The sequence below is a fragment of the Manis javanica genome, chromosome 12 (assembly GCF_040802235.1).
Source record: "Manis javanica isolate MJ-LG chromosome 12, MJ_LKY, whole genome shotgun sequence".
NCBI classification, from domain to species: Eukaryota; Metazoa; Chordata; class Mammalia; order Pholidota; family Manidae; genus Manis; species Manis javanica.
This window is the reverse complement of record NC_133167.1, coordinates 9,292,094-9,364,182: the sequence shown is the minus strand read 5'-3', so window position 1 is coordinate 9,364,182 and position 72,089 is coordinate 9,292,094. Positions and strand designations below refer to the sequence as shown.

At 39.0% G+C, this 72,089-nt stretch overlaps 1 long non-coding RNA gene across 1 annotated transcript; it reads left to right on the top strand.

Moving 5' to 3' along the window:
- Positions 1 to 23,832: 23,832 nt before the first annotated feature.
- LOC140844931 (uncharacterized) lies at positions 23,833 to 40,293 on the top strand. Its single transcript, XR_012123485.1, has 5 exons — positions 23,833 to 24,025; positions 28,984 to 29,134; positions 30,604 to 30,730; positions 31,368 to 31,429; positions 35,703 to 40,293. It is a non-coding gene; the product is annotated as an uncharacterized lncRNA (long non-coding RNA).
- Positions 40,294 to 72,089: the final 31,796 nt, after the last annotated feature.

The window sequence follows — 72,089 nt, the reverse complement described above, 5'->3', positions numbered from 1 at the left end:
AACCAAACCGCTGTCTTAAAATAAGAGCAGACATGTAAGACACATAAAAACATCTAGGAAACACAGTTCACTGGAAGCACCACAGCAAAACAAACGCGTTCAGCAGGGAGGAAATAGTGACCCGGATCAATGAAACACGATAAGCAAAATGAAACTGAAATAAACAAAGTCACACGTAAAGAGAAAAACGGTAGTTATAAAAGTCATGCAGAGATATTTGACAAATGATTATTTGTTATCCTTAAAGAAAGAAAACTAAAATAATGAAACACTTCCTAAAGGTATTTAAAGATAAAATTCAAGAAAACATTCCAGCCATTACAAAAATAAATCTACATGTATCAAAATGCAAATATGCAGAAACAATTTGTGGGGGATATCAAGGCTGAGTGATCAAGTTACCACTAAGATGAAAAATGTCACACTGACTCGAAACTTCTCCACAGCAACTCAGACAAGGCAGTGAATGCATTCACAGTTTTGAAGAATCTTATGCCTGTTCAAGCCATCACTCAAGTATAAAAGTAATAGACTACAGGCATACCTCAGAGATATTGTGGGTTTAGTTCCAGAACACCATAATAAAGGGAATATCACAATAAAGCAAGTCAAATGAATTTTTGGTTTCCCAGTGCATGTAAAAGTTATGGTTATACCATACTGTAATCTAAGTATGCAATAACATCATGTCTAAAAAAAATGCACATACTTAATTTACAAATACTTAATTGCACAAAAATCTTAGTTACCATCTGAGCTTTCAGCAAGTTGTAATCTTGCAGGGTGGAGGGTCTTGCCTTGATGTTGATGGCGGCTGACTGCTCAGGCTGGTGGTTACTGGAGGTTGGGTGGCTGTGGCAGTGTCTTAAAGACATCAGTGAAGTTGGCTTCCTCGATTGACTTCCTTTGTGAATGATTTCTCTGTAGCATGTGATGCTGTCTGACTGCATTTCACCCACAATAGAACTTTTTTCAAAAGTTTGAGAGTCAGTCCTCTCGAACTCTGGTGCTGCTTTAGCCGCTAAGTTTATGTGATATTTAAATGCTGTGTTGTCATGTCAACAATCTTCACAGCACCTTCACCAGGAGTAGATTCCATCTCAAGAAACCACATTCTTTGCTCATCCAGAGTAAACAGATCCTTATCTGTTAATGTTTTATTAAGAAATTTCAGCAGTTCAAATATAATAATAATGAAGTTTGAAATAGCAAAAAGTACCAAAATGTGACACAGACGCAAAGTGAGCAAATGTTGGATAAATGGTGCCAATAGACTTGCTTGACATAAGATTTCCACAAACATTCAATTCATTAAAATGCAGTGAAGATTGATAAAATCAGGTTTGCTTGCACTATGTTTTAGATGTACAACAAATCAAATAGAATTTCTGAGAGCCCTTCATAAAGAAACTAAAGGACCACCTTCAACCACCCAAAAGATAAATGAAAATACCATTAAACCCATTTAACTATATAAATAAGACTAAAGCAAAATAAGTGTAAGCAATGTGATTAACAATAAAATAATAATGCAAAGCTAATATTTATTGACTGTTTAATAAGTGCCTGTAGTGTTCTAAAGTATCATGAAATTTTGTGAGGTGGTTAAATTATTACTCCCAATTATGTTACTTAGCCTCTGAGTGCCTCTCTCTCTCTCTCCATATATATGTAACTACATATATATATGTGTGTGTGTGTAATATATATATTACATACACATGTAGTTACATATATGTGTAACATATGTAAGCTCAACATAGGCAGCAGAGGTTGAGTAACATATATCTAGATAGATATGTATGCACTCAGAGATTAAATAACATAATAGATCAGAATCTTTTCATCCTTCTACAATATAGAAATAATATAATTAAAATAATTAGAGAAGAAAAGGAAAGAAGTTATTGATATCCTCACCTATAACTATAAGGAAAAGGCATAATTTTAAATAAATAAACTATATTTTATGACACTAGTTAAAAGTAATCACTAAGGTAAAGAATATAATCTCCTAGAATCAACTGGCTGAGGAAGAATGGGGAAGAATCAGGATTATTTATTATTATTGGTTATATTACTCTAATTATAGAATTAGAAGTATAAGTACTAATTATAATTATTCTAGTGTTGTCTAAAATAAAATTACATTATTGTTTGTATGAAATAACATTGAAGAGGAAAAATAGAACATAGAATAATATTTTTAAGAGAAATTGATTGATTATAACTATGTAAAAGCTTACATATACACTGGTAAAGAGATTATTTTGAATAATAAAAATGTTTAATATTTTTAAAACAATAAAATGATTCTAGTAATTATAACAAAAGATTACTTTCATTTTCTAATTTTAAAATTATGAGAATTATCACTAAACAAAAGTCAAGTCCTTTAAATTATCAGAAGAAATATATATGTATGCAAACCAAATCACAAACCACACACACCATATAAAGAATGATATAAAACTGAAAACATAATCAAAACAGAATGCATAGAATAAAATATATTTCTATGACTAAACAAATCTGTAATGTCATCCTTGTAAGATAGTTAAACTCTCATATTTCAATAAATAAAACATTAGATTTCAATCACAAATAAAATTTGTTTATGTATAGGAACAAAAGAATCAGCATTATAATAACATCATAATCACTATTATGTTATCTACAAGAAACAGACAAAATTACAGAACAAAAAAAATATTGAAAATAAAAGGGTATTCGACATCATTCCTTGAAAATACAAGGCCAAAGAAAGCAAGAGTGGTAATTTTCATATCAGTCAAGATTGATTTCAGGATAAATGGAATTAATGAATTGAAGTAGAATAATTCATAGCCAAAAATGTTACATTCTATAATATACATCTAATAATCATGATATCTATTAAAGAGCATATTGTCAAATTTCATAAACAAAGAGGGCAAAAAATTCAAAGAATAATGGGAGCTCTTCATTCATCTCTTCTATTCCATAAAAGACAGATCAATGGAGAAAGGAAAGATACAGAAGATGTAAATAATAAGTTAATAATATATATGAAGTTAATATGCAAATGAAAAGATTATAGCTCACAAATGGAGAACACACATATTTTTCAAGGGCATTTGCAACATTCAAAACATGTTAGGTCATAAAGAAAACATCAATAAATATTGAGTTATAAAAATAATTATTTGTGAAAGTGTGCTCATAAAGCCATAAATTATGACATCATATAAAAATTAGGGGAAGAAATTTAACCTCCTTCAAATCTAAACTTTCAAAAAATACTTAATCCTTAGGTCAAAAATAAAACCAAAATTCAGAATATCTAGAAAATAAAAACAATAAAATTAGAATGAAAGATAAAAGGGGCATTCAGATGTAAAAGTATACATAAATAAATCAAGTTTCAACTCAAGTAGACCAATAAATGTGCAAACAGAAAGAAAAGCACACATGGGATTAATAATGAGCTGAGATGGTTTCACATGGAATCTTACAAAACATGTAATCAATAATTACAGTGCTATTTAAATTATTTGTAGAGCAAGTGTTTATAAAGTTTTTCTATAAAGATGCAGGTAATAAATATGTTTGGCTTTGTGGACTATACTTTCTCCATTGCATCTATTTAACATTGTTTCCACAGAGTGAAAATAGCCATACACAATATATAAATGAATTGAAGTGGTTGGTTGTGCTCCGATAAAACTTTACAAAAACAGGTTGCAGGCAGTAGTTTTTCAACTCCTATTGTAGAGCCCAGGGGGAAAAAGATCTTCCAAATTATTTTTAAGCAAGTAATATAACATTGATAAGAAAATGCAGTAGAACATAACAATAATGTTAACTCTTTCTTATGAATATCTATGAACAATTCTCAACAGAATATTAGAAAATGAAGTTCAGCAGAACATTGAGAGTATAATAACACTATTCGTCTTTATTCTAGTAGTGTAAGTATGGCTCAGAGTTAAGAACATATTAACATAATCACTATATTAACAGTTCAAAGTAAAAATTTCAACATCCATTATTTATGAGAAAAAAACTTTAAACATAGTATTAGAAGGGTAAGGCTTTAATATGTCTTTATCAAACTAAAGGTCTGAATTATACTAAATGAGAAGCAGTGGAAATTTTCCTCTTAAAAATTTAAATGAAAATAGAAATGGAAAAAGAAATGAAGTATAAAGCTTAAAAAGGATGGGGATACAAGTGTCATTACTTGGAGTTGATATGATCATTTACTCAGAAAACTCAAGAAAATCAACCGGAAAAACCACTGCAAGTAAGAAATGGAATCAGTAGAATGGCCAGGTACCTTCTATAGCTGTAGCTGTATATCTCTAGCTATATCTGTATTGTATATATAAACAAGAACCAGTTGGCATAATGAAAGAAACAATTACAAAAGAGAAAGTAAATTACCAAAGACCAAATGTTATAAGAAATGTGCAAAATCCATAAGAAAACTTAAAACGTGATTGAGGTACCCAAAAGATTTAAACAAATGAAATATACATCATAATAAACTCTCAACATCATTAAACTGTAAACTCTTCCTAATTTAACCTATACATTTATAACATTCCCAAGAAAATGACAGGTCCTTTAAAAAAAAAAGATAAGCTGATTCTTCAGTTAATACAGAAACATCAGAAAGCAAGAGTACCCATGTCTATCTGACGTAAGAAGTTAATGAACTGAGACTAGCCTTATTATAAAGCCTAATTAAATTCTACACTGTCTTATTGTGCATGGATATAAATCAAAGAAAGAGTATGTAAATAGGGCCAAATACTTAAAGGATTTTGTGTTAGAGCATTTCTATCAGTAGAAACAATAGGGATTATTCAACAAATGGTGATGAAGTAATTGGTTAGCCATCTAACCCATAATGGCTCACTATCACTCTACAATAAAATTCAGATGGATTAAATGGAAATGTAAAAAGCAAAATTAAAGAATTGCTATTTTGTATGCTAGTAGGAAACGCATTTCTAAATTGGACACAAAACCAAGGAACCATAAATGGAAAGGTTATTTGGAATATATGAATTCCAGAATGTCTGCATGGCCTAAAATGCTCATAACCAAAGACTAATAAAAACAAACAGACAAACATAAAAAAGTAATAAGCTATAGCTATGACCCTAAATGTTTAAAGGACATTATGCTGAATGAAATAAGTCACACAGAGAAAGACAAGTACTGTAAGATCTCATTTACATGGGGAATCTAAAATAAAAAATAAAACCAGCTGATATATAGAGAGAGAACAGATTGGTGTTGCCAGAAGAGGGGAGGAGGGTTGGGCGAAAAGGGTCAAAAGTACACACTTCCTATTATAAAATATGCAAGTTTTGGGGATTTAAGGTACAGCATGGTGACTGTAGTTATAATACCATATTGCATGTTTGAAAGTTGCTAAAAGAGTAAACCTTAAAAGTCCTCATCACACACACAAAATTTTTTTTTTTTAATGTTGGTGACATGTGTTAACTAGACTTATTATGGTCGTTATTTTGCAATATATACAAATACTGAATCATTATGTTGTACAATTGAAACTAATATAATGTGTTTCAATTATACCTTAATAAAATATATTTTAAGGAAGCAATAAGCTATGGTCCTTCATGTTTAAATAACATTAATACAAATTAATACAAAATTTTCAAAATGCCTAATGTACCATAGAGAAGTAGAAATGAGTCTTCCCTATACTGAAAAAATGTTAACTCCACTCTTCTATTTTATTGATTATTGTTCTTGTCTGTTATTCTCTTCCTTCTACTCTGAGCTTAGTTTATTCATTTTTTTCTAGCTTCTTGAGGTGAAACTTACTTTACTAATTTTGGAATTTTCTGATTTTATAATGTAATCATTTAAACCTATAAATTTCCCTCTAAGTCCTGAGATAAGTCCCTTTTTTTATATTTCATTTTCATTATCATCCAGTTCAAAATGTTTTATTTACTCATGTAATAATCTTCTTTGACTCATGTCTTTTATACGTGAGTACTATATAGATTTCAAATATTAGAGGCTTTATAGATCTCTCGTTGTTATTGGTTTCTACTCCATAATTTGTCAGTCTTTCATTGAGACTTGTTTTATAACTCTGGATTCATCTTGATAAATATACTGTATGCCTTTGAAAAGAATGTGTTGGGTGTTGTGCCCTGTAACTATCAGCTGGACTGATTTGATAAATAGTGTTCTTAAGATTGCTTACATTCTTACTGATATTTTATCTGGTTGTTCTGCCAATTACTGAGAGAGAGGGTTGCTCACATCTCCAACTACAGTGGTAGGTTTGTACGTAAGTACACAGGGACATGATTTATCCTTTCTGATTCTCTCACTATTTACTTCATAAATGTTGACACTCCACAATTAGGCAGAAACACACACATTCAGGATCATCATGTATCACTAATGACATACCACTTTCTGTATGAAATACCCCATTTTTTGGAGAAAAATCTTTGTCCATAGTCTACTTTGTCCAACATTGTAGAGACACGCCAACTTTCTTGTTATTGGTGTTTGCAGGATATATCTTTTTCTGCCTTGTATTTACATTCAATCTATCTGTGTCATGATAAAGTGTGGAATTCATATAGTTGCATCTTGCTTAGTCTAACAATATGTTTTCTAGCGGGAATGTTCATCTGCATCTGATGTGATTATTCAGATCATTGAATAAAGGTGGGCCCATTTGTTGTTTTCTGTTTGTCCCCATCTGTTCCTCCTTTTCATTCTACATTTCCTTTTCCTGTCTTCTTTTGGGTTAATTGAGTCTCTCTTAGAATTTTGTTTAAATGTCTCTATGAGGCTTTGTGCTTATTTTTAGTGGTTAATCAGAGTATTACAATACTCTTTCTTAACTTTTTACAATCTTTTTAAAATTAATATCACAACACTTCAAGTAAAATGCATGTACTTTGTGACCATATAGTCCATTTATCCTCATCCTTTATACTATAGTTGTCAGATATATTAGATGTACATATGCTGTATATGACAAAATACAATCCAAAATCTTCCCCTTTAAAAAGTCATTGTATTTTAAGGAATTAAGGGAAAAATAGTTTTAAAAATATGTACCCATATATTTACCATTTCTGATGAAGATACAAGGAATCATTTCTCATCAGCTTAAAGAACTTCTTTCAGCATTTCTTGTAGAGCAGTAACAAATTCTACATGAAAAAATGTTCCTATTATGCCTTAATTCTTGGATATTTTTGCAGCATATACAATTCTGGATGGGTTGCTTTATTTTTTTTCAGCATTCTAAAGGTATCTTTGCACTGACTTCTAACTTTCACTATTGCTATGTGAACAATAATTCTTATCATTTGTACCGTCATCATTCCCTTATATGCAATGTGCTGTTTTTCTCTGGTTGCTTTTAATGAAGATTTTCTCTTTATCTCTGTATTTCAGTCATTTGAGCCTGATGTGCCTGGATGTGATTTTCTTTGTATTTATAACGTTTCATTTCTTGGGGGGATTCTTGCTTCTGTAACTTTGTTTTTCACCATGTTTTGGAAAACTTCAAGCATTATTTCTTCATTTATTTTTGCCCCATTCTTTTTCTTTCCTCTCCATTTTGGATGCAGTTCCATACATGTGTCACTTTGATTCCTCCAAGAGTCAGATCACATTACAGAATGAGATCATCAAGAGATTTCCTGGAGGAAATGCCTGTGAATGATACAGGGTAGAGGAAAGTACCCTCAGCAGTACACTTGGTGGGATACTTCAAAACACAAAACCCTGGTAGCTGAGAAGCTAACTGGGTGGCTCAGGCACATGTGACCCCGGGAGACATTTTGCTGCATGCTGCTCTGTGTCTTTGAATGTTGTGCCATGTCATGTCTTATCTACTGAAAGAAGTCTTTTTTCTCAAATAGTTGATATTTAGTATTTAGTGCAATGCATGACTTATTGTAATCACTCTCTTTGTAAGGGAACTGCTTGCAAAGAGTGAAATGGCCAACTGTGTGCACAACAGGCCAAGAGCCAAATGGCTGCTAGCAGCAATCTAGTTTCCTCCCTGTGGAACAAGCCACCACAGAACTGGTCTAGAGGAGACAGAACTGGTCTAGAGTGAACATTGCCGGGGCACCGCAGCGCTCGGAGCCCGTCTTCAGGTTGGTGGCACGAACTCCCTGAACCCTTAGGTTGACCCACTTGGGTTTCCCTTTTTCCCTTGTTCCTCATTTTCTGTCTCTATAATATTCATATTATATTCATATTATATATTGATATTCATGTATATTCATATAATAGTCATATATTATATATATGAATGTTATTTCCTATATTGTCAACTTCAAATCATTTCGGAGTAAAGGAATATTCATAGTTAGCACACACAAATACATATTTTTAAGTGCCTTTTTACCAAAGCATTTCCATGAAATGGAACAAGAGAAAAAAATGGAACAAGAGAATCTGTTGCTCTCACCAGGCATCAAAACAGGCTGTCCATTCAACTTGGTGAAATCATTCACCTGTAATAGTCTGAAATTTGCTATTTTTACCAATGCACTTTGCTGGTTCCCCGTGTCTATGAAATAATAAATCCCTGCACTTTCCTGAACGTGAGCTAAAATAAACGATCGACAAATGTGCTTCTTAAAGCTTAATTTGGAAATGATAATCACTTTCTAAAATCATCGCAAAATAACAAGATCCTGCTTAATGCAATGGCTGAAGTGTAATGAAGGATTTGTGGTACTATTTGTGAATTGCCTAAGCATCTGCCGCCAGCCTTCACTTTGTGCAATCTCAGGCTTCTGAATTGTGCCTTTGTGTGGATCAGAAAAGTATGCCTCACATCTTTTATATAGGGGGGATGAACCCCGCTTGTGAGCTCTGCTGTGAATGGGACTGGCACTCAATACTTGTTTAAGGCCCTGAGATTGTTCACCGAGCCTGAAATGCATCACATAATGATACGGTGGAAGTAGAGCCAGATCTGTGCTTTATGTGCTGCTGGCTCAAGTCAGTTATATCTTCTCTAAAACTGCTCCATCAGCTTCTGCTAATTGTAGCATACATCTCCACGACAGAAAGGAAGCCCATCCTTCATTTACACTGAGCTGTTTTCCAAAGCCTAAAGATAGAAAATTCTGCCTTGAGTCATAATAAATCCACCCCCATGCCGCCACCCCCAGGACATGACTGAGAAAACTAAGGATGTGCGCTTTTCTCTCCCTTCATTAAAAGTGAGGGAGTCTCATCACTCAACTAAATTGAATTTTCCTTTCATGTCCCGTGCATGAGTTTACTTTATATCCCTGCAGGTACGTAAATACATCCCTGGCATTGCCTATCTGTCTGCTCAAGGTGTCAGTGTAGTTTTGCCAACCGAGAGGAAGCTCCAGGGTCGGTCTTTGGCAGAGTCACTCTATGTACAGATTTATAATTTCCCCGTTGTCCTCATTCTGCTTGTTCCAGGACCCATTCAGGCGGTGGAGTCAGAAAGATAGGTCCTTCGTTATCTTTAAAAATTTACCAATCTTGTTTCTCATTTTTTCAGGCTTGCTAGATACTAAAACTCATTGCACTTTGGCCAAGATTAAGAGGAGTTAACAGCTTACCGACCACAGCCAAACAACAGGCTGCACGTTGCTTTTTACCAGTGTGGGGATGGAAACCACTGGAACATTAGAATCACTGTATTCTAGAGATGGGAAAAAAACTTAGAAACAGTGTATTCTCCATGTCCCATAAATTAGGAAACTGACCTCAAAGAGACCATCTAGTGTCACAGAGCTAGTTAGGGAAACATGGAACCAGAACTCAGGTCTCTTTTTCTTTCTACACTAATTTGCTGACCTCAAATCTTCGATGATGATTTTTGAGGCTTCACATTACAAGATAACCCAAGAGAGAATCACTGCTATTTGAGTCTCTGGCACATAACTGTCAGGCAATAAAAGGTACAATGGAACAATAGAAGATGTATCTATTTCAGTATCTACAATCTATATATTTCAATAACGGAATAATTGAAGATCTCTATCAGATAATGAAGAACATTGGTCACAGAGCATAAGGTAAAAATTACCACGTGCTTCTTGCAGGAGAAGAGAACCAGTGGAAAGCAGGGTCCTCCCTACTTGGTGGGTGTCTATACAAAATTATAACACCGTGGACCATGTAAACCAGGTAAATTTGGGTGAAAAAGATATGTTGGTGACTGGAAAGAGAGAATTTGTTGCACTGGAAAGAATTTGTTGCTCTCCCCAAGCATGAACACTCAAGCTGCCATTCAGCTCTGTGGAATAGTTTGCCTGTAACATTCTGTAATTTGCACTTTTGCAAGGGTCTAGTGGGAGAGGAAATGTCACAGAAAGCTTAACTGTTTCTTAAGGAAGGCAAAAGAATGTCAGTTCAAGAACATAGACTTTAACATTAAATAAAGCTGGTTTTGAGTCCCAATTGTGCCAGTTATTAACTAAGCCATCGTTGGAAATTTACCCTCTCTGGGCCCCAGTTCCATCACTGGTGAAGGTGCCAACATAAGGAAGCCACCACAAAGAGTTCTTCTAAAGATAAATGAGATAATGAATGAAACTGCTTAGCTCTGTGCCCGACACAGGAAACCCCTAGTGAATGCAGCATATTTTATCCCCGCAGATGTGGGGAAGGGAAGGAACAGTCCAGGTTTGTCTCAGTGATAAGGAATAGTGGAGAAAGGAGGAGGTCTTGAATACAGTTTTTTATATAACAGAACAAACAGGTCGGGCTCTAGAAGGTCATGTTTAGCATTAACAATAGATGAGTCACCTCCAAAATCACCCTGAGTCCTTTTTAACTGACTTCTTATCATTGGACATGGGCTCCCATGGGTGCCTTTTCCTCTATTGCCCTGACTTCCTGAAGTGCCTTCTGCCCCTCATTTCCAGCCTGACCCTCCTGTAAGGTCAGATGCTCTTCGTCCTCCGTCCATGCTCCCGCACACATCTGTGGCAACACTCACCAGTTGGTACTGTGATTTTATGTTGCCAAGTCTCTATCCCCTCAGTGAACTGAGCTCTTTAAGGGAACAGATTGCAACACTTAAAAATATTTTAATGTTATTTATCTTTTTATTCCTAGCGTCTAGAAGAGTGTCCAATGCATAGTAAGTATCCAAACATCAGTTTATGAGTAAATGAGTGAATAAATCACTGATTCCTCTGGATTACGACCCTGGAAACATCCACTGATGTCCTTCTCCCTAAAGGGAAAAGCTATTTAATTTGCTCCTGAATGGGCGTGGCCAAGCACCGGGTACTCTGCGGGGTCTGTTTTTCAAACAAGCAAGCCTCCTCCCCACCAAAAAAAAGAAAAGAAAAAACTGGATGGTCACTTTTTTCACTTAGGTATGACAAAGGACACTCTAAGAAACAACCCTTTCTAACATTGCCAGTCAAAGCAGAAAAAGAAATCGGGTGCCTAGCAAATTTCAAGAATTAATTCAAGTCTCCAGAGCTCACTTTCTTGTCCATAATATTATTGCAACAATGTCAAATTTCTTGTCTCTAATAATGTCCTCTATCTTCTAACACTCAAGTCTATTCCTAGAGACTTCTTTACCCCTTTTGAGTAAATTCCTCATGTATTTCATGACTCAATGTTCTCATCTATAAAATGGAGCTAATAATAGCACCTACTTCATAAGAAGCTTTTGAGAAATAAATGAGTGTGATACAAGACATTTAAAACAACACCTGTTACACAATGAACAATTGCACAAGTTCAATATTAGGACTATATTCAAATATTTTATGGTAACTCAGGATTTTAGGGTATAGTTACATAGATATAGGACTGTAAATAAATGACTCATGGAAACAGTAGGAATTCTTCTAACAAGGGAAGAAATTTGCATTTGTTTTCAACGCGTTGGCTACACTCTCTGTTCCTCCCATGGTGTGTCGCGCTCTCTGAACTGGGAGGGGGTCTTCCTTTCTGTGAGCGGTTCAGTTTACCAGCAACTGCCTTGTAGTTCACTATTTCTTTCTCTCTTCCTCTCCTTCCATGTTCATTCACCCTTTTTAAATTTCTACCACACGTGCTCGTTTAGAACTGAAATATCTTGTGCTCAAGAACATAAGAAAATGGTTACTTTTCAAAATCCGACAAGCTGCCTCTGGCTGTACATACCTCTCCCCTCCTCCTTCCCCTTGCTTCCCCTCCGCGCACCCCCCCTACCCGCCCCCCATAAAGTGTTCCCTGATCCCCAGCTGCCACCTTGACAAAAACTGAGCGTCAGAGCCTAGCAGGTAGACCTATAATTTGCCATTTATTCTCCCATCTCTGCAGGGTGCTTCCTGCTGCGGAGGATTTCCTACTTGGAAATGAAAGATGAAACAGACACCTAGAGAATTCTCTTACAGCCCATCCCTCAGCCTCCTGAAGAGCCTAAATAGGGCTGCAGAAAAGGCTGACCGGATGCTAGGGAAAAAATAGTCAGCGCTAGCAAGAACTCCCGAGGTAAATGCCAAGGTGATCATTTTGTTCAAAGGGCAGTTGTGTCCCCAGGCGAAAGGAAAGAGACACAGTTCTTTGAAGGGGAAAGATCTTACTTCTGGATATTTTTTTCAGTTCATTTGGCCAAGACACTTTCTTCCATTTTTTATGTACGTAATGTTTTTTCCCATGAGCGATCTGGTTGATTTAGCATGGCAGCACATTAACCTACATAGTTTGAGGTTCAAATTGGCATAAAGGGAACAATTCAGTTTCATGAGACTCAACCTCGGCATGAAATGGCTCTCCAACTCGGTTTTCAGAGACAATAACCATCTACTTTGCTCTTAGAGCTTCCGTCCCTTTTCATACCAGTCACAGTGGTCTTTGTTTACCTTTGCCGTCAAGTTTGCAAAGTATTAGAGTTCTTCTTTCTTCCTCTTACCACTGGGCAATTTTTCTCTAGGTTCAAAAACAGGCAGAAAATGCACCACATGATATCAAAACAGCATATTATATTATACCACAAGCAGGATTGAGGCCAACCATCCATCCATCAAGAAAGTTGCTATTAACATAGTTCATAGCATAGTTTTGTCTCACTAAAGATACTGAAAAACGTTTCCCAAAGGAATGCTTTCTGGTCATGTTAACACAAGACATTTTCCTCAAAGACATTATGTATGTGTTACCCTCACTTCCCTCCACCCATGTATTTTTCAATGTTTTCCTTTTTGACTGTTTTTTCACACCTATTACAAAACATAAAAACAGAAATATTCTAGTCCTACACAGTTCAGAAGGGAAAGTAAGGAGGAAAAGACACTAGCACGGAAAGAAGCCTTGCTTGTGAATATGATTTTACTCCTTTACTCATTCAGTAGATATTTATGGAGGGCTTACGATATCCGGTGTGGTAGTAGTTACCAGTTGGTGATGGAGAAAAAGTCTGTCTTTCTGCCTCATGAGACACCCATTTGTCAGCAAAGGGACAACAGACAATAAACAAATAAGTACATGCAAATATCAGATTTTAGATGATAGATTCTCATGGACAAAAATAAGCACTATGAAAGAAACGAGACAGAGGGATGCGATGTGGTGAGACGAGGGGATGATAACTTCTCCCTGAGCTGATGTTTAGCTGAGACGTGAAGGACAAGGAGCCCCATGTGTGAGATCCAGGCACAGAGAGCTCCCAGTCGAAGGGACAGTGGGTGTAAAGCTCTGAGGAGAGACAGGTCTTGGCCACCGTGTCTGGAACAGAGCCAGCCAGAGAGGGGTGGTGTGGGAGGGAACCTGAGAGGTAGCCAGGGGCCAAACTACACGGCCCAAGGGAAGATATGGCGGTGACATTCCCTGTTTGGAAAAGGTAAGAGGGCAGAAAATGTGATAAGATATAACTCACACTTTGAATCTACCTCTAAAAATAGGACACTGCTGACTTGAGGAAAGTCACTTTGTAAATATAGGGACCCTCTTACACATGTAGATACCAGCCTCTCTCTGCATTGGTGTACTGGAAAAGCAATACCCTAAAACATTGTTTGAAAATAATGTATTCACTGTGGTGAGTAAGCATATACATGTATGAAGCAAAGAGTGGAAGAGAATGTGAAAAATGAAAGATTTCATCCAGGTGGTGAGATAAGGAAATGTTTAGTTTTCTTCTTTAATGTTGTTATAGTACCATTTTCATAGTAAAGAAAATCCATTTTCTGGCTTTTGGGATATTAAAGCATACATTTGCAAGTCAGAAGAAAAGCTTTCAATACTTAAAAAATAGAAGGGACTTTGATTTTTATTCAAAGCATTTCATTTGGTTTAGCTAATATAAAGCACCATGAGATACAATGCCCACAATTTGAATTAATAAGGTATTATGTACAGAAGTCTAAGAGATTTCAAGAGAGAGGGCAGGATTAAATGAACATCTGGCTGTTTGTAAGTTAATTAAGTTCTTCAAAATATTCAGTAAGTGTTAGACACCATTATGATTTTCAGAATGGACCACTCGCGGGGAAGAAGCCCACGAGAATCCTGCTTCATGAATTCTGAGCTCAGCATGTTTTCCAGCCAACTTATATTCCTTGGGAGGTAAGTTGTTCCCCAAATAATTAAACACTTACATCTGTAATGTGTTTTTGCAATCTGGTCTCACGATGTGACAGAGAGAATGGACAAAGTGCCGTATGGCCTACAGATATGAAAATTCCCCAAGTGGCCTGCTGTCCTTCTGTCAAAACTGCTCCAAATTGTTTATCAACTTACATGTTTATACTAGTTTCTGGAATTCTGAATATTTTTAGGTATTTTTTAAAATGTTTCCATCAAGAGTAAGAGTTCTTTGTAGGTACATATCTTTGTGCAATGGTTTCTCAGATATGGCATCAAAAGGAAAAATAGATAAATTGGACTTCATCAGAGTGAAAAACCTTTGTGCTTCAAAGGACATCATCACCAAAGCAAAAAGACAGTCCTCAGTCTGAGAGAAAATACTTGCAAGTCATACAACTGATAGGGAACTCATGTCTAGAATATATAAAGAACTCTTACAACTCAATAAAAAAAAGACAAACAACCTCATTCAAAGTAAGCAAGTAACCTGAATAGACATTTCTATGAAGAAGATATACAATAATCCCAGGAAATGACCAATAATCCCATGAAAATATTCTTAACATCATGCACCATCAGGGAAATGCATAAAAAAAAAAACCTACAGTGAGATACCACTTAACATTTACTAGGTTGACGATAATACAAAAGATAGACAATAACAAGTGTTGTCAAGGGTGTGGAGATTTTGTAACCTTTGTGCACTGCTGGTGGGAATGTGAAATGGGGCAGCCTCCTTGGAAATAGTCTGGTAGTTCCTTAAAAGTTTAAACATAGGTATGACTGGGCAGTTTCACTCCTAGGTATCTAAATGAGAGAAATAAGAACATGTCCATGCAGAAACACATATAGCATTATAGCATTATTTTGCTCATAACAGTATTATTTATGATAACCAAAAGTGGAAATAATCCCAAATGTCCATCAGTGAATAAACTGGTGAGTTAAATGCAGTACATCCATGTCTTTGAGTATATTATTTGGCAATAAAAAGGAATGAAATGCTGATTGATACTACAACATGGATGAACCTTGAAAACATCATGCTAAGTGAAAGGAGCCAGTCGCAAAAGACCACAAGTTGTATAATGCTATTTATATGAAATGTCCAGAATAGACAAATCCATAGTCACAGAAAATGGATGAGTGATGGCGTGGGGGCCAGGATGGTGGGGATTTGAGGGGAAATGGGTAGTGACTGCTAACGGGTATGGCATTTCCTTGTGGGTTGATGAAATGTTCTAAAACTGAGTATGCTGATGGTTATACAACTCTGTGAAAATACTTTAAAACCATTGAATTGCACACTTTACAAGGGTGAACTATGTGACTATGTGGTTTGAGAATTATATGCCAATAAAGCTGCTATTTTTAAAAAGTAAAGTCTCTTAGCAGAGATTACTGCACCATATAATTCCTACCTCTGCACATTTCTCCCCAAAATGGAAGAATTCTCACAAAATTAAGAAAGCAATTATCAAACAATAAGACTAGAATTAACTGATCTCTCATTCAGCTATATATGCTCTAATTAAGTCCTCAGCCTGGATGTGGAAACTAAGGAGGCAAAAATTAAGTGATTTTCCAAACATACACTGGTGGCAAAAATGAAATGGACTCTTACAGTCTATTGACACAATTCCTGCATTTACTAGGACTACAGAATTGTAGCTACACCTCACCGATCACCCGGACCAACCTCCAAAGTGTAGCATGGGAAACAGGCACAGAAAAACTGAATGGTTTGCTCCTAGGTCACAAAGTGATAGACTGAGTGAGGAACAAAAGCCAGATCTGAATTCCAATCTGGTAGAAAGTCAAGCAGATAACCGGTTTCTTTCATACGTTCAGATCTTAGATACCAGGTTTAGCCATTATTTTTAAAAAAAAAGGAAGTATGTCTTCCTTAAGGTAGTGATTTGCTTTAATGACAAACAGTTCAATGAATACAACATCTTAACTTTAGTTTGTTATATTACAGGGAGAGTAAGAATTTCTTGCTACTGGGAGTGGTCAAGAATGATGTCCTGGTGAATTCCGGCATGTGGGATTAGAGCCAAAAATGATAATGTATGTCCCCAGACACACGTAAAAACACACTTTGTCATCTGTTTTCTCAGGGAAAATAAATGGGCTGTGAGTATTCCTCGGGAGGGTTCTTTTCAGTTGGGGCAAATCACCACATGTGATCCTTTCATACTGTCCTGTCCCTCCATCCCTACAGATGCGGGGCCCCCAGGAAACCATAGACAGGAAATGACGCAGGGGCAGGAAGAACAGGAAGTGAGTGAAAATTGGTGACGGAGAAGGTGTTCTCTTGCCTACTTTATGACTGGGATAAGGGCTGGGAAGGAGCAGGCAGAGATGAGCCTCCGCGTCTTATTTCCAATGGTCTAAATTGTTATTCTAGCAGGGACCAGCGCCACTTTGCTAGCAATGCAAGCTTCCACCCCACAACATCCTAGACTAATGAGAATCTGCGTTTTCACAAGATTCCCAGGTGATGGCTGTGCACATTCAAATTCAAGAAGTGCTGGAGAGCCAGCTGGTCTCCGTCAGTTGTTTTTCTGAAGCACTGCTCAGATGTCTGCATCTTGGGGATCCAGGTGCACAAGGAGGCGTAGATACTCGGTGAGCACTTCTGCATCTTTGGGGAGCTCTAGTTTCTGGCTTCACCTGAAAGCCATCCCCTTAGCTCCGACAGGAAAAGCAGCTGTGTTAGTGGTGTGAAGTGTTAAGTAAGCTGCCTCACTAACTCAACACCCAGTCCCAAGTTAATTTTCCAGTTTCCTCCCTCCCCATGTTGACCTTTAAAGTTCCTAATGAGTTCCTGCAGCCGTACCGTGAGGCCTTTTCATTACATCTCTGTGCTTTCATCCATGCAAAATAAGGAAGTTCTCCTTTCTGAGAAATTAATGTCACATCTCCAGTCAAACTCTTCATTTTCACAAGTTCAAACTAATTATGGCTGCAGATGGTACTGCTAAATAAAGTTCTCTATTGTGGACACTTAATCAAATCAGTATTCCTGACAGAAATATCTGTCTTGTAGAAACCTGTTGCTCTGGCTTAGTTGAGATTTTAAAGTTGAGTTCTTTATCCTAATTTTATTCCAAGGCAAAGATTGCTATGGAAACTCATGTGCAGGCTTAGAAATATCTCATTAGGATTTCTTTTGTCTAAATAGTAAAGAAAATGCTGGCATTGCTTTAGCATTTAAACATTACAAGGCTTGTACGGAGAAGCAAACAGCAAAGTCGATGAAATCAGATCCAAGTTCATCTGACCAGCCACTGCAGGCTCGCTCCGTGGTCCCCATCTGCACTTGATCTGGAACTCTTCTTCCAGCAGCCAGTTTTGTGAAAATCTCATTACCTGCTGTATCTCCATCAGAGGATGAGCAGCTCAAAGAAAGGGGGGAAAAAATGAAAAACACAGCGAAAACCAGTTACAGTTCTCTGTGACAGCTGCAGTTCTGAGTAATGTTTAATCATAGAAGGTCAAACCCAAGGGTTAGTATGCATTGTTGCGTGCTCACTGATTCTCAGCTGTTCTTTCTTGCCTCTCACCTTCCACCTAGACAAAAACGACCTGTCTTCTGTGACTTAAAGAAGTCAGCATCCATGGCACTACCCTGAATCATATTTCAGGGGAAGGCACCAAGAATTTGGTTTTGATTTTGGTTTTATATATCAGTGGCTTGCGATGAACCCAAGGAGAGGAGGGACCCTCTGTACCAGCTGAGAGATCTGTGTGAGGAAAGAAAATGTCCAACGTGTTCAACATGGCCAAAGACAAAAATTTCCATACTCAGAAGGTACTGGTCCTCCTCAGACCTTTGTTTTCAATGGGATGGATTTAGACGATGTGAGAGGTAAGTGGTCATTTGTAGCTCGGCGAGGTCCAGTTCTAGCCAATATAAATATCCCCATTATGAACATGGGTCAAGTGTGTTCTGTGTTTTACCCGAGTGACCACTTGCTTGCTGGCTACAGACCATGTGCAATAGCTACATTTACAGTTTCTACCCCAAAGACAGACACCTGGTTCCAGAGCAAACATTTTGGTGTGGTTACCGCCAGGGCCACAATGGTCCCCTAGGCTCTCTCTGCTAGCCCCTAACCTCTAGGCATGCCCCTAGATATCCTTGTGCTCCAAAAGATGGCCCGGAGCCTGCCAGAAATGTATGCAAGTTCAAGCAATACTTATTTTATTGTAATATATCTTGTTGCTTTCTCCCTGAGAGTCAACAATAAACAGCAGTGCTGAGAGCTGAGCAGAATGTCTGGGGCATTATGCTATCTCAGTCAGTGAGAGTCAAGCACCCTGGCTGCCATTTCTATCTCCAGTACTTCCTCATTAGTTGAATTTTAAAAAGTACTCATTGCTCTGGCCTTTAGTTTCCTGTTCTGCAAAATGGGGCCAAGTGTTGTGGCAGGAGGAGCTCTGCCTACCTTTGGAGACAGATAATCCCGTCTGGTTCCTGGGCCCACCCACACCCTAGCGTTAGCTCTGGCCAAATCACCAAAACTCTATCATTTCAACTGTAATATAATTATTATATTTATGTAAAATACCTACTGTGTTCTTTCATGCAAAAAAGAGGTTCTCAGCAGTGAAACTACTTATCGGTATTTCTTTTTAAATAAGCCTGCAATTTCTGTGCCTTAGCAGACTCTGCAGGTAGCTTATCTTGCATTGTGGACATAAATTTGTAAAAAGAGATGGACTTGCCTTCTTTAGGTTCATGAATAAGAACAAAATGCTTTATTGTACAACAATAATTATAAACCTACACAAAAGTATCTTATACATTTCTCTCTCTCTCTATCTGAACCTGCATCTCTATCTCTATAATCTCTACCTACAGCTATGCTTCTTGGGAGCATGCCCCATCCAGATATTTCCTTTTCTGATAAAGGCTGTACCTGGAAAAATCAAGCTTTAAGAATGCAGAAAACACTTATGTAGAAGCATTTTTCACTGCTATTAAACTAGTTCCAAGATAAAACCTTGATAAGAAATATGATTCATGACTTTCCCCACTTACCCTGAAATGTATTCCTACTTACTTTCAAACTAAGATTGCTGATAATTACAGTTGAACTAAACATTTGAGTTGTGTTGAAAATATCATTTTTGTTTCTTCTTTTTGGCGGATTGACCTTGTTCCTGTATTTTAAGTGCCCAAATTGGATGAGTAGGTCTGATATAATGTGCCTATAGACATAGATCTGGACATAGACACATCCCGCAAAGCTTTCAATTTAGGAGAATATTAGAACGATTTTTAAAAAGCAATACTTTCATGGGCATTTCTTAAGGACCGAATTGTGTCCCTACCCCCAAATTCATATGTTGAAGCCGTAACACCCAATGCAATTGCATTTCGACCTTTAAAGAGGTAAGGTTAAATGATGTCTTAAGGGTGGGCCTTAATCCAGGATGACCAGTATCCTTATAGGAGGAAGAAGAGACACCACGGATGTGCAGCATAGAGGAAAGAACAAGTGAAGACACAGAGAGAAAGCAGCTATTGACAAGCCAATGAGAGAAGCAGCAGGAGAAACTACCCCTGCCAGCACCTTGACCTTGGACTCCCAGCCTCCAAAACTGTGAGAAAGCACATTTCTGTTGTTTAAGCCACCTAGTCTGTGGTATTTGATTATGGCATCGCTAAGAAATTAATACAATAGGTTATTATCCACATGGAGTAGAGGAAAGAACTGGAAATGGGGAGTCCTTCGTTCTAGTACAGACTTAGGGAACAACTTTTCCATAACCTAGAGCAAGTATCACATGTTCATCAGTAAAACAGAAAACTTGGACTAAGAGAACCCTGATATTTATTCATATTCTTGTATTGTGTTGCCTTATGATAATGACAGTATATATTAAGAGGTAGTTTTTCTTGGACACATTCTATGAGCACGACATTTTTCCATCAGTTCTTTGGAACACGAGGATGCTGAAACCATCACCCCCTCCAGCTCTCCCAAGCTCCAAGGGAAAGACCATGGCGCTGTCCATCTTGGGTCCCGAGCACAATGAAAAGAGTAAGATGCTACTGCTCTCATCCTATCTGCAGCAACTCTGCAAGAGCTGTTTGCATCTTGTGTTAGAGTCTCTGCCGATTTACAAAATGATTATATACCTGATATTATTTATTCCTTTCAACAACTGTACAATGTTTTTAATTATCCACCCTTCAAAGAAAACCAAAAGATAAAAGTCTAAATATTGTCATACCATAATTTTAAATTTCTGAAGCTCTCACCTATAAACTCACACACACTCCCTCCCATTGCATAAACATCCCTTTGTGTGACACATTTTGAAAAAATAGTCTAAACCTATTCATAATAATGATAGCTAATATTTTTATGTACTGGAGACTCTGTTAAACAATTCACATGCATTATAAGTTCTTTTAATTCTCCCAACAATACTATGAGGCAGGAAGTTCATTTTAAGCAAGAGAAACCAATGCTCAACTGGAACAATTCAGGGGAAATTCAACCAGCAAAAGGTGTAACAACGACCTGCTCTCAGAGTCTACGTTCAAAGCGTACACTCTCAGGAGAGTGTGTAGCTTTGCTTCTCTGGAAAACTAACTTCTTTTCTGGACCACTTTTGGTTATTATGTATAAACAAATCTTCAACCACAATAAAATTCAAAAAATTCCATCCCAAAAGTCACTTCTCCCAAAAGAGTGTTTAAACAAAAGAGTTTCCAAGCTTTGACAGTTATCATTTAACATACAGTTCTTTCTATATTCTGTGCATCAAAGCCAAGTTCTCCCTGCTCTGATTTTCAACAAAACCTCAAGCTGACAGTTGCTTGTAGCACTTAATGTCCATCCAAATAATGTAAGCTCTCTGGAACTTCCAGTGAAACTAGGTCCAAAACTTGTCATGGAAAATAGAAATTATCCTTTTTTATGCACAGCTAGCCAAGATCATCTTTGGGGTGAACCTGACCCCTGACCTTTCACCACTGCAGTTAAGAGCTGCCTGCTCTTGCCACGGCTTCACCAGAAGAAATGTCATGTACAATGTGTCCCAAGTGAGTATGTGGGCCCCTGGAGTGCACTATATATGTCTTCTCTCTGAGCATGACAAACTTGCACTTGCACAACCAACCAGAATGCCCCATTTCTCTTGGAAAAGTCCTACAATCATTTTAAATCTACATAGGAACGTTTTAAATCTTCATGGTTAAAAACTTCTAATTTACTTGAAAAATGATACTCCTTTAGCACTGTTGCCTTAGCTTTCTTTTTAAATTAAAGTAACATTTGCACATGCTTTTAGAAATGAAATAGTATTACAAAGCTTATAAGATAAATAGCAGTATCTTACCATATACCATTCTACTCCTGTTTGCATTTTGCTAAGAAGTCATACACAACACCTAGCTCTCTCTTCCAAATTACATGTTTGTATCCCTAAATTTTTTTTTTTTTTTAGTTTTAGACTTTATTCAGGATTTTCTGTTGTCCTCCTATCACCATACTCTTCAAGGCCAAGAACTACATTTTCCAGGGTAACCCATCCAATATGGTCCAGGTCAGAGCTTGCCGCCACATAAGCTTTGGAAATCAGGCCGAGTGGTCAGATAGGTGTGCAGGAATGAGCTTCACAGGGGCTTCCTGACTGCTTACAAAAGGGGTCAGGTGCCACTCCCCTGCTTCAGATGGATCCTGTCACATTCTCCAGCCTTCGCCAGCTGTTCTCTGAAGCTTTCCTGATGATTGCTCTCTCCCACCCAATCCAGCTTCTGCAACAGTACCACAACCTCCTGATTCTACATAAATGCCTCTGCAAGACAAGATCGCTCCAGGAGTTAATAAAGAATGAAGAGCTATGAGGCTGGTTGGTCGCTTCCGAGTGGGCCAGCGAATGGAGGGTAAGGAAGAAGATCGGCTCAGGGATGGAAATTTCCAGGCTGAGGCTCACATCAAGGACCAGAACTCTTCTGCGACTTCTCTGAACACATTCCTCATCTTCTGTGGCCAAAGGGCCAAGATTTCTAAACCCCAAACTCAAAACTAGGAGCTTATGGGTAGACAACTTAAATTCAGAATCTTTTTGGAGCCTCTTGTGTTGAGGTCAGGGCTTTGATGACAAAGGAATGAGATTCTGAAAATTAATAGTAGATATATGAAAAGGAAGACTGAAGATCCACATGCCACCCTTGACAGCAGCAGGGGCCCTTCCTTGCCTGTCTGAGCACATTAGCCCCCTTGCCTTAAGAACTGTATTCAAAGGTGCTGACGTAGCTGCTTACAGGGAGAATAAAGAATCTCACAAAGACTCAGCGTCACCACTCCTCACTGTTCCTAGATTTAAGCCAGCCTCAAATCCCAGCAAGCTTCAGCAGGACAGAAATAATGTATGAGCTAGCTGGAGGTCTTCCAACATGAGAAGACTTTTAAATGTTGCCAATTTATATTGGAAGAAACCTGGATAATGTATATGGGAAGGATCCTAAAGATGATAGACTATGGCAGAAAAAAAATGAAAATATTGGATTGGGCTGAATTTATTGATGTGGTGTACAATTCAGATAGTCTAGATTCAGTGAAGTAGTTTGAGTAGCAAGTGACCCTAACAGTTTTCTTGAAAACAACTGTGGCTTATACTGAATGAAGTTGCAATGCTGTAAGTTCCTTGGTGTATCAATCTAGAGGAAGGTATCTAAGGATTTGGGAAGATACCTAAAGGCTTAGGGAAATAAGAATTTGGAGTAATATTATTTACTTATTTATACTTTAACCAGGGACCCAGGAGATTTCAGAAGATACCTCCTGTAAAATATGTTCCCAGCCTGAGGCAAATTACCCCCTATTTTTTGCTATTTTCTAATCTTGGAAAGTATTATCCTGGATGTATTTTCTTTGCTGGAGACAACCAACCCAGTCTTTATTATGAAGTATGCAGCTATTGGTCTGATGAGTGCTGTTTTTCTCTGTGTCTACTAATATATACTACCAGAAATAGAAGTAGCTTGCTTTTACATGACAAAGACAGTAATACCCTGTCTGCTGCACTAGTTTAGGAATACATCAAATCTATAGTCCTTTGTTATAATCTCGTCCAGAGACACCTTTATCATCTTGCATTCCACAAGGTATTGTGCAGGTCTGTCCCGCTGATGACCACATGCTGATGGAACGTGGTGAGGAGTAAGTAAAAATATCCTGGCAAAACACATGCACATCAGAGAGTAGGAAACAGACCCAACAAAATTTAAGCAGCCTGTCACTTCAGTGAAATTTCTGGGGCTTGAGTGGTCTGAGGCCAGTCAGGACCCAGCCTCCAAAGCCAAGGGCAAGCTATTTCGTCTAGCATCATCTTCCATGGAGAAAGAGGCACAAATGCCTAGAAGGCTCGTTTGGATTCTGGAGGCAACATATACTCATATAGGGTGAGTACAAAGAAAATCACTAACCAGGTATTCTGCGAGTCTGCCACTTTAGAGTCTGATTGAGGCCCAGAGTGAGATAAGTCTCTGTAACAGTTCATGCTACATTGTGCCAGCTGCTCTGTTATTTGCACCAGATGACCCAGCAGATGTAATCGTACTTGCAGTACATACGGCAAATAGGGGTACTGTCGAGTTATTTCGACCAGTGGGATTAATGCCTTTAGAGTCCATTGCTCTCTTTTTTAGTGGACTTTTCAGGGGGAAGAAAGAGTAGGTGTTCAATCTATCCTGTTTAAATATAACTCCTTTTGATAGCATTTTACAAGAGAATTGATCTTATGGGAATTCAAGACTGTGTTCAGTAATAGCATGTACTTATTTACCGGTACGATTCTTTTGACCCTCTCTAAGACATATTTGACAATTCAGAGTCAGTGGATTAACCAAAGCCAGTTCTGCCACCTGCAAAGTGCTTGTGACAGGTACAATTCTCAAACCTTTTCAAAATGGAACTCTACCGGCTCACATCCACTTTGGAGGACCTGACAACTAAACAGCCTCCGATTTGGCCTATGAAGTCTGTTATTTTCTTATTATAGAACCCAAGACAAATCACTTGAACTCTTGATGAGCCTCCAGATCCTCTTATCTAAAGAGTAAGCGAAGTACTTGTCCTTACAAAGCTAGTGTAAGAATTCAATGTAAGGTCATGCCCATGAAACCTTTTATACATAATAGCTAGCCCCTCAAGTTGGCAGAGTTTACGGGGTCTTTGGAATAAAGAGGAAGTAGCCAACATTGGCACTGACACGGTGCCAAAGAGAACAAAGTTTCCCTTTGTTGGTGAGCTGCACCTGGAAAAGACCAGATAAAGAACTAGGATGTGAAAAATGCTCTACAACTACTATTAGTCCTTTGAATGAGAACATGAGCAGTAATAAGAGATCCAGCAATAATTCCCCAATTATGCACAAAGCAAAGGAACCCAGCCCTTTCTGGCTTACAAATAACTCTACAGCTCACAGTGGTGTATTCTGAAAAGGGAGAAGCATTTTAGAGCCAAAAGGTCAGTAAGCTGCCAGCAAATGGGAATTTAGTTTTTGAAAATAAAATATTAAATATTTATAAAAATTCTCTCGGCCTTTGATACTGTACTTCAGGAGACTAAAAAAATAATCACTGCCAAATTTGATATTACAGAAGAAGTTGTAGAAAAAATTCGTAAATATATTTTTGGCAAATTTAAAAATTTTTTAAAGTTTGAAAAGTGAAAGAAGACTGATCCATTAAGATCTATTGTTAGAAAAAACAGCTGCTGACAATTTGATAAATTATTCATCCAAGAGTTTCAATAATCTAAAACAACTTCTCCCACATATGTTGACAGGGGAAGGAACTATCTAGCAAAAATGATGGAACAGAATAATTTTAGGATATTTCTAAAGTGTTTAGAAAACCCGTTTGTCATCTCAAGCTTTGTTAGCTTGTAATTTGAAACAACTTTTTGAACATTTCTGACAAGAACTTGATGCAACTTTAAAAAAAAACATTTGTTATACACAAAAATACTGTTTTAATAGGAGAGCAGAATTTGTTATTTTAAATATTAATATTTCATAGGTATTACAGTGGTCTTTTGTAGCAGAAATAGAAAAATCTGGAAGACACAGAAGAGTGTGATTATGGTGTAGCCTTAACTAAGGTTTTGGTGTAAAGAAAAACAGATACTCAGTGGACACAGAGATACATCCTGGGTCCCCAACAAGGAAGGTCATCTTATCAGCTCATTCAGGGATTCCTTCAGCTGCAGAGAGCCACTGGGCCCATACCACACCCTTCATATGCTGGCCCAGGTCCATTAACTAACAAATGAGAAGAGTTATAAAGGCCTAGCCATTTCAACCCAATATGGGACAACTCAGACAGGCTCTTTTAGTGTCAGAGCTCCCTGCAGGGCTGGCTGAGGTTATCAGAGGGCATAAACCACAGCTTAACTCTCCCTGGGCCCAATCCCACTTCCCTTCCAAAGATGCTCCTTAATAAATATCCTGTACACTCAATGCCATTTTGTTATCTGGTTCCCAAGCAAGCAATCTGCCACAAGGAGCCATGGCGGAAGATAAAAATCACCTTTTCTTCCTTCATTCATCAACTCAAAAGCATGAGTTGAACGCCAATTGCATAGCAAATTTAAATTGTGATAGTTCACAAGAACAAAAGAGAGCCCCGCCCCTGTGACTTCACGACTTCGACTCGCAATGCAAATTGTGAATCACGATAAAGTAAGTGTTATAGAGTCTATATGAAAAGACCTCTACATAATTGATGAAGCTCCAAAACATTATGCTAAGTGAAAGAAGCCTGATTCAAAAGACTGCACAGTATATGATCAATTTCTATGAAATGTCTAGAAAAGGCAAATGCATAGAGACAGAGAGTAGATTAGTAATTGCCTGGGATGTGAGTCAGAGATGGAGATTGTTTGCAAATGAGATTTGGAACTTTTGGAGATGACAGGTATGTTTGAAAATTGATTTTAATGATATTGCACAACTCTATTAAGTGTACTAAAATTCATTGCATTGTTCATGTAAAGTGGGTGAATTTTAAGGTATGTCAATTTTACTTCAATACAGTTGTTAAAAAAATGTATTTGACATTATTTTTTCTTCAATACCATGCAATAAGTCAGAGGACTTCTTAATGATTTATCATCTCTCTCTTCCTAGTCATGAAAATCACCAGAAGGAAAACTTATTTCTTCCAAAGTTTGGTCTAGTCATGGTCTGGGACCTCTAACAAGAAAAACATCAAGAATTACAATATAAATGTGAAAAGTCAAAATTGGGCATGTAATTTACTGACAGCAAATTCTCAATTAGTAGAAAAGACAGCTTTAGCATGGTACAAACATAGAAATGATCAGGCTGTCTTCCCAGATTAGTTTCTGAACAGAGATTATTATTTGTTCATTAATCTCAACTGCCATGTCTTTCAGCATCTCATTTAAGATCTAGCGGTACAAAGAATCTGTCCTCTCCTCTCCATAAGGAAGTTTTAAATGAGAAAATTAAGCCTGAAGTATTAATTCATCCCACTAATAATTATTCAGGATTGACTGTGTGCCCATAATTTAAATCCAATGATAGCTCAAAGAAGCAAGAACATCCCTATACTACATTTAATGGTCAGGCATTTTGTTACAAGACTTGCAAGTAACTCAAGGACATGAGAATACATTTCATCTCATCAGAAAAGAAGTGTTGATAACAGTACCTTGAATATGGCTTTATCTGATACTTTTTTTTCTCTCATGTTCTCTCTCTCTCACAAATAACAATATTTGACAGACAACATTGTTATATTAATTTACTCCAAAATATTTACTGAACTTTTATGATATGGGATGCTGTCATTTAATACTGAAGGCTTACGAAGATACCTCTGACTTCAGGGAGTTTTCAACTTAAAAATTTAATGTTTAACCCAGATATTGCTAGAAAACATTCCTAGAGAATGCATGTATAACAGATCAATTTAAAATGCAGTCCATTGGAAAGTGATAAATTATTTTTCATGTTATCATATTTTTAGGAAAATTCTAAGTTATACATACCCATGGCTATTTCTTACTAAGAAAGCATTTCGATTTTGTTTTGTATAGACCCCATTAATAATATCTGACAGCCGTATTAGATTTTTCATTTTAAGGGGATTCAACAGCACTTACTTTGCATAAGGCATTATTATTTAACTGCATTTTTCATGCAAAGAAACTGAGACTGTAGGAATTAGTCTAACCCCTGCCCTTATCCAATGACTCTTGGTCTTTTCGGTGGCACATGTGTCCTCTGCTTTCTTCGCTCTCAGTTGATGACATGAAAAATGTAAGCAATAATTTAAGTAATTGGGAAAGAATGTCGATGGATTCCACCACCACATCTGTGTGCTTTTCAGCATCTGTAGTCATAAAGTCGCCATTCCTTCTGCTATAAGAGATGAACTACCCATGCTGTGCTTAAATCAAACCCCCCACTCATGCACTTGATTCCATCCCTTCTTGTCATCCTAAAAGCGTTTTTCTTCTAATCATTCCCTCATTTCTGTGTCTCCCTTTCTACTGAAACACCCCATTAGTATATAAACATGCTACCATTTTCCCCAACATTAAGACAGAAATTCTTTGCTTTATTTCTCCTTTTAACTACTGCCCCATTTATCTGCTCTCTTGTGCAGCAAAATTTTCCAATATGTTGTGTAAGTTTAAGTCTAATTTCTCTATTCCAGTTGCCTTTTTGAACTGACTCCTAATGGCTTTTGTCCCCACAACTCCACCAAAAGCCCTTTGGCAAGGTCACCAACGACTTATGTTGCTAAATCAGCTACAGATTCTTAGTTCACAGCCTATGTGATTTTTTGCACTTTACAGCTGATAAAGAGCTGTATGTTGAAGCACTTTGCTGGGTATTAAAAATGCACATTCGTTCGTTTGCCGTCTGCCTCACGGACTGTTCTTTCCATGTCTCCTTTGCACCTCTCCTCCCCGACCTCCCACGTGGCGACCCAGGGCTCGGGGTGCCCTCTGCACTCACCCTTTGGTGACCGTGCAGGCTCTTTCATGCCTGGGTCTCGCCTTCAAGCTGCTCTTTTATACTGGGCTTTGTGATACTGGGCTTGGCATTCTGCAAACCACAGTCCCCCTTTACCAGCCGGCCTACTTAGGGTCTCCCACTGGGGAGTGAGAGGTAAACTGGAAGACTAGAAGGAACGGGAATGGCAATGCTCACTGCCCTGCCGGAGACAGCTGGTCCTGGTAGCAGCGGTGTACCCCAGGGGAGTCAGTCCCCTCTGCAACACCACGCAAACGAAGCTACCTCCTCACACATCTCAACCCGAGGGGCCATCCCTCCAAGCCGTCATATTTTATTAATCCCAACGTCCTGCCTTCGTTTCCCCAGCCACAGAATGGCACCTGCTTCCTTGTGCTTTTGCAATTCAGTAAGACCTGGTTCACATTCCTTATGGTGCACCCACCAGCTCATTGATGGGGTTTCTGGTTCCCGGCTGGACCTGACCACTGCAGGGATTGGATCTAGTCAATAGCTTGAGGTACTACCTTTATGTTGATGATTTCTAGGTCTTTTCCTAAACTCCAGACTTGCATCAGGTTGAATGACATAAAAATTGCCATTTTTTAAGTTATACATATCAGCAACTACCTAAGGTTCAACACTCCTAAATCAACTAATAGGCAACTCAAATTCAATAATTCCATCACAGAATTCCTCCCCATCAACTTTTTTGACCCCTCCAATCTCAGGTTTCGATGGTATGTTCACACCTTTCAGTTGCTCAGGCCAAAAACCCTTGACGTCTTCTTTGCCTCTTCCCTTTGTCTATACTGTACCCTGAACTCAATTTAGAAGCAAATACAATTGGCCCTGCTCTCAAAATAAACGCAAGGTCTTTTCATTTTTTATCACTATCTCTATCACCAGCCTGGACTGAGTCACTGTCACCTCTTACTTAGTTTATGATGATAACCTGCTAACGAGGCTTCCTGTGACTACCCCAGCAGCTCTTCTCATCAAAGCAGCCAGAGGGACCCTCCTGAATCAATCTCACTCCTCCGCTCAAAACCCTATATTGGCTTTGACTTACTTGGAATAAAAGTTCCACCACCAGTGGCCTCTCAGGTGTGACTTGACCATGCCAGACACACTCCTGCATTACAGCCATTGTGCTGGAATGAACGGGATGTACTTTGAGGTATCTGCCTGGATAATTCCCTCATTTCTTTCAAGACTATGAAATATCACCCTCTCAGTGAGGCCTACCCTCACCACTCTGAATTAAAATCGTGATCACCCTACCCCTTGGCATCCCATGCCCGCTGCCCTAGCTCTGCTTCTTGGTTGGTTTGCTTGCTTATTTTTCTCCTTGCAGCTAATACTTTCAAACATGCTGCATATTTATTTTACTCAGGACATATTGGGCTGCCATATAAGTAAAGTCAAAAGTTTCTAAGAACCAAACACAATAAATTTCATTTGTTGACCATGAACAGTCCAGAGCAGAGGGCAATTTCTATTTGTTTGCATTTGTGATTCAGTGACTGGGCCCTTCCATTCTGAGGCTCCATCATGTCCTAGGCACCTGTGATTGTATGTATCCAGTCAGTAGAAAATAACACACAGGTGGATATGAAAGGTCATATCAGCCTAGGCCCGGAAATGGTACACACCACTTCCTATCACTTGGTGAGAATTTAGTCATCTAAGCATACCTAATTGCAGGAGCACCTAGGAAATATCGTCCAGCTGTGTACCCAAGGAAGATGGGAAATAGAATTCTGGTGAACAGCTAGAAATCTCTGCCACGGTAAACTAGATAATTTCTTAGGTTTATTCTTCAATATCTGTTTCCCTCACTCAAAGGCAGTCTCCTCAAGGGCAGGAGATTTTGTAGATTTTGCTTATTAATTTATCCCATGAACCTGGATTAGTACCTGACACAGAACAGTCACTCAAAAATATTTGTATAATAAATGAATAAATACCAGATGTTTCCTGGGATAGAAAAGAAGAAAGGAGTATCCATAAACTCAGAAAATTCTCTTGTTTGGAGGATAAAAAGTTCCTGTAAATAAACAACTAAAAAGATGAAAAACAGAAGCTGATCAGCGGTAATGGACAGGCCGTGCACGTAAGTGTTGAGAGAACTCATCGCCCTGGGAAAGGTCCAACTTTTGTTTAGGTCTGAAAAGGGGTGTTGGATTCGGTTTACATTAGCTCAAAAATATCAGTGCCACCCTGTGGTTTTCAGATTTCTCCAAGGAACTCCAGAGCTCTTAGGTGCTACTTTATACGTTCTTAAAATAACAAAATAGTTCTCTAAAATTTATTTAAAAAGCTTCTTTTTTGAGTAATTTTTATTGCAAGTAACATTGTTAAATTATTTTTATACATTACATCTTTCGATCCTTAAAACAATCCTATAAAATTAATATGCTACTTATTTCCTTTCTGCCTAAGAATTTTAGAAAATTGGGCTAATTCAATAATAACATTCAATAGTTTTCTCCATGCGACTTTCTAAGGATTTATTGCTAGATATGACACTTGTTTCGTTGCTATTATAAATTAGGTCTTTTTGTGTCTTAGTTATACTTTAAATTTAGCTATATAACTAGAGGGCATTTGGGGATCTACAAATTGATCTCTAAGACAGGAACACTTTATGCCACTTTACATAATATATTACTTTGGCAATATACTCTATGACATTTTTCATGCATATGATCATAATAATGCAAAAAAATAACATTTTTGTCTCTTTCTAGCCCATTCTTCCATTTCATTTCATATATTCTGATGAGGATACCTATTAAAATATTTAATACAGGTAAGAAGAGCTGACTGGCTTCCTTGATTGGTTTCTAAATGTAAAGGGTATTTTTGAGATATTTAATGGTATTGAAAGATTTAGCTTTATCATGTTAATTTCTCTTTCTCATTTTTTAAAATGGTTTTCATTATTGTTGCTTTGAATTTCATCCACTGTTTTTATTATAACTATTAAATTGATTTTACATTTTCCTCTATATGTGTCAACACGGCAGGCTGCACCTAAGCCATTATATCCAGGCCTTCCTTACTAAGAGAAGGTTGATTTTGTTCAGGTATAGGAAGGTTATGTAGTTAGTTCATGGACTGGGTGGCTCCCCTGCTCCTAAAGTGAATTTTTTGTTAGTTTAAATATACTCAAGCTCTTTCAGTGGTTGGTTTAAACATGGACCTGGCTAACGATGCATAAAGTATATTCTGCTTGGGAATTGGGAAAAGAACATAGCAGGGGCTTGTCCCTTTCTTGAATATTTTAAGTGCTTCTACATCCAAGTTGTAACTAGGCAGGGAATAATCCACACTGAACACTGCAGAGAAGACAGGTGAGTTGAACCTGGCTTCTTGGTAACACTGCAGTGCTCCGGAATTAACCCCGGTCACCCAACGTCTGGGCTTCTTGTTTTGTGGAATAATATATGTTACTTTTTTGTTTGCTTCTCTCTAAATTGAAGCCAAAGGCATCTTAACTTATGGTGGATTGCTGTTGTAGGTTTTCTACTGTGAAACCATTCTTGCATCCCAGAACACACTCGCCCTGACCCTGATGGGTTTTATTTATTTTACAGCATCCAAGATTCACATTGGTGAAATTCTATTTAGACAGTTGAATAGTGAGATGGCCTTACAGTTTCTCTTTTCGCAAGTCATATTAGTGTCATAAAATGAGATGGAAACATTACCCCCTGGTTTTCTGTTTTTGAAAGTTTATATCCAACTCGATTCTTAGTTCATGAACATTTGCTATAGCTTAGCCCACTGTCTGAAGCTGGGTTCTGTGTGCATTTGTGTGTGTGCATTTCACAGGAAGAGGGTAGCTGCTGTTTTGGTTACTAACTCGATTTTTTAAAGGAATGTCAGACTATCAGATTTTCTGTGTTCTCCTGCATCACTTATGGTCATATATGTGTTGGTATTTTTTTAAAGAAAAGCATTAATTTCTTCCAAATTCCAAATGTGTTAGCACAAAATTCTTTAGAATATGCCCCTAATAGGAAAGCAGTTCTACATCACCCTTGATAATGCCCTTCACATTTCCAGTGGTCCTCTTTCCTTCCTCCTAGATCCATCTTGCCAGACATTTGTGTATTTTATTTGTATTTTTAATGCTCACACATTGAGATTTATTGATCCTTTCTACTGTTTTATTTCTATTCCATTATTTTTTGACTTTATTCTTTTTTCCTTTTCCCATAGTTTTGTTCTGTTATTTTTCATCTTGGATTCCTACATCATTAACTTTACTCTTCTTTTCTAATACCTAAAGACTATAAATTTCTGCCTGCAAGTACTTGGGCTGTATCTCACTCGATCTGACATATGACATTTACATTGGCATTCACTTCTAAGTATTTTCTGACTTCCATTATGATGTCTACTTTAGACTGGTAAATCATTTAAAAGTTTGATTTGCTATTTTTAACATGGTTTGAGCCAGCAAACAGCAACCAGAATTCCCATCTAGGTTTTCTAGCACAGAGTGGGTGTCCCTAACCATCAGGTACACTTCTTCTCTGTCAAACTAGCTTTGCTCTTAATCTACAAAACACTGGGCTGTCCATAACTTTCCTCAAGAAAGAATGCACATATTTTTGGCTGTAGCTTATCCAGCATTTCCATATGTGTATAGTGAGAAATAGGGTCTGGTTATCTCAATCACTATGTGGCAGAAATTAGAACTTTCTGCCAATTTACATTCACATACTAATTTTTCTATGGCTAGCAGAACTAATTACAATTCTAGATTAAATATTTATGAAGACTCTATGATGCTATGGTCTTGGGAAAAACTGGGTGTACTCAGTGGAAATCTAGTAAAAAACCTGAAGACACTGATTCTACCAATCCTTTTTACTTGGTTCCCCTAGAATCTCAAATGGTTTTCTATACACAGATGTTCATGGATGCTTATTAGCCTAGTGTGGTTGAAAGTCAAAAAAGAAGAATGGCCCAGGTAAGTGCGGGCAGGCCCAAGGCCAATTTTGCCAGTCAAATAGAATTTACAGGATCCACTAGCTTTTAAAATGCACCCATAAAATCGATTTCAGATGAACATTCTTTTCCTCCAGGAAATTAAAAACACATCCACAGACCATCTCATTTCCCTTCAGAAATCTCTGTAAACAGGCACTGCAAGAACTTGGCTTTTCCCACTTTATTTCTAGGGAATCTGAAGCTCAGTATCTGAGGCCCATTCCCTGATGAAGGGTCCGGGGGCCATTTAAAATACGGTTCAATGTACAAGAAGAATCACTACAGTGCTGGGTTTTCTTGATGAAATAAGACATTGTTCAGAAATGTGAAGAGGCAGAATATTTTTGGAGCACAATTTGAGCCTCCTGTGGGTTTTATTCTTTCTTCAGATAAATTGCAGATTTAGATCAGGGCTTGGAAAATGTCACATTCTTTCATCCCGGTCTGTACCATATCGTTATGTAAGTAGTTTTAAATGACCATGTTGATTGCCACACAGACAGAATCTAGAATGTTGAGTATATTGTTTTTCTCTTAAAATTTTTCCTTCCATTTTTACTATGAGATTGGTATCTTCTTCAGTGACAGAAAGGAGCAATCGCATAGTCTTAGAGAAAGTAGAATAATGGCTTAAAGTCATTTTCAATATACTGAACCCTCATTTATTTGGCCGACAAGTAATCAGAGAATTTGATGAATAGACAGTGCTTAGCCTGGTGTTTCTTATTCCCTATACATCAGGAATAATTTTGCTAAGTAACTTTAAGATGCAAACCATATGTGGGGATAATATTTAAAATCTGTAGGAAAGCACATTGCTTTCAAATGTTTAATACATATATAATCAATACTCTAATTGTTAAGTCTATCTATTCAACAATGTATCCTTTAGAACTTTGGTAGTCTGGATTTGATTTAGTGGCTGTATCTAGAAGCAAATAATTGGGAATTTGTTGAAATCTATTATCCTTCAGATGTTACATGAATTTAAACTGACTATAAATTTGTGAACTTATATTGTATTAATTGACATACTATAATACCTGCTGCCCAATTTCTATAAGAAATGGCTAGTCACTAATTTCTTACTGTAACTCGAGATATAACTATCCTCACCTGTTATCTTCCTCCAGCTTCTCTCACTTTCTACTTTACACCGAGTTCAGAATCAATACTTAATTAGATCTCGTCAAATCAGTGAAATAGTAAACGCATCACTTCTGCCTTCCTGAACCAGAATGACTCTAAATGCTCTGTAAGAAAATAAACCATCATCTTCTTCATTATCTTAAGGATCCATTCCTGAAAAATCAATATTTATTGCTAAAGACTTAAACTCATTTGTCTTTTAATTACCTCTGGAATGTATAAATACTCTTAATACAAAATCTAAATGCTTTGCCCAGTGTGTGTGTGTCTGCTAAGCCTCATGCTTCCTTCTCTCAGGGATCTTTAGACTTTCAATAGAATCTCACATAAAGAACAGTTGTAAAATATGAAACATTTGCAGCCTTTGCAAAGAATATGACAAACCATAGATCTGCTGGGATTTGGGGGTGATATTTTATGATATAAGAAAATAGCAGAACTTTTCATACTAGTATAGTATTTGGACATGTGGCTTATGCCAGGTGGTATAGAATAAATAAAACAAGACTGCTGACGAGAGAAAGATTATTGTAACTAAAATTGTATACCGGTGGAACTGCTGTACCTCGGCAAGGTAGGGTGAGCCTGCTCCGAACATTAGTGATGTCTGTAGGTCAGACAAAATGAAGAATATTTTTGTATCGTCAACCATTATTTCAGGAATTATGGAAGAAACATTTAATCGGTATGTTTGTTGATCTATTTAGCTGACTCATTAAGGAGCCATTTATAAAAAAAAATTTGAAAGAAAACCCTCAGTCCCTGGCATCAAAGGGTATCAATATGCCACTTTATGTTCTAATCATTTCCATGAACTGTTTCATCTGTTTTAAATTTTTTAAATGGAATAAATGTACTTTTATCTTAATAAATCCCTCCCCTTTAAACCGTTCTTCTCTGTTCCTCTTTTTCTATGGGATTTATAGTCTCAGAGCTAAGGAAGAAGCTCATGCTACTTGCCACACTTCACCAGCAGCGCTGCAGAATGAGAGGAACCCAACCGGCTCATTCATCTGGCCAAAGAGAAAGGCTGCAGTTTTCTGGGAGTGTCTATTCCAGTGTACGGATGGGGTTGATTTCACGTGACATATTTAACACAACAGTAGTTATGGGTTAGTTATATAACTGTGGGGGGGCAGGGGTGTTGGACAAGAAAAAACTGTCTTTTGTTCCATATATCCTAACCCCCCAAAATCGGTGCATTTTATCTTTATCCTTGGAAGAAGCATGAGAGTCTGCCCTGTCTTATCTCATGAACTGCTGCTCCCACGGGGAGGTAGGGGAGGGCAGAACTACCCGCTTTAGTGAACAGGTCACCCCGGCACCAGGGTGGAAAAGGCCACAGCGATGCGTCAGTACCCGACTACCAGCTTCCAGCAACAAAGTGATTTGGAAAGCCTAGTTGTTTGAATGAAACATAAAACTGAAACATAAAACATAAAAATGAAAAAAATACAGAAGATATCATATAAAGCAGCATAAAAGAAGAGGCGAAGAGTCATTGAAGCGAATTAGATCCGTTTGTTAATTGGGGTGAAAAACTAAGCGAGAAAGAAAGGACTGCCTCGCCCCGCCTGCTGTCGCACACAGACTCCTGATGCCCAAGACCTGGAACAAGACTGGGCAGCCGCGCGGCTCAGAGCAACGGGCACGGGGCCTAGAGCTGGGCGCCTTGGCCATTTCTAGCTGTGTGACCTGCTCCTGGGCTGAGTGAAATAGTCTCTCTCGTTCTCAGTTTCTGAGATCGTAAAGTGGGGGTGGTTCCCCTGGTGCTCACCCACTCCTGAGCATGCCGAGCACCCCTATCTCACGGCTGTTGTGCTTTTTCCCCCAGGGCTTGTCTCAAACCTTACCTCTCTGTTCTTCAATCTCTGGGCAAATCTCACCCACTCTGTCTATAGCACCTTTCTCTGTTTTCCGCACTCTGAATTATTCTTCTCTCTAACATTAGACATTATTTTAGTTGCCTGTTATCGCCACTAGGACGTGAGCCCCAGAGGGACATGGTCTTGCTGTATACAGAGCACCGCTTTTGTGCCAGGTGAATATTTGCCCAATGAATGAATGAAAGGCTAATGGATGGATGAGTGAAGGAAGAGTGTTGTGGGAAAGGAGAAAGTAACTTCCTTTAAGCCTGAAAAAGCCAACGCAGACAGGCTGTGTAGACTTGGCTTACAAACTTGGTCTCCATCTCCAAAACAGGAGGGGTGCAGTCCCCAAAGGTTCCTATGAAGATTAAGTGATGAATTAAATGAATTTCTGTTCAATTCATGTAAGTTACCATTGCATTATTAATGGAGAGCCCCATGAACCTACTGCACAACGGGATCACCATCCATGTGTCTATGGGAGATACCACCTTCCCTTCCACAACCTTAGAGTTTTCATAAGAAAATAAAGTGTGAAATCCTCAGGTCAGTTGCCATTCAAAACTGTTACACATACCTGGCCTCCTATACTAGCTCATAAGAATGACAGTTTTATAAAATCTGATCTGCAGGGTACCTAAAACCTCATATGTTATGATCAGTGAAAAGAAGAAGGTGTTTCAGACAGGAACAGACTGCCACTCACCCTCTTTCTTAATAAGCCAGTGTTTGGTAGGCTGAGCAAGTGTGCCAGCTTCTAAGCAAGGCTCATTTAGTAAGTGTTAGGTACTGTGTTAAGCATTCATAAATAGTGTTTGATCAATAAACATGATCCTCACAAAGTCCCTTTGAGATAAGCATTATTTGTATCCCCTGTGTTACAGATGAGGGGACTGAGGGCCAAGGAGTCTCAATGAAACAATCTGCCCAGGGTGCCACAGTTATCCCCAGTAAGTGGCAGAGCCAGGCATTGAAGGCAGGCTGCCAACTTCTAGATCCAGCCTGGAATCAAGGCCGACTATGCGTCATCAAAGCTCATGTTGCCAAATTGCCTCCTGACTCTACTCTGTTCTTTATTAATCTTTAATGATTTCAATACACTGGCAGTTCCTCCCTACTTCAGTACAAAGCAGGATGTATTGCCTTTCAAAGTTGTGTGAAGTGACAATTGGTCCACAGATGGACCCTAGGTCAGAAGGGCTATGGATAACCATTTGATTTGTATAATCTAGCAAGATGCCAAGTTTGCATTCTCTCTCACATGATTTAATGCTTGTACATGCATTTGCCAGGAACTGTGTAGCTTATAAACCTCATCATTGGTTCTTCTTAAAGTGGCATTTCTGCCTTGAATATGAAAACTGCAATTAATCCTCAGCATTTGTGTCTTAAATGCAGCCAACAGAGCATGAGAATAAAGGAAAATGCCAAGGCAGAAACTATGAACTCAAATAGTTCTTTGGCTCCTTCCTGGAATGAGAAAATTCGGGCCTTAGAGAGAGGCTTATTTAAATGAGCTATATGATAACAGCATTCCTGACTTCCAAGGATCTGGAATGGGATGTTCATTTGGAACTTATCTAGTAAAGAAGAGAAAAATAGCAAGAATCCAATTCCTTTAAGAAATTACTTAATGCGAGAATTGACTCAAAAACATGGTGATTGAGGTGGTCTCTTTTCAAGCCAACAGAAATGGCTTATAATTTTAGTATCAGCTTTACCAGGTCCATGGGGTCCTTATTGCTGTAAGGTCTATGCAGTCACTACTGTTAAGCATCCTAGAGTTAATGGAAAGTAAAAAATGATAAAACCAAGAGGCAAAAATTCTGGTCAATTTTTAGAATGATACATTACCTCTCCTTCTGATGTAACTTTCTAGCCCCCATCAAAGATTATTAAGTCATTATCAAGCCAAGCCAATGCCTCAGAACCTTTCCCAGCCATATGCTAACGATTAAGAGCGGGTCTTCTCATGCCAGTTGACTGCCATTACCTCATCCTTGTCCTAAATAGAATGCCGTCTCTTCCTTTGATGAGTATCATGCCAAGTACAGCAGATAATACTGTATTTTCACCCTATCAGTTGAGGTAATTCCTTATTAAACAGTTTGACTCGGGTTCACAAAACTTTGACGTATATAGCCACCACTGAAACTCCAACCCAAGGTGCCATGTTATACATGGAGCTGGAGAAACCCTCTTCATCAAGAGTAGCCACCCTCTCAGTGTCTCATTTCTCCTCTGTAAGTTCCAGCTATGGTGGGAAGCTCATAGAGGCAGAAAGGAAGAGAACATGGAGGCATCCTTCTTGTACCTAAGGACATGCTTTACTTGCCTGCAAACAGGTCTTCCCACACTCTGAAAAAGGAGGATGCAAGCAAGGGATCTGGGGGCTCTAATTTTTCTTTTTGGAAAATTATGGGATTTGGTACTGTTTTTAAGGAATGGGCATTCCATCAGCCCTCATTACTGTTGGAAACAATTATATTGGAACTAGTTGGTAATTCAATACAGAATTTCTCTCCAGACCACCAGTTCAGAATTGGCTCCAGTGAGAAAGAATTCTGAGTCTTATCTGATGGTGTCTCCCTGCCAGAATGAGGTAGGTCAGGGGAATTGACCAGCCTCCATGAAGGGGTGCAGGGCCATGTGAGTCAAATGTCACTAGCATCAATGCTCCATTGCCCACCCTTCTCCTCTACCTCCCACTGCCCTCAGCAGTGTTAAAGCCAAGAAATGGGTTGAGATAAAGACAAAATCATTATTTTTGTTGCATGTGTGGTCCCATCTTTCAGAGATATCTGTAAGTCTAAGAGATGCTAATGTTAACAGTTATGATTGATATGTAAGTCCCAAGAATTTACTTCTGCCAAGCCAGGGTGTTGGTATAAGCAAGGCCAGATGTTTAGATCTCTGAATCTTTAAAGTCTACAGAATGAAAATTTTACAGTGCCACCCACCTATCAGTCAAAATGAAAACAGGCAAAACCATGAAACAAGTATAGAAAGCTGAACAAAACACAAAACTGAAGACTTCAAAAAATATGTATTTCCAAATATTTTTCTAATTTTTGGGGTACTCCTGCTTTGCTGATGCCGCCAACATGTGCGTAGGTTGCACATTGGATGAATCAACCAAAGGTATGAGGTTCATTATGTTGAAAAAGTTCTGAATATGGACCAGAGACCTATGTTCAAGGTTTGGCTTCATTGTTCAGGAACTAGGGACCTTGGGCAAAGCAATGAACTTCATTGCACCTCCATTTTCCCATCCCTAAACCACGATAACATATACTCTAGGATGTTGGGAGTGTGATGTGACTTGCCATATGGCGCATTCCTTGTAAATAGTATATTAACATACAAAGGCAGACATAGCAGGGCCTTGAAGGCCATGCTCAGTGCTGAAGAACAATTGGTAGCCAAAGGAATATGCTCAGCAGATGGGTAATATAATCAGACATATCTGACGTTTTAAAACTCACTCTGTCTGCTGACCTGATAAACCCAATGCAGATCATAAGAAAGAGAACGGAGAGTAGCCAGGAACTACTGCAAACAGCACAGGTTTCCTGGTTTCCTCGACTACTCGACTAGGGTGGTGGTGATGGAGACAGTGAATGTGGATGGATCTGAGAATATCTGGGATGTAAAACCAGCAGGATGACACGGGTGAGAAAGGAGGAAGAGGGGGGGATTACTTTTAGTTTCTAGTCTTTATTGCAGAATGAATATAGCATTCTCTGAGTGTACCAAGTAGAGTGGGAAGAGTATGAGTTGTACTGTAGACCTTTGAAAATGTATACTAGTAAGGGAGAAAAACTAAAAAGTATTAAAGGAGTTCAATAAATATTTTTTGAATGACTAAAATAATTTACTCTCCATTTTTTCAACCATGGATCACCACCAGTCACATACATGCACATACAAAATTCCTGTGTTGAAAACATTAGCCCCAGTGTGTTGTTATTTGGAGGTGGGGTCTTTGGGAGGTAGTGAGGGTGAGGTGAGCTCATGAGGGTGGGGCTCTCGTGATGGGATTAGTCCCCTTATGCCGTGAAACACCAGAGAACTTGCTCTCTTTCTCCCTATCTCATCTCTCTGCCCGCACACGAAAGTGATGACAGCTGCCTACCAAACAAGGGAAGAGGTCTCAGAATGAAACCTGTATGTCTGGCACCTTGGACTCCTAGCTTCTAGAACCATAATAAGTACATTCTTGTTGTTTAAACTACCCCATCTATGGTATTTTGTTATGGAAGCCCAAGCTGACTAAGGCGTGAGATTTACTGGTGAAGAGGAATTTAATGACTTGACAAAGTCCTGATGCAATTTCAGCTCTGATCCTTCCTTGGGTGATTTTACTGGAAATATCACCCGAAACCCCACAAAACGTCTCTACATATTCTGAACATGGCAATATTTTGAAAATCCCTACTCCCAGCCTCATTAGTCCCTATTTCTGGAAATGTCTCAGAACAGACTTAGAGTCTGAGAGAGGAGATGGAAAAAAGACAAATATTCACCTCAATAAATTAATCTCTGTTTATGTCTTCAAATCTAAAGATAGGTTAGCCATAAATTGCATCCCCATATTGATTATTTCTACTGAATCAGGTAATCAGATTAATTATCTGCCCTTGTCCTATTTACTGGTTAGTGATTACTCAGTTGAACAAGAAAATCTTTCTAATAGAAGAATAGCCAGCAAACTTTTCTGTGTAGAATCAGACAGCTTTAGACAGTAAAGGAATGGGCATGGCTGTGTTTTAATACAATGTTATTTACAAAAAGGCAAAGAGTCAGATTTGGCCCATAGGCTATAGTTTGCCAGCCCCTGTAATAGAAGTTCATTTGAGTCACATTATGTTTTCATATCATTTCATGATTACTTTATACCTATCACACATATATAGGGCAAAATCTGAAATCATACATGCCTTTGCAGTCATCAAAGGGCAAAAATTACATTACATGACTAAGTGGTGTCTGTTAGCATCATTTCCAGAATATCATTTGCTATTCATCTGGTCAAATTCCCCCAGTCTGCCTTTGGGAAACCACTCCTCCCCATTACATGGATCCTGTAATCCATGTAATATAGCTTGCCTTCCAATACTCCATGAGCAGCTGCCATAGACCAGTCACATATTCCATTCTATTTGTTTAAAAAAAAAGATTAGCTCAAGGATAAGACCAAGTTATAGAACTTTGATTATGTATACACACCGGGAAAGATGGTAACTTTGTTCTTCCTCAGAATAGGAGGCTATAAAAATGATGTAACTTGGGACTCTTAAGAATCATCTTCCAAGTGAAGTCATGTGCGCTATCAGCGAATGAGGTCAATGAAATAAAAGAATAGAAGGAACGCCCAGCATTGCAATGACAGAGTCTGAAGCCCAGGATAGAACTTTCAGTTACAAAAGCAATAATAAGCTCCTCTTGGTAACATCTACTTAAAATGGACATTTAATACTTGCAAATAAAGGGGCTTGGAAAAATAAAACTTGACTGTAGATATGACAAAATCCCAATAAAACCAGGCAATATCAAAAGTAACACACCCAGTTATCATAATTGGACTGGTGGTAGACTTGGTTAAGGAGAAAATAGGAAATAATTTGGGGCCACACGTTTGTCAGAAAAACTACAGAATACCAGGCTGTAGGATAACCCTGGACAGGCAGAGAAGGAAGGCTTTTGAAGTATTTTGAAAGGTGAAAGATTTATGCAATCTGAAGAGAAGCAAAAGTATAAGGACACAAAATGTAAAGAAAAATGAAAGTGCAAATACATTTTAAGAATACAGAAAAGTCCCCAAATATGAAAGACTTCAATGTAGCCTGATTCACTTTATTGACATGTCTAAAAGAAGAATGTTTTAATCAGCAGGGGGATACGATGAGCCATGGAAGCAGAGTAAAAGTTGTAGGGGGAAATACTGTCAGTATCCACCCAAGCACAGCACAGAGAAAAGGAAGATTTCACCTTGTATTTTCCATTTTTTAGTCCTTTTGGCAGGCATTGCTGATATTGAGATGATGACAGGAAACAGTTAGCCTGATGGGGAGTTCAAACCACCCACATTATGAGGTTATAAAGTAAGATGTTTAGCTGTATATTCAGCCTGCCTAGTTGATTCCAACCACATACACTTTTTTTTCTGATTTCAGCTAAGAAGACTGCAAATTATGCCCTAGATTATTGTGGGAAAGACTTTACCAAGAGAGAATTTTCTGACCCTTATAGTCTTTGAGTATTCAAATTCCAGGGACAGCAATCTCTTGTTATAAATTGATGAATCAGAATTCTGATTTTATGAACCCATAGATTGGGTTGGGCTAATGTAGGTCTGCCGCTAGGAAATGACGCTGCTCTCTGTGAGCCCACAGAGTCCAGTCCGTGGGCCTCTGGGAAGCAGTAAGGCCTAGCCCTGGAACTTGGTGAATCCTCTCAGCCAGCAAATGCTTCCTTCTGCAACACCTGCTCCTTCAGAGTCACTGAAGAGGCGGGACGTGCCCCAGCACAAATGCACGTGGTCATGGCTGTCGCTGCCTGGTGCATCTCTCAGCTCTGCCATCTGCGATCTTGGCTCCCAGCTCAGGGTCATCCTGCCTTTGTCCCGAAAGTGGTCTATATTTGAAGGAGTAGTTTTCTCAACCTATTTCCTGTTTTCCTGCCTGTGGAAGTAAAGTGTCAAATACCTCTTTCATGTTGTAATCTCTCTGCCTCTTTCAGCTCGAGTTAGTGGTATTTCTATTGGCATAATTTCTTTAAAACTTTGTGGGGTTTCTATGAATTGATTTTTGTTTTTTACCCCATTCAAAAAAAATTGACATCCACATATCTCTTCGCGATAGCCTTGCTCTGTCCAGGGATCCTCGTGAAGCTGCTACTTGAATTTTTTAAAAATCCTAACGTTTAACAGACAGGGGCTCTGATGTATATCCTTCAGATGCTTAGAAGTTCTCTGGCCATCAGAAAGGACCTCTGATCTTAAGACTTTTTTACAACTTACAAAGGATTTTGCAATCATGCCATTGGCTTCATCTTTACCCTGAGACTATATTTTCTTGAGTTTTCTGGATTTAATCATTACCCTGAGGTCTTTTCTTACGGAAAATCATTTGCCATCTGGAGAGGCCGAGAATGAGAATCGATTAAATTTTCCAACCCAGAAAGTCATGGTTTCTACTAAATTTTGCTTGAAAGCTAAGCATTTCCTTTTTTACCTCATCTCTCTTTATACCCATTTTATGATGCATGAAGCAATTTGGCACTTTGAATTTTGGCTTGCAAATTTCATTAGGAAACCCGCCAACTCATTAGGCATATTTTCTATATTTTATATCATCCGACATAACAGTGTTGTCAAAATTTTTTCCAATCTCCCATAATCATTTTTTTTACTGACCTTCCAGCCTTCATCAATAGCCTCTTTGAAGTCCCTCCACCTTTTCTAACAGAAGCCTCAAAACTCTTCATCTTCGACTTGCAACACAGTTCCAAAGACAGTGACACATGTTTTAAGTTTTTTGGGGGGATACCCTGCTCCTGGTATCAAATTCTCTTACAATGACCTATTGTTGCGTGAATCCCCCATAAAGCATTGTGGCCATAAATCAACAATCATCCAATATAGGTTATAGAGTCTGTGGGTCAGGAATTCAGAGAGGGCACAGCAAGGGCAGCTCTTCACTTCTCATGAGGTCTGAGACAGAGCTGAGAGTATTCCACTGGTTAGGAAGGACTCAAATAACTAGACACAGGAATCCCTGAAGGCTGCTTCAGTTAGATGTCTGACAGCTATTCACCTGAAGGCTGACCACAGTTGGGATGGTTTACAGAAGCACCTATACATGATCTCTCCATGTAGCTGCGGCTTCTTGCAACAGAGAAGCTAAGCTTCAAGAAGAAAAATCAGGAGAGAAAACAGTGCAAGACACCCAGATGGAAGCTTTAAAACTTCTCTGACCGAGCCTTAGGGGTCGTGCAGTCTCACTCTGTCATATCTTAGTATCCATTGTGATCTTAGATCTTGTATATTTTTTCAATAGTTTTCTGTAAATAGAATTCAAAGTAAGTCTCTGCGTCCAGCCCATTAATGAAAAAATAGGAATGTCATATCACTGAAAAGGAAGTCAGATGGAGATGTTATTAGACCATCTTTGGAAGTATGTCATAGACAATTTAATTAAAGCTATTATCTAAGAAGAAAATATGAGAAAAGTAACTTTAAATGCCGTAACTGTGTAAAGTGAAGAAAATTTACCACACAAACTAAAATAAAGCTTAGGATTTTTGAAGGCTTATATTTCCTATGTCTTGCCGTAATATTCGATCCTTAGAGAACAAGTCAAATAACACCTAGGTAACAAGGTAAAATAACATCAAAATAACCACAGACGAGTATTTATCACCCTATTTCCCCCAAGATTAGGCAGATTTTGCCTTTAGTAAAAGATAAGGAAATATAAATTGAACTGGAGTAGATCATTTGCATGTTTTCTCTAATGTTGTTGGTACGACAAAAGGTCGCTCGTTCATTCTCCGTTCAAAAGGCATGCCGCCCTTCAAGGACCAAGCAAGGTCAGGATGAAGTCCTTGGGGAAAAGGAAAATAAAAAATTGATTGATCAGGCATTGTCTGCTCGAGCTGCTGTGGAATACAGATGAAGTGTGCAGAGGTGAGGACCGGGAAGTGTCGGGAATGATCATCAATCATGACAGCACCTAGTCACAAATATGTGGACACATAGGTATTTGGGTTAAACATCCCCTAACATGTCTTCTCGGTTGTTGCTATTAAAAGCTTTAAGAAAGCTAACCACATGTAAATGAGAGCAGTGGAGAGGCCAGGAATTCCCATGACTGGAGAAGTTGCCCTAAATGTGTCTTTTAATCTTGTACTTCCCTAATTATTCAATTGTTTATTCAGAGTTTCTCAATTTGGTGTTTCTGTCAAACACAAGGATGAAGCCTGAGTTACACTATTGAAGTCAGATGGATCATTTAAATCCAGACCCTGATTATATCTGAGGAAGAAAGCTTAAACTGTCTTTCGGTCTCTGAGTTTTGTGCTTAACTCTGATTAGTGATATCTGACCTCAACCTCATAGAATTCACCCTTATGCCTACTTGATCAGGATTTCCTGTCAGTAACTCTTTCTCCGTAAATTATCCTGCAGTATAGCTCTGACTTCATTCTTTATGCTTAAAGTTGATGATACTGATGACCAGAGAAAAAACACAAATGAATGGGAATTTGGCTATTGAAATCTGAAATGCTGTGTCTTTTGTGGATATTTATTTCTGTAACAAGAATTCCAAAGTCCTTGCTTGCTGTAATACTGTTCCTTTTTCCATAGAGCATTACATCTCTGAGATTACAACCAGATTTTTGTTTTATTCCCATGCCAAAACTGAAATGCTTACAAAAGAGTCTAGCAAAATATCTAGATAGAGAAGTTAGCTGAGTTCACAAGTTCAAACAGCACATAAGCAAAATGATGCTAAAGATTTTTTAAAAATACCTAGTACCCCCAAAAAGCTGTTATCCCCGTAAATGTGTAGAGTAGATCAAAAGCATTCTTACCAATTAACTAATTATAAATAATCTGTTCTCTATTATGAGGGGAGAAATGTTTTGTTCCTAACAGTATCAAACAGTCATCAAGAATTTTATTAAGAAGGTGGTTATTGCTTCCACAAGATACTCATCATTATTTTTAGGATGCATGTGCTCCCATATGAATACCAAGGCTCATTGGTGTGGGTAGGTACATATGGAAAAGCAAAAGGCAAGGCAAGAATGTACTGAAACCTATAGCAGCTGCAAGGGTCACACCACCTTAGCACAGGTAATGCTGTGTCTGTCAGGCCACACAGATACAGACGCTCGTTGAGCTAGATATAGACGCACGTCCCAGTATTCATAGCTTATGAGTGCTGCCCTCCCCAACTCCATCTCCATTTTTGCCCTTACTGAGAAATAATAGTCTTGAATAAATATTTTAATTATATAAATGCTCAAGAGGTACAAATGATGCTTCGAGGTTGTCAGTCCCGGTATGGCTTCCATGGAAAAGAAAAACACTTGTCAGTCGACAAGTCATCCTGTCACCAAGTCAAAAGAAAAGAGCCAACGCCACAAAAAAGACACTTACAGGGGCTCTTTTAAAATTATTCTCAGGATATGTATGTGTTCCAGATATGTCCTTAAATATCTTTGATTAGTTAGTCCAGAAACATCAATTTGTGCTCAGGTGGTGTACAATATAGTGCTTTGAAATTTACATACATTACAAATTTATGCACATTATGTACATTACAAATTATTATGCTCACCGTGATAAGTGTAGTTACCACCTGTTACTGTACAAAGTTATTACAATATTATTGACTATATTCCCTCTGCTGTATTGTTTGGCCACTTGCACACCTGAAACCAATATAATATTGTACATTAACTATACTTCAATTAAAAAATGTAATTTAATTTAAAAATGGCCAAGTCCAAAGGGTAGCAAATCTTCTGGCACATCACCAGTGGAGGTGAGCCAAAGGCCGTGGGTATTCCACCCTGTTGTCACGTGGTCAGTTTTTAGTTCCCCATAATTATTGCCTTGTCTCTTCTGGGCCTGCTGTTCTCTGTATTTATTCCATAAATATTTATGGAGTGCCTTCTCTTTTTCAGAAATTGTTCTAGGCATTTGGATATAACCAATGGTCAAAGCCAAGATCTCTGCTCTCTTTGAGTATTGACAACTGGATAAGAGTGAAGTGAGGAAGTCATGCAATAAACATGAGTATAATAGATCATTTACGTGGTGTTTGAAATAATGACAAACATTATGTAAAAAAAAAGGTGTTTGAAAGTGCAGGGGTTGATGGCTAGCTAATAGATGTTTGGGTTGGGAGTTCATGGCAGACCGTATTAAGGAGGTAAAATTAGAACAAAGATTCCAGAGTCAGCAGAAAACTAAATGAACATGAAAAGATGTTCAACATCATCAGCCTTCAGGGAAGTGCAGATCAAAACCACATGAGATGCTCTTTCACAACTACTAGGATGGCTGTACTCAAAAGGACACTAACAAGTACTGACAAGGATGGAAAGAAATAGAACCTTCATTTACTGCTGGTGGAAATGTAAAATGATGCCATTACTTGGAAACCTGGAAGTTCCTCAAAAGTTAAACATAACTATCATAAGCCCCATCAATCTCACTCTCAGAGAAATGAAAACCCAAGAGAAATGAAAACATATGTCTACACAAAAAACATGAACATGAATGTTCATAACAGCATTATCCATAACACCCAATAACTGGAAACAACCCAAATGTCCATTAACTGAGGAATGAGTGAGTAAAACGTAGTCTATTCATTCAGTCCACATTATTCAGCAATGGGTGAACCTCAAAAACATTATGCTAAGTGAAAGAAAGCAGTCACAGAGGACCAGATATTACGTGGTTCTATGTATGAAATGCCCATAAATAATAGGCAATCCATGAAGGTAGAAAGTAGATTGGTAGTTTCCCAGGCCTGAGGGTAAAATGAAATGGAGTGACTGCTAATGGTTATGAGATTCCTTTTGTTGTGATGGTTGCACAACTTTGTGAATATGCTAAAAACACTGAATTGTACACTTTATATGAGTGAGTTTATTTATCTCAACAAAGCTGTTGTGTATATGTGCATATGCATGTATGTGTGTGCATGTGTGTGTGACATATACATGCACACACACACATACAATAATCAACTAGGTTGGTATTTGAGAAGATGAGAAGAGTGCATTTAGGCAGAATGAACAGCTAGACCTAAGTTAGAGATGGAGAAGAGGGAGAATGGGCAAAGAGACTGGCACAGAGAAAGTGAGTAGGAAAATATAAGACAACAGAGGAGAAGGGAGCTATACTGTGTAGGCCGGGTAGGTTTTAGCAAAGATAATAGTTCTTAGGCTGGATAAAATGGAAAGCACTGCATGTTTTTCAATAGAAGTGTGCCAAGATCTAAATCACTTTTTTTTTAGGATATCCTTGGACTACCAGGACCTATCCTTGGGAAAGTAGAGAAACCTGCTAGGAGGTTATAAAATAATCCAGGTGAGAAAGTGGAACCAACAGGATTTGCTGATGGATTTTATGCAAGACAGGAGAGAAAGAGAGGAGCCAAGGACGACTCCAAAGCTTTTAGTTTGGCAACTGGCAGGATGGGGGCACCAACAGTCATGTGCAGGTGTGAAGGGGACAGAAACCAGGAACCGAGCGTAGGGCATGCTGAGTTCCACATACTCATTAAACATCCAAGTAGGCTGAGACTGCGCAAGTGTGAGCTTTATCGAATCCTCCTTTTCACAGTTCAGAGATCATAGCCCAGACTATCTTTAATGATATTTCCACTTCCTCAGGAGTAAGGAAACAATCCAACTTAGGTTGCACTCCTATTGCTAAACAAAAGCATTGCGTAATTCCAAGTATGGGAAGCATTATCATAGCTATAACAATGGTACTGATAGTAATAATAACCATGATTTTAAAAGCACATGCTATGTGTATTTCAATGACATCATGTCTAACTTCAGTGACATCATAATCCTCAGGAAAGTGGTAAAGCCATGATTCGAACGCAGTTCTGTCTAATGTCGTCCAAAGCCCCCATTCTTACCCAGAGGAGCTCCAAATATAATTTGGGAGCCCTGAGTCCTAGACCGGAATCCCCCATCGCTCAATTGAGAGACCTTGGCCAGAAGTGACATTTCCGAAACAGTAGCCTAAACACTCTGCAGTGAATATAAAATACCTAGTTCATTTTTCTGGAGACTAAGTACATTAAAATACAAGGAAATGCTTTGAATGGCTCGGGACTACACGATCCAAACTATCTTCACGGAACTCACTGACACAAGCAGTGTTGCCCTTGGCCTCTCTGCCGCCACAAGGACCTCGTGCTGTCAGGCGACGTACCTTCGCAACAGCCAGCTCCGTTTGCCTTACTGGCCAGGAAAGGAGATTTTTCTTCTTTTACTTTTACTAGTAAATGATGATGAAAAAGAAATGAAGAGAAACCAGAAAAAAGTTAAAGGAAAAAGCTTAGCCAAAAGACAGAAGAAAACTGGCTGGTTAAGGCATAAAATAATATATAATGGGATAACACATATTTCAGGAAAAATGCATTTATTTCCAGAGATAGATTGAAGCCAGTTTTAAAAATCAGCAAGTGAACTGTTTATGCTACTAGAGATTCATAAATTAAAGGAAACTAGCAATCAAGTGTTCTAAAGGTTGCACACACTTTTTTCTATTATTTATGGTAGGATACCAGAGGACAACTTTCAGCCTGGAAACTGACAGAATGGCATTAAACTAAATGTGATTTATTCCCAGAGGAATTAACATTTAAATAAAAAGGTATTGACAAGTAGCCTACAAGTCAGAATATGTACCAGGGAGTCACTCAGGCTGGGAGGGGGAGAGAGATTGAGAAAGAGCAGACTGTGTGTCAGTTCAGAAAAATGCAGAAAGAGTTTTGAACTAGCCAATAAAATGTAAAGAAAACCTGATATGGATATAACTTGCTTAGGCAACGTCTGGGAAAGAATGTGAACCCTATAGTAGCCAGCCAATGAGGAACCAGGGGAGGGTCTCACGTGCTAAGGAATAAACTGCCTGTTGTAACTCCCTAGTGCACCTGCTCACCAGACACCCCATCTTGCAAGACTGTCGTTATAGCTTCATTCTGCTGTTCTTTTGTCTCCGCATCCACTAATTGAGTTTGGACCAGTTGAGAGTATTTCTCACAGAACCATCAATCCAGGAGGAAATTAAGAAAGTAAAATGATAAGGGAAGGCCTAAGCTTTCTTTGCAAAAGCTCCGGAAATATAAAAGAAAGAGGCTTTAACTTAGGACAGCTTAAAAAGAAGACAAAATTAAAGGAATAATTATGGGTATAAAAGTTATTATTTCCCAAAGCATATGTGGTAGTTTACAATGTTACTTTAAATAATGATTTAGAAATTTGCTTTTTAAAAAGCTGTTTATGCTTATCTAGAGATTCTCTTTCAAAGTCCTCTGTGCAGCTCCAGGGACGGAAAAAGATGACCTGCATGCCTGGCTGCTGAACGCATTGCCAAGGAGCTCTTGGCCTCTGGGTACCTCTCAAGGAAGAGGCGTCTGACATTTTGTTGTATCTTAACATTTATGTTTTGCTAAGTTAAATGCAAACTGTCTCTGGAGCACGACAGGTCTCCCGGGATAACTTCAACCTATTATATGCGTAATTGATGCAATTTGCCTTTGCTTCTTTGGCTGGTATTCTCTCAGCACACAGATCTAGTGCACAGATAACCCAGTTCTAAAAAAAAATCTTGCCACTGGATATAGAGCCAGCTGACAAAACAGCACTTACAAAGTATCTGTATTATGGTAAAGTGGGAGCAAATCTCGGAAATTGGCTGTTGTTATTTTCCAACTATTATTTGATGATGACTGTGACGATTTTGCTAATATCTATTGGGCTGAATCAACCACAGTCATGTAATATGCAGCTACTCATTTCTATTTAATAATGGATGCAGTTAAATATCAGTTTCTATATACATCTCTTGGAAGATGAGTTAAATAAATAAAGCAGGCAGTTAATTATTTGGTGATTCAGTTGCGAAAAAACAGAAGTCAGGTCTGGCTAACTTAAGCACAAAAATAAGTTACCGGAATGGTCTTGGGGTACTCACTTAGTGAAATAGAAAGTTGGACAATTATTTCTGGGAAGGATGGGCCCCACCCTCAGCAACCTGGGCTGGAAGTCTTCAGGAAAAGGGTGTAAAAGGCCAAAATTGGGTCATAGATTCAACCTTGGAGGAGGTGGTGGGGAGACAGTTCTGGGATGCCGGCAGGAAAAACCAGACAATGGCACCCACATCCTTTCCTCTAGCATTTGGCGTTTATCCTTGACAGGTTCCGTCCTGCCTCTGTGCTTTGCAACTTGATGGTCTCCCTGCCTGGAATGCCCATCTTAGCTTGACTGGTTCCATCACACCAGTTAGGATTCAGCTGAACGTGTCCTGTACAGAGAGCTCTTCCCTAATCATCCGATCACAAATACTCCCTTCATCTCCTTCACTGCACTCACCATGCCTGACTTACTATACACCACACTGGGCTACAAACTCCACAAGAGCAGGGGCAGGCCTCAGAGTCCAGGGGGATCATGAGTGAACAAACGCATACAAAATGAACCGCAAAGGTCATGGGATATGTCTGATTAAAGCTTTGCTTTGCCCCCCACTTTGCGCCGCTTCCCCTAGCCCAGTGGAAGCTCTGGAGATTACTCACTGCAGGCAAAGCTTGCTCTGGGGTCCTACACCAGAGTCAGTTCCTGGGAAATGGGGTGACAACAGGCCATAATGCTGATCTGGGGACCTGAGCTCTTGCTTGGCCTCCAGGAGTGGCCTTGTTCAGAAGTCACTCAACCCCTCCACCATTCAGTCATCCTGTCTCTAAAGTGACACAGGGGAATTGACCCCAGGGCTCTCCCCAGGCCCCTAGGGAGTGCTTATGAATCTGTAGCAGTGGTTTTCTTTCATCCCAAAGTATAGCCATTCCCAAGCAGTTGTATGTTGAAATATATAATGCTGTGAGTTAATTTCCAATCACCCTACTTCAAAGTACAGTTATGGCATTGTATTGATGTTTGAAATTGTGTTTGTGTGTAGGTATGTAAGCTATTATTTTAACCCAGATGAGTAAAGGAATGTTCTCAAAATATGCATCAAAATAGGGAGCCCTGGGACTAGTAGATGGATAACCAGGGGAATTCTGCAGTGAAAATGCAAAATACACGCCTTCCTCCCTCCTCCTCTGCAAGGCTGCCTCAACATGGCCTTGTGGTCCCATTTATTGCAAATTCTCAGACCAGACACACCTACGTGCAAGCACAAATACAAGCATGCTTTCCAGACACAAACACCAACACCGTCCCCAAGGAGCTGTAAGTCTGGGCAGAGCTGTAAGTCTGGGCAGTGGCCCCAGCTTTTGTGTTCCTTCTGGACACAGATCTGCTCAGACTTGGGGCCATGATCACAGCAGAAGGAAGGAGAGGGTAACAGCAGGACAATCCAGCCAGCTGACTGTGAATCCTGCCTAACATCCTACAGCACCGTCTCCTATCCAGACCTCCATCCACCTCTCCCCAGCTCTCTCCGTCCACCACTGAAATAGGTAGTTTGCTCTGAACTTCTACCACCTTTGAACGCATAGCACCATTTTATATTTGACACTTTCAGACCCCTGGCTTGTACCCTGGATAGAGTAAAAGTTCTTGCCTTCCCCCAATTTATTCCTCACTCACTGCCAGAATGTCCTTTCTCAACTGCAAATCTTGTTTTATCACTTTTTCAAAACCTTTTGAAGGCTCCTGTAGCTGAGATGAAGCGCACTTTTCTTAGACAACCTGGTCAGGCCCAGCCTACCACCTAGACTTGACTCTCCTGGCATAAGCTTTGAAGCCAAGCAGAGCTTGAAGCCTGCCGTTACTTATAAGTCTGGAATATATTCAACATGATTTTCTGTAGGGAAAGGAGGTCCGTCCAGGTAGCTATAATTCCTCTGATAGTGACATGCCCTATGGAAGTCCCTCATCCATCCTGTGGCTTCACACTCCTCTCTCTTCACAAGCCAGTGGGGGCAACACAGACTCATCAGAAATTTCCCTTCCTTTTTGACTCCCAAAGAGTCAAACGGACAGCAAAGTCACCCAAGGGAAGGACACTGAACAAAAACCAGAAGTAAAAACAAAGAAAGCATCTTAAGGATCCGCCCCACAGAGATTACCGGCCAAACACCAGTTACACGAATGATCCATACCCTTGGGTGGCTCTGAGGCTGTGGCATTGAATATCACCCAAAAACGTGTGCTTGCAGCTGGGGCCAGGGCTCTGCTTGTCAGGAGAGATTTCCATTATCATGGTACGGACTGTGCGAGGATTTGATTTGTGCTGTGTGCGAACAGAATTCTTAGGTTAGGGGAATCACTTGATAAAGGCTTGCTGGCTCTTGACTGATAAGAAATGAATAAAGTATCTCATGCAGGAGATGTTCTTTCCCAAAATATCCCCCAAATTGGTGATGTGTCTGAAACATCTGAACCTACACAATTTATCACATGTCCAATACTAACCTCTATAGATTATAGAATTTCCTATTATAGAAAATAATGACTATGTGGTGTAAGGCTCTTATCCTTCAGAAATACCAAATACAGGGCTCAAGGGTAATCTTTGTCTGCCTGGAATGTTTTCATTTGTGGACTGTCCTTCTCCCCGTGGTAGGGCTGTCAAACCAATGATCCCATCATTAGTCCCTCTCATTGTCAGGATTGCCCCATGACCCAGGCAGTTCTTTTTTGGGACTTTTGTTAGATTCACTGGGAAAGATCTGCTCATTTTAATTTGGGATCCTGTGTAAAGAGTCCACCTGAGAATAAAGTCAACCAAAAGAAAAACAAAGGAGAGCAGGAGAAAGAGAAACTAGTGGCCTTATTTGACCTTGGGATTCGGGCCTTCCTGGAGCCCATGGCTTTTTTGACTTTACTTAAGCTAGTTTGATTTGAACTTCTACACATGGAATCAAAATTTAACTAATAAATATGGATTACATGTATTAGTTTAATAAATATGTCTTAAATACTAATAATTATGGAGAAAGAACTTTTACTTTAAGCCACTCTCATTTTCACTCTTTTTTCTATTGTTATATGAGAAGGGTGTAGATGCAACAAGCAGGGGCCTAAGCTTCAAAGTATCAAATAGAATATGAAGTAAATCCTATGATTAGCTCCCTAACTGCCTGAAACACGGAGATTTACAGAACTGCACGATCTCACACAACTAGTCATTGTAAGTGATTCCTTCTTGCTCTTCATCACTTTGCAAATTTGCCTCCCTGAGTGCCATCAAAACACTACTGACCCCTTTCCAGAAGGTCAGAAGTCAATGCACTGTGGCAAGAATTTTCCAACTATTTTATACCTACATTTCACAAATGCATTCCTATAGTATCTGCAGGAGCTTGGGGCAATGGCTTAGAATGTGCTTCCCAGAGTTCACTACATCTGGGTTGAAATTCTGACTGTCTTTTTTTATTGTATTACTTGATTGTCTCATTTTCCTTTTCTGAAAAAAATTGCTGTCAGATGGCTACCTACCTCCAAGGGTGGGTGTGAGAGCTCCATGAGCTAAGGTGCATAAGGCACAGTGCGCACGGCAAGGGCTCAGTGAACGCTGCTCTTAGGACCAAGACCATTCACCCAGCAGCACAGCCGTGCCTCAGTACGGTGGCCACACCAGCTCATACTGCTGATACTGTCAGTCATTGCTCTGGACCACCATGAGGTGACTCCTCCCTAAACCCTCTGGTCCACTTTCCACATCTCAGTCACCCGCAGCAGTGCTAGAAGAATGCCCACCACGTTCCTCAGTGCCCCCCTGTGAATCCTCCAAGCTGCTAAAGCAAGGAGCTCACCCTGGAGAGCCCATGTAATTCCTCTGTTCAGTGTTTATTGTCTTAGCTTCTGTTTCCCTACTGCCGTCTGCCCACACAGTTCCACTTAAATAGCCCTGTGACTTAGCAGCATGCCAGGAGAGGTCACAGAAACCAAGCTCTTACAAGGAATGGGATCTTAATAGGGTTTCCTGATTCTCACTGAGATAACACCATTGTACGGTAGGTCAGAAGTCCCTTCAAGTGTAGATCTCAGCAAGTGGGCCAGGTACTTTTTTTAAGGCTGCCTAAGACTATAAAGTGCCTACTCTGTGTTTGAAGTGAATGAACCAAACTGCAGAATAACTTACTTAGAGTAAAACGATGCAGCCTACAGAATCGTTTAGTGTAAAAATTTTAGTGTAAAAATAATTTACAGCAAACTACAGAACAGTGTACTGAATAAGACAATGCAACCTCAGCTGTGTCTGTACCACCTGGTATATGCATGCACAGGGGAGGGACACCATGTGCCAGCCATCATCTTACAGGGCCATGTGTCATCCCCACCAGTGCCCACAGATCCCTCGCTTCTGCCTCCTGTGTGAGTTATTGACAGTTCACAGAGTCTCTGCTCACTTAATTATTCTGTTTCATGATTCATTGTAAAGGCATTGAATAACAGCTTCTGAGAGCTCAGGGCATACCTCCTTTCATAGCTGTAACGCCTCTGACACTGTGCTGTGCAAACCTGCCCACCTACCCCAGTAGCTTCTGGGATGGTGGCCCACCTCCCTGGGCTTTGTCTTGTCTCCAAGCACTGGGGCCACACTGTGTGCTGAGGCTCAGTAGACATCATCCCATCATGAAAGTGGTTTATATATTCTCCAATTCATGTTAATGCTTCTAGAATTTGAAGACTGTAACTTGTATTCAGTCTGTGAAGGGCTCAGACTAAAAAGTAAAGGGCTTGTGATTTCATAAATATAGTGTATCAATTTTGTTATATTAAATATTTTATTATGTTCTCACTTAAAATAATTATATCTTTATAAAATGCAATCATATAATAAAATATATTACTTTTATATAGTATATTATATATTTCTTAAATATGTAATATGAATGTATATTATATACCATATAAATATAAAATGTGACATATATTTAAATATTTAATAAATATTTATATTAAAATATAAAATAATTGTGACATATATTAAAATATTTAATAAATATTTATATTAAAATATAAAATAATTGTGACATTAAATATTTTATTATATGAAATACAATGACTTCAAAAATAATTTTCCAAAACATACTTATTATTTCTGAAAATACTATATTCTTACATTCTCTCTTTTCTATTAATGTTTGTAATCAATACCAGTATCAATGACATATTGAACATTTATTTTTTTCTCCTCTGTGCATCCAAGTGCTTTTAGTGGAGTCCAGCTGTGGACTTGGGTGTTATTGACATTGGTAATGGATTGCATTAGTGTTTATTATGCTGCCTGAAACTATTTATATACTGAATAGATGCTAAAAGATGTATAGATGTGTGTTAATGAGCCCAATGGTCAGCTGAAAGGATGAAGAAATCAATGGATGAACAAATCCACCAAGGTCGTGCCATCTCAAGAGTGGCCCGCAGGATGGGTGCCAGTCACTGCATTAATGATTCACATGGATTTAACCATTCCTCACATCAACCTTAGGAGGTAGGAAATTTTAATTGTGTCTCAATCTACAAAGAAAAGAATTGAGCCGAGTTCACTTAAGTTATCTGCAAAATGTCACTTAGCTGGAAAATGGACTTTGCCCACAAAATTTATCTTACTCAAGGGTCCTTGTTTTTTCTATCATTTTAGTGCTTTTCCTAAGTTCACCAAGATACACATTCCCTCACACCCCGAACTTCCACACCAGTGGAAAGTGACTGTGTGTCCCTGGAGGCACTGGGAGAATTGCTCAGAGCAGCTAACATCAGGGTCAGTGCCTTTTCAAGCTTTGTATTTTACTTTTAAAAATCCACATAAGTTATGTCTAATATTCCAAAATAGGAATGTATTCTATTACTGTCAAGAGAATGTGATTTTTGCTGTTGCTGTTGTTATTTTTACCCCATACAGGCTAATAAAAATCACTGCCCACTAATGAAGATTCATATTTATACTGTGGCTCTGCATAGCCTTGCACACCCAGCAGATGCTCTCCAGGTTGAAAAGCACATACTGCACCTGCAGATGCATTTTGACCAGAGATTCATTTGATAGGGGACGCACTTGTAGTAGAATTTCCCAGGGATAACTGTCCCCAGTGGGGTGTCACACAAGGGCTCTATAGATCCAAGACCCAGACCAACAGCCCTGAGATCCTAAAAATAACGAAACATCACCAAATGGGAAATGGAAATGGCCAGTGTGAAGTGCAGGGCAAAAAGATTGCTTTTGTTTATTTGTTTCTCTGTTGCCACATGATGAGCACGGGGTGGCTGCCAGGGATCTCCTCTTCCCGATGGCTGAAGGGTCCTTCTGTGCAGAGGGGCCCATGAGAGCGGCATCCCCCTTGGGGAGGAAGAGTCTTACCAATGAGGCCAAGAGAGGGCCTGGGCACGGAGAGCCCTGCCGCTGTACGTGGCTCCTGGTCTGTTCCACCATGCAACAGGCTGCCTGTGTGGGGATACCTATGATGGTCCGGCCCTCCTGAGGTTAGATCTGACTAATTCTGGAGTTCCATGTGACAAAGCTCATTTGTCCCCAGACGTGCCACATTTGCCAAAACCAGCCTCACTGGAAATCATGACAGTGTTTTGATCTGCTATCTGCCTTATTTCCCAGTTGGTTCAGAATGCAGGTGAGAAAGAGGGGTGCTCTTCACTGGGTCCTTCTTAAGCGCCACCTTTTCTATGCAGCCAGAAGCTTTGACAAAGGAAAGATGGAATCTGTAGATCAAATGAGCACCTAGAGAGATGTGGGCGAGCTCACGGCACGCGGCTTTGGTCCTTGAACTTCAGTGGGTAATATATGAGCCAGATGCTTAGAGTTTGCAGTTTGAGAGACTTATATTGGGCCATATAAGCTTGGATGCAACGTAAGTTTGCAAATGAGCTTCTGTTCTGGAGACCTGGTGGGTGGGCTAACGTTTACTTGTGAGTCTCCTGAAATTCTCACCATGCAGTTCACTGCAGCTGGGTGGTGGTGGCTCTGTTCACAGGCAAGTGGCAGTCTTGATAGAGTTACTGGCAGGCACATTAGGCCAAAAGCAAGTGCCTTGCAGACCTTGCCTGCTTTGAGCAAATTCAAACACTTCACCAGAGTCTAAGGCTCCAGAGAGCAAGGCACCTGCTGACTAGGAAGGTGGTTCTGCAAGGAATAAGGCTATAGCCTGACTTATAAATTTATGCAGGCTTTTTCTCAAGCTTTTCTGAAGACTGGATAGCTGAGGCAAAGATGCATTATAGGGAAGAGTACCTTGCCGTGTATGGCCTTTCAGACATTAGGGAACAAAAATTATTTTCAAAAGGCAAGGCGACCAAGGTCTCCATGATCCCAGAAGCATTAGGAAGGACCAAGACCAAAGTTGTAGCTCTGGATCCAGGAATCCAGCGCTAGATCAGTTGCCCCAAATTCCATTCTGCTTCTAGAGCCAAGGAAGAAACTATGGTGAGACCAGTCTTGAATTCATGTGGCTTCTCTACAGGCTCAGGAGTGGGCCAACACTCCAAATCAAAGGAATCATGTAAGGGAAAGGAAAGGTTCCAGCAAACAGCATCTGTGTCAGAGAAGGGAAAAGATCACCGCTCTAACCAGCAGGTTAAATTGTTCCTATTTCATCTGGGTTGTTCTGAAGGAAGTAGGAGAGAAGCACGGGGAAATCAAACCTGCAGGGCATGTTCCTGTATCTGCACAGGAGGGGTGGGGACAGAAGGACAGCAGGGCTCACGGAGCACCAGCCCACTTGGCTCTGAGTTTCCGAAGCAGTCAGGAGGAGCATGAGTCAGGAATGAGCAAACGGCCACTCCCCAGTGGAAACACATGTGAGGTTTAGGGCAGCCTTTCTGGGAGGTGGGTATCACAGGCCGATCCTATGTCAGAAGCCCAGGAATGATGCTCACTGGTATGAGCTGAATTGCCCCCACTCCATTCCTGTGTTAAGACTCTAACCCCTAGGACGTCAGAAGGTGACCTTACTTGGAGAGAGGGTCTTTACAGAGGTAAATGAGTTAAGATGAGGTCTTAAGGGTGGACCCTAATCCAATACGACTGGTGCCCTTATAGAAACAGGAAAATTGAAGACAGACACACATGGGGAAGAACATGAAAACAGCCATCCACAAACTCAGGAGACAGGCCTGGAACAAATTCTTCCCTCCCAGCCCTCAGGATCAACCAACCTGCCGGCATGATGATTTTGGACTTCTAGCTCCAAAACAGTGAGACAATACATTTAACACTCTGTTGGTGTTACTTTGTTCTACTGTCCTTTGAAACACCCAGTTGGTGTTGCTTTATTATTTTACCTGAAAAAATAATACACCTGTTCCCAAGGATATATGGATTAGATCACTGGATCGAGCCTGCACTCCAACAGTCTTTGAGAGCTCAGAAATAAAAATTAAGAGATTTCGGGTAAAGAAAAAGAAAGAAATTCAAATTAAACCTTCATGTCAGAGCTTCCACAACTGCAAATGTCTGAGATTTGCAAGAAGATAGAAAAGTTTCCAATGCCACTTGTGAACACATTTGTACAGATTTCCTCCAAGAGAAGATTAAGTGCAGAGAGTACCAAGGTTTACCTCCTGCTGAGAAAGTTCTCCCAGTACAGTTGCACTTTACAGGTTCTGGACCCGGCTGGTCACAGGTTTAGAATGACAGCCATTGTGGAGAAGCTAAAAGACAAGACTTTCTCCTTCTACCCTCCTTTTGGACTTAAATAAATAAATTTTTTTTCCCTTTTCCTACAAGATGACTTTAGGTTTCCATAGTAAATTAATTACAGAAGAGGATGTCTATTCAAGTTTGTGGCCCCTAATGTTGTCATTTTTAAATTCCAATATACTGAAAACACAAGACTTTTGACAATCTCTGATAGGCTAATTTGCAGGTACCCCAACATAATTTGGCATCTGAAAAATAACAGGGAGTGAAATTTTAGCCTTGGGTACCAAATAGCTATGAGATTTAATTTGAAAAACACACTGTTCTTACCAATCCGCAAACCTTCTGGGGGATAAGGGCAATCTACAGCACCCTGCGAGGCTCTAGGATGGTAACCAAGGGCAGGTTGGTGTCAGGCAGCAGAGTAATGGACCTTTCTCACTTTTCAGACCACACAGGACCATCAGTAAGCCAGCCCCTCTAGATTATCCAGAAGGCACCATATGAAAAGGCAGGAACGAATGCCATTAGAGGAGACTGTGGTCAAGTGGCTCTATTACTGGGAGACAATTAGATTAGCCATGCTTCTCTAATCCTCTCCATAAAACAATGGTAACACTCTTCCCAGGAAGCCAAATTGACTCTGTCAACCTCCTACGTGTGCAGCAGCTGTTCACATTCACAACCAGTTTTTTTTAAAAGAGTTATGCTCAGAATTGCCTGTGATGGATACAAGGGGACATCAGCCACACCTCGGGAATTGCTGTGCCCACATTGAAGCGCACCTCAAGACACGCACCAAACATCATTTAGTGCAAAGCCAAGGGTCCTCACTGTCCACTAAACCAATTTTCTTCTGGTTACAAGTTCATCTCAAGGAGACACACTGAAGTCAGTTGGAGCTCTGCCTGCTGAATACAAAAATTCTGTTTACACCGGCTGATGAAGGGGAGGGGGCCAACCCGCCTGAAGTGAAAAATGACAGAACTGTCCCTGGATCTGGCCAACACTGCTCGGCTGGGCTGTCAGGCGACCCATACGAAAAGCTGTATGACCCTGCGTTGGCCAGCCCTCCATGTAAAGAGCAAAGCTGAACAGAAGTCCATTGCACCTATATTCCTCCCAGTACAGGTCAGAACAGGTCACTGCAACTCAAAAACATACAGTGTGTGCATGTTTTCATGTCGGAACATCTGGTCGGTTGAACATGTATGTAAGGAAAGATGAATACAAAGGGACCATCAGCTTCCAGCATGGCCAAAAAAAAAAAATTACATTTCCAAACCAAGTCAGGGAAAAGTTGGAAGTATGAATAATTCAATTATAACAATACAGCAGAAAATAAATGGAGCAAGTAAATACCTGCTTTCCAGAAATCGTGATGGTCATGCCAGGCTCATTGTGTCACTACAGTTCCAGCACCAGTCTCATCACCTGAACAGAAAGGAAATTATGATTTCCCTACCTCTGAATCCTGATCTCAATTATCTTCCAATCATTTTGATCATTTCACTGAGAGAAAGGTAATACAAAGAATGAACGGTCTAACAAATGGCCACTTTTCAACTTGCGTGAGAAAGATTGTGAAGCAAAATCTAGTGTATGTAATGGTAATAGTGAAACATACATTATCATTTGTATTTTGTTATTAACTTAACAGTAGATCATTAGCATTTTTCAATGTCTTCCTGGCCATCATTTTTTTATGGCAGCATAGCATTTGTTTAATAGATATTCCTTAATTCCCCTCTTATTATATTGAATACTTAGATTTTCTTATTGTTTCCCCATTAATATTGATACTACAGATGAAATTAATAACAGCAAGCACATATATACTAATTAGTATGTGAGATGCACAGTTCCAAGAACTTCAGATGTATTAAGTCATTCAATCTGAAGGAAGGGTACCTTGTAAATGAGGGCTTTTTATCTCCATTTCACAGATGAAGAAACTGAGCACAAGGAATTCACCCAATACAGTAGCAAAGCAGGGTTTCCAACCCAGGCGATCTGTCTCCTGAATCCACGCTTTGATCTTTGCTCTATACACTGACTATATCTGGACATAATTTTCTTGTCCTGTTTCTTAGGATCATTGTTATTAAAATAATTTTTTTCTGAGAAGTAGAATAGGAAGACCAGAAAGTATGAACTTTTCTAAGGTTCCCAAACAATTGTTGAATTGCTTTCACAACTCCTGAAACATTGAATGGATCATTTTTCTCCTGAATCTACACATTGTGAAGCCACATACTCAGCTCATGAAGATTCAAGACCATCCTATTTTCACTATGTTTTACTTTGATCAATAGAACGTGGCTCCACATTTTTTCTATTAAATAATTTTCTAATAATTAATCTTTGTCCAGCTTTAATGCTGTTAGCTTAGTTTGTTTTGTGTGTTTTTTTTACATTTACATTTTTACATTTTTATACTTCCATTTTTATCTGTCCATCCTTTTTACTTTAATCTTCCAATATCATTTTGTTTTCAATGTGTCTCTTATAGGCAGACAATTGATTGATTTTGAAAGTCCAGTGATTCACATTGTTTCTCTACCATTTTACCTCTGATATCATTCAGGTTATTCTATATGTATTTATAACTAAAATTGACTAATAATCTTCTATTCCTCAATTTGGATACCTCTTATTTACTTCTTAAAGTTAATCTGAAACTTTTTCAGATTTCCTATGTCTGGAACAGTTGAAATAGCATGAGAATAATAAACTTGCCAAATATCTGGAAGAACTCAGAGTAAAATTTTCTGAACCCAGAATAATGAAGGAGGAGACAAAACAGTACTTGCAATAATTATTTTCATTCTCTTTCATAGTAATGTGTCAATTCAGATTTTAAAAATTCTTTTTGAAGAAATTTTACAAATTCATATTTGCAAAAAATTGTCTAACTGAAATTTAATCACAAATTAACAAATTTTAAATAGTAGTCTTTCATAATTTTAAAAACTATATCTGTGATGGGTATCCTTTTAAATTTCTAATGCAGTTTCTGTGCTTACTTACTCTACTTCTCAGAAATTAGGCCACTTTATTGGATTTTTCAGAGTACTGGGAATGAAAATAGTTCACATATTTCAGTAGTTTTTTGTCCTTTATTTATTTATATACTTCATTAATTTCTGCTTTAATCTTTGTGGATGCCTTTTTCTTTCTCCCTAGGGATGTGTTTCTGTGCCTTTCTTAGCTTTTTCTGAATTGAAAACTTTCTGGTTAAATAATAAAAGCTTCAGCCACACTCCACAAATATTGATACATAATGTGACTATAATCATTATTTTTTTAAAGAGTTTAATGTGGTGCTTTAAGCTATGTTCACAAATTTCGTGACACTCCTTCAAAAACTGGAGCCTAATTTACCTCCTCTTAGGTATGGGCTCTTCTCAGCAAGTCACTTAGCAGGACTAGAATAAGGTGGAAGGGAAAAGGAGCACCATCTGAGACGGTCGTAAGGTTCCTGAGATGGGTCCTCTCTCTCTCGGATTGCTCCCTCTCAGGGAAGCCAGCTGCCAGGTTGCAAGTAGCCCCACGGAGGAGCCCTTGTGGCAAGGCACGGACGCCTCCCGCCCAAAGCCAGATGAGTGCGCCGGCTCGGAGGAGCCCCTTCGGGTCCCAGCCAGGTCTCAGATGACATGACCATGGCTCACGTCTTGATTGCAGCCACATGAGAAACCCTGAGCCAGAAACACCGGCTAAGCTGCTTCTGAACTCTGACCCCCAGAAACTGTGAAATAATAACTGGTTATTATGTAAGTCTCTAAGTGTGGGGGTTACTTGTTATACAGTAGTAGACACATTAAAAATCACAGTTCTGGCAGAGCCAACATGGCGGCGTGAGTAGGACAGTGGGAATCTCCTCCCAAAAACATATATAGTTTTGAAAATACAACAAATACAACTAATCTTAAAAGAGAGACCAGAAGACACAGGACAACAGCCAGACTACATCCACTCATGTGAGAGCCCAGCGCTTGGTGATAGGGGTAAGAGGTGGGAGGGAGAGGGAGCCCAGGACTGCTAAACACCCAGCCCCAGCCACCCGCACCAGAGCGCAGACACAGTGCATGCATGGAGGGCTGGAAACTAGGGAAATAGGGCAGCAAGACCTCTGAGCGGGTTCCAAACCTGATGCCCCTGTGACAAAGAAAAGGAGTGCTTTTTGAAAGTCTTAAAGGGACAGGGACATAACAGCTGGACGGAAACAACAAAGGTCACAGTTCAGTGGCTGGAAATTACAGGGAAAACCGGTTGCACTAACCCCCTGGGCAACAGCTATGAGACCCCCCACGGAGGTAAACAGCCAAACAGTCCCCCTCTCCCCGTCCATTACCCCTCTGGGTGCTGCAAAAGCAGAGAAGCAGCCTAAGGCAAGCCCCACCCTCAGAAAGGGAGTTTTCTCCATATCTGCCAGGCAAGACACAGACTCAGTCTACACGCAATTACCCAACACAAGCCACTAGGGGTCGCAGTTGTCCCAGTAAAGAAAGGCCAGTAGCAAGTGAAAAGTTTGGCCCTCCCAGCTGACAGTCAATAGCACCTGTCAACATGAAAAGGCAAAAAAATATGATGCAAACAAGACTAACCCAGACAGCTTCGGCATCTGCTACATCTTCCCCTGAAAAGGAACCTGGGGAGATAAATTTAACCAGTCTTCCTGAAAAAGAATTCAAAACAAAAGTCACAAATATGCTGATGGACTTGCAGAGAAATATGCAAGAACTAAGGAAGGAGAATACAAAAATAAAACAAGCTCTGGAAGGACTTCAAAACAGAATGGATGAGATGCAAGAGACCATTAATGGACTAGAAAACAGAGAACAGGAATGCAGAGAAGCTGATGCAGAGAGAGATAAAAGGATCTCCAGGAATGAAACAATTCTAAGAGAGCTGAGTGACCAATCGAAATGGAACAATATCCGCATTATAGGGGTACCAGAAGAAGAAGAGAGAGAGAAAGGGATAGAAAGTGTCTTTGAAGAAATAATTGCCAAAAACTTCCCCAAACTAGGGGAAGAAATGGCCTCTCAGACCACAGAGGTACACAGAACTCCCATGACAAGGGATCCAAGGAGGGCAACACCAAGACACATAATAATTAAAATGGCAAAGATCAAAGACAAGGACAAAGTATTAAACGCAGCCAGAGAGAAAAAAAAGGTCACCTACAAAGGAAAACCCATCAGGCTATCATCAGACTTCTCAACAGAAACCCTACAGGCCAGGAGAGAATGGCATGATACACTTAATGCAATGAAACAGAAGGGCCTCAAACCAAGCCTACTGTATCCAGCATGAATATCATTTAAATATGAAGAAGGGATTAAACAATTCCCAGACAAGCAAAAGTTGAGGGAATTTGCCTCCCACAAACCACCTCTACAGGGCATCCTACAGGGACTGCTCTAGATGGGAGCACTCCTAAAAAGAGCACAGAACAGAACACCCACCATATGAAGAAGGGAGGAGGAGGAATAAGAAGGGAGAGAAATAAAGAATCATCAGACCGTGTTTATAATAGTTCAACAAGCAAGTTAAGTTAGACAGTAAGATAGTAAAGAAGCTAACCCTGAACCTTTGGTAACCACAAACTTAAAGCCTGCAATGGCAATAAGTACATATCTCTCAATAATCACCCTAAATGTATATGGACTGAATGCACCAATCAAAAGACACAGAGCAATAGAATGGATACAAAAGCAAGATCCATCCATATGCTGCTTACAAGAGACTCACTTCAAACCCAAAGACATGCACAGACTTAAAGTCAAGGGATGGAAAAAGATATTTCATGCAAACAACAGAGAGAAGAAAGCAGGTGTTGCAATTCTGGTATCAGACAAAACAGACTTCAAAATAAAGAAAGTAACAAAAGACAAAGAAGGACATTACATAATGATAAAGGGCTCAGTCCAACAAGAGGATATAACCATTATAAATATATATGTACCCAATACAGGAGCACCAACATACCTGAAACAAATACTAACAGAACTAAAGGAGGAAACAGAATGCAAGCATTCATTCTAGGAGACTTCAACACACCACTCACTCCAAAGGACAGATCCACCAGACAGAAAATAAGTAAGGACACAGAGGCACTGAACAACACACTAGAACAGATGGACCTGATAGCCATCTACAAAACTCTACATCCAAAAGCAACAGGATACACATTCTTCTCAAGTGCACATGGAACATTCTCCAGAATAGACCACATACTAGGCCACAAAAAGAGTATCAGTAAATTCCAAAAGATTGAAATTCTACCAACCAACTTTTCAGACCACAAAGGCATAAAACTAGAAATAAACTACAAAGATAGCAAAAAGGCTCACAAACACATAGAGGCTTAACAACACGCTCCTAAATAATCAATGGATCAATGACCAAATGAAAATCAAGATCCAGCAATATATGGAAACAAACAACAACAACAACACTAAGCCCCAACTTCTGTGGGATGCAGCAAAAGCAGTCTTAAGAGGAAAGTATACAGCAATTCAGGCATATTTAAAAAAGGAAGAACAATCCCAAATAAATGGTCTAATGTCACAATTATCGAAATTGGAAAAAGAAGAACAAATGAGGCCTAAGGTCAGCAGAAGGAGGGACATAATAAAGATCAGAGAAGAAATAAATAAAATTGAGAAGAATAAAACAATAGAAAAAATTAATGAAACCAAGAGCTGGTTCTTTGAGAAAATAAACAAAATAGATAAGCCTCTAGCCAAACTTATTAAGAGGAAAAGAGAGTCAACAAAAATCAACAGTATCAGAAATGAGAAAGGAAAAATCACGATGGACCCCACAGAAATACAAAGAATTATTAGAGAGTACTACGAAAACCTATATGCTAACAAGCTGGGAAACCTAGGAGAAATGGACAACTTCCTAGAAAAATACAACCTTCCAGGACTGACCCAGAAAGAAACAGACAATCTAAACAGACCAATTACCAGCAATGAAATTGAAGCGTTAATCAAAAAACTACCAAAGAACAAAACCCCCGGGCCAGATGGATTCACCTCAGAATTTTATCACACATACAGGGGGGACATAATACCCATTCTCCTTAAAGTTTTCCAAAAAATAGAAGAGGAGGGGATACTCCCAAACTCATTCTATGAAGCTAACATCACCCTAATACAAAAACCAGGCAAAGACCCCACCAAAAAAGAAAATTACAGACCAATATCCCTGATGAACGTAGATGCAAAAATACTTAATAAAATATTAGCAAACCGAATTCAAAAGTATATCAAAAGGATCATACACCATGACCAAGTGGGATTCATCTCAGGGATGCAAGGATGGTACAACATTCGAAAATCCATCAACATCATCCACCACATCAACAAAAAGAAAGACAAAAACCACATGATCATCTCCATGGATGCTGAAACAGCATTTGACAAAATTCAACATCCATTCATGATAAAAACTCTCAGCAAAGTGGAAATAGAGGGCAAGTTCCTGAACATAATAAAGGCCATATATCATAAACCCACAGCCAACATTATACTGAACACTGAGAAGCTGAAAGCTTTTCCTCTGAGATTGGGAACTAGACAGGGATGCCCACTCTCCCCACTGTTATTTAACATAGTACTGGAGGTCCTAGCCACGGCAATCAGACAAAACAAAGAAATACAAGGAATCCAGATTGGTAAAGAAGAAGTTAAACTGTCACTATTTGCAGATGACATGATAGTGTACACAAAAAACCCCAAAGACTCCACCCCAAAACTACTAGAACTGATATCAGAATACAGCAAAGTTGCAGGATATATAAAATTAACACACAGAAATCTGTAGCTTTCCTATACACTAATAATGAACCAATAAAAAGAGAAATCAGGAAAACAATTCCATTCACAATTGCATCAAAAAGAATAAAATGCCTAGGAATAAACCTAACCAAAGAAGTGAATGACCTATACTCTGAAAACTACAAGTCACTCTTAAGAGAAATTAAAGGGGACACTAACAAATGGAAACTCATCCCATGCTCATGGCTAGGAAGAATCAATATCATCAAAATGGCCATCCTGCCCAAAGCAATATACAGATTTGATGCAATCCCTATCAAATTACCAGCAACATTCTTCAATGAACTGGAACAAATAATTCAAAAATTCATATGAAAACACCAAAGACCCCAAATAGCCAAGGCAATCCTGAGAAAGAAGAATAAAGTAGGGGGGATCTCACTCCCCAACTTCAAGCTCTACTATAAAGCCACAGTAATCAAGACAATTTGATATTGGCACAAGAACAGAGCCACAGACCAATGGAAGCTAGAGAATCCAGACATTAACCCAGACATATATGGTCAATTAATATTTGATAAAGGAGCTATGGACATACAATGGCGAAATGACAGTCTCTTCAACAGATGGTGCTGGCAAAACTGAACAGCTACATGTAGGAGAATGAAACTGGACCATTGCCTAACCCCATATACAAAAGTAAACTCAAAATGGATCAAAGACCTGAATGTAAGTCATGAAACCATTAAACTCTTGGAAAAAAACATAGGCAAAAACCTCTTAGACATAAACATGAGTGACCTCTTCTTGAATATATCTCCCCGGGCAAGGAAAACAACAGCAAAAATGAACAAGTGGGACTATATTAAGCAGCAAAAGACACCATCAATAGAACAAAAAGGAACCCTACAGTATGGGAGAATATATTTGTAAATGACAAATCCGATAAAGGCTTGACATCCAAAATATATAAAGAGCTCACATGCCTCAACAAACAAAAATCAAATAATCCAATTAAAAAATGGGCAGAGGAACTGAACAGACAGTTCTCCAAAAAAGAAATTCAGATGGCCAACAGACACATGAAAAGATGCTCCACATCACTAATTATCAGAGAAGTGCAAATTAAAACTACAATGAGGTATCACCTCACACCAGTAAGGATGGCTGCCATCCAAAAGACAAACAACAAATGTTGGCGAGGCTGTGGAGAAAAGGGAACCCTCCTACACTGCTGGTAGGAATGTAAATTAGTTCAACCATTGTGGAAAGCAGTATTGAGGTTCATCAAAATGCTCAAAACAGACTTACCATTTGACCCAGGAATTCCACTCCTAGGAATTTACCCTAAGAATGCAGCAATCAAGTTTGAGTAAGACATATGCACCCCCTATGTTTATTGCAGCACTATTTACAATAGCCAAGAATTGGAAGCAACCTAAATGTCCATTGGTAGATGAATGGATAAAGAAGATGTGGTACATATACACAATGGAATACTACTCAGCCATAAGAAAAGGGCAAATCCTACCATTTGCAGCAACATGGATGGAGCTGGAGAGTATTATGCTCAGCGAAATAAGCCAAGCAGAGAAAGAGAAATACCAAATGATTGCACTCATCTGTGGAGTATAAGAACAAAGGAAAAACTGAAGGAACAAAACAGCAGCAGAATCACAGAGCTCAAGAATGGACTAACAGGTACCAAAGGGAAAAGGACTGGGGAGGATGGGTGGGTAGGGAGGGATAAGGGGGGGGGGCAGAATCAGGAGGGTATTGCTATGCTGATGGACAGTGACTGTAAAGGGGTTTTTGGGGGAACCTGGTATAGGGGAGAGCCTAGTAAACATAATATTTATCATGTAAGTGTAGATTAATGATAACAAAAAAAAAAAGGCAGTTCCTGTGTGGTGACCTCCAATGAGTTCTACACAATAGTATAAAGGGCATGTAAAAGTGTAGGCAAAGGGTTTGTTTGTGCTTATACAGAGGATCAAAGCCTAATTTGGCTACCCTGAAAATGAACTAAGATACGATATGAAAAAGAACTTCCAACATCAGCACTCTCTGGAAGACTCATGCCAGAAGATGACCATCAAAAAACCCCAACAAAGATCCACGCACTGCTACAGGTGTAGCTGCATTCATCCCACCGGTTCCTGGACTTGCCATTGGAATGAAGAAGGAGACATCTAAGCTGGCCTGTGCATACAGTAAAACAACAAATTTGACTGGATCTACACTGTTGGAACTCAACCAAGAATTAGGAGAAGTGCAAATTGTAGCGCTCCAAAATCTTACAACTACAGTCTATTTACTGTTAAAAGAACATATCGGATGTGAACAGTCCCCAGGAATGGGTTGTTTTAATTTGTCTGATTTCTCTCAGACTGTTCAAGTTCAGTTGGACAATATCCACCATATCATAGATAAGTTTTCACAAATGGCTAAGGTGCCAAACTGGTTTTCTTGGTTTCACTGGAGATGGCTGGTAATTACAGGTATGCTTTGGATACATAACTGTACTCCTATTATGTTAATGTGTGTGCAATTTAATTAGTAGTTTAAAACCTATACATGCTGAAGTTACTCTACAAGAAGATATGTCAAAGAAATAATCAATCTTCCCATGTTTTCTTCCGCCTGCTACTTCTATAGCTTTTCTTCTTCCTTCCTAATTACAACCCTAAACAGAATTCGTGCCTCATATCGAATTTACCGTGTATCACAATTCTTCTAAGTGGTAAAGATACCTCAAGACAAATGCTGGGCATAGAAGCCACAGGGCATAAATATGCAAAGAAGTAAAAAACTAACCTTTTCAAACAATAAGGCTTCTCTCTCACCTACCAACTTTACATTTCCCTGTATGGCCCCAGAAGATGACTGGTTAGCCAGAGATGGGTAAGACTCCTCAAGGGAGGAACAACCTAAGACAGGCACAGTCTCAGGGGGGCCATCAGGTGAGAAATTGGGGATCAACAGAGGTGAGGCTTAGAACCTCACCCCCCCTGTTCTCAGAGAAATCTGCTGCATCCGTGGATGTTTTAATGCCCTTGTCTAGCTTGGATTAACACATAGTCTACAGGCACACACCTGATCATCTACATTTGCTCTCTTACAACACTAAACTATGTTTTCTACCTTTATCTTGCATCTACCTAACACTTCAGCATTTTATTAAAAATAATAATAATAAAGAGAGAAATGTGGTATCCACATATAAATCAAGTATAAAAATCAAACGAATATTCATATTTGAACTGACTGTTTATAGTTCATAATGCATGATCAAAACTGAAAGTTTCTGTGATGACTGCCATTGTACTGGTCACCATGTAACTTATTCACTATGTAAGAATTTGTTCTCCATGTAAGAACTTGTTCATTATGCTTCAGAAGATTGGACACTGATGAAAATTAGGCTTGGGGTGGATTAATGATTATACATTGAACATTGAGTCCCCTATACAGAATTTTATTGTTGTTAACAGCCATTTGATCAAAAAAAATAGGAGAGATGCCCTCACCAAAAAAAAAAAAAAAGAAAAAAGTACACACTTAAAATTGTAAATAAATAAGTAACCGGGATGTAATGTATAGCATAAGGAATATAGTCAAAATATTGCAACAACTTGGTATGGTGATAGCTGGTACCTAGAATTATCATGTATATAAATGTTCAATCACTGTGTTGTATACCTGAAACTAATGTTAATACTGTGTGTCAACTACCCTTCAATAAAAAATAATTATCTAAAAAAAAAAAAATCACAGTTCTTAAAATTTCTTCTTTGCCCCTAGATGTGAGTTTCTTTGACTGACAGCACTGAATTAGTTTTGGATGCAGCTCCTTTCCAAGGACTTTTTGACCAGAAAGTGGAGCTAACACACTTTTAGCCATTTAGGAATCATTACAAATTTTTTATGGGTTAGTATATAATCATATTTTGTCAAGATTGTACAAATGGAAAAGTGGCATTAATCTGATAAAATGTAAACGAATGTGTATAAAGTTTTAATAATATACTTTATTTACTTAATCTTCAACAACTGAGAGTGCCAGGATCAACTCTCATGCTTGTGGTAATTTGGCCCATTCCATCTTGATTTTGAATGAATTTTTATGTATGTGTTTCAAAGTAACTTCTTGTGAAAAAGTTTCTTTGTAGTTATATACTCATTATAAATTGAATTATTTAATATTATAAGAGGGGCTTTTGAAAAATTAGTTTAATGAAATTTTCCCATTGATCTCTATTATATTTATTGAGCTCCTAATAT